Consider the following 72,089-nt stretch of genomic DNA (forward strand, 5'->3'; position numbering starts at 1 on the left):
TTAATTTCATGATAAAACCTACCTAGTCTTACATTGGCAAAAATGCTTACATGGGATTGCAGCATGTGGGTGGGAAACTAAAATTACACTCTAGAGAGTTCAGTCAGGAGAGCTGAGAGCTGGCTGGAGGGAAGATACACACCCCCTCCACACAGCACACAGGAACAGAGCAGAGACTGTCAATCACAGGCTGTGTGTGGCAATTCCTTTTCATGTCACATTTTTTTTGTCAGAAATGACACTTAGTTCTCTGGATTGAGACAAGCACACAAAATAGAGGGATATGCTTTGCTCATATTTCATGTCAGATGTTTACAACCACTTTAAGTGACCAATAACAGTTTGCTGCCAATAGCTCAGAAAAAAAAGAGAAAACATATTTCTCACTATATTGTGTATAGTAAGCACTAAAATATTTTCTTTTTATTCACTTACAAATTGATTCTTATCATGTTAGCCTTGTTTCGAACATGTCACCTTTTGAACAGACAGAATAGGAAGGATAATTGGATAATCTATAAATGATGGCACATACACAGGAATTCTGTGCATGATGATTTCAAATGCATTTGTAAATATACCATAAATGAGGTAGCATATTTGCTAAGAGATGTTAGCCACAATATTCATCAGTGTGTCAGAAATTTTCAGAAACTAAAAGTACAACTTTTATTGGTATAATGACAGAAATAGCAATATGACAACTTAATACAGCAATAAAAGTAATGTTCCCCAATAATTAAAATGTTAAACAAAATCATAGAAAAAAAAACTATTACAGTTTTAAAATACAGTATCAATGTAAATAGTTGTGTGAATTATGAGTACTGTACGTCTCTAATATTCAGAGTATAGGTTTGGAAAGCACATATGGATTCCTCCCTGAAGCTGCAGAGTAGGGGCCAGCTTTCCATTGAAAGATTACTTGTTCTTCGTGCGTGCAAAATGCTGACAAAATGGCAGGCATTCTAATTGTAAAAAGAAAAGTCAATTACTCATTATAAAATAGCAACGCCACAGTAAAATTAAGACTGATACATGAACACTTCATTAAAAGTGTGTGCGTATTTATTTTTGGATTTGTGCGGTATGTTTTCTTGTGGGAGTCCTTTTACTCTCTTTAGTTTTAATGTGGACTGTCTTCCAGAGTCATGACTTGTACGGCTTGCATGGAAAGTATAGCACCCTTTCTTAGTCAAGTCAAATTTAGTGTTTGGCTCTGCTGTACTCACATGGAAGCTGGGTGCTTGACAGCTGTCCTTGACATTTTTGCCTAGGATTCCAGGTGTACATGTACTTTGGGGATTAATACCACACGTTGCTAAAAGGAATGGGACTGCTCATATAGAGTATCAGAATAGCTGGTTATCCCCCTCTACTCCCAGAAAGGGCTGCTACTAAAAGGATTTGTAAAAAAAGAGATTGTGCGCATATATCTGTTGCGCTTTTTTTTAGTATCCTGCACCCTATCCCTCTCTCCTTCTGATTGCTGTAATAAATCTACTAAAAGATATCCCTTGGACTGAACCTGTGTTGTCAGTGTGCATGGATCTGGTGTATGGGCTTGGCAGTCTTTGAACAAAAAGGGATACCTGGGTATATTCTCAGCAACCTCTCCGGGGTTATTTAAACCCATTGCAGGATGCAACACATTTCCCTGTCTCTTTCCTGATCTTGAATACTTCTGGAAGCATTTTTTAGCTCTTCTTCTGTTAATGCAGTGGTCATCAACCCTGTCCTCAGGGCCCACTAACAGGCCAGGTTTGCAAGATAAATGAAAAACATCACAGGTGATATCATTTGCAGCTCAGTGATTGCAGTATTCTAGTCTGCATCTCCCTAAGGTAATATATAAAATCTGGCCTGTTATTGGGCCCTGAGGACAGGGTTGATGACCACTGTGTTATGCCCCATACATACAATCGGATTTCCCGTCGGAATAAACTCCGACAGGTTTTTCCGACGGATTTCCGCTCAAGCTGTCTTGCATACACACGGACACACCAAATTCCGATGGTCAACAGTCGACAGTCGAAAACGCAGTGACGTACAACACTTAAACGAGCCTAGAATAATGAAGTTCAATTCTTCTGAGCATGCGTCGAATTGTTTCTGAGCATGCATGTTTTTTTTCTCTGTCGGAATTCCATACAGACGAACGGAATTTCCCAATAGAATTTTTTTGTGAAAAAAGAGAACATGTTCTCTTTCTAAGTCTGTCGCAATTTCCGACGGAAAAAGTCAGACGGGCATACACACAGTCGGAAAATATCCGATGAAAAAATTCTGTCTGACTTTTTCCATCGGAAATTTCGATCGTGTGTACGGAGCGTTAGAGTGAGGCAAACCAGTCTGTTTCAGCACAGGATCCATTGAAGTTTCTAAAAAACTGACAATTGCAATTCTGCACTTGTGGCAGACAGGCATCTTATCTGTGTATATGTGCCCCATTAGGGAATTTCTCCCTTTCTTCCCATGCTATAATCAGGGCAGTTAATGAGAGAGCATCTTCAATTGGGACAGAAGCGGTAAAAGACAATTTTAATAGAGTGAGAAAGAATTAGAATTACAGTACATTTGTCTATTTCCCCAAACTAATTTGACATACTCCTATACAGACTTAAAGTCGAAAGAATCATTTGGACAACACCAGAAATGTTTTCTGAAGCATTCCCTTTGGCCACTATGTGCCCTATTGTGTAATTTACAGAGCTGCAGGCAACAAATAGAAAGACATCCTTGAGCCTAATAATGGGAATTCCTGATTCAACACCCCTCCCCATGGACTACATTTTCACTCACATAATGCCAATCAAATTTTAAACTTAAAAAAAACTTACCGTAATTTGCCTTCGCTAGTATTTGCCTCCAGCAGGGTAAACAACCACCAAATTTAGAGAAATTTAAGCTGACAAATGTACCCTAAATGTGCTTTTGTATCAATATGTCCCTTAATCTTTAGGTGATCTCACTTTAGTAAACAGAACCTGATCGACATTGATGCACTTTGTATTTCAGCTTCGCATTTATTACATACACATAATACATACACCTGATAATATGAGTATATGGGAAAAAGCTGTAGATGTCATTCTATTTATCCTTGTCAACGCGTCGTACTTTGGCATCAAATTTTATGCCGTTGAAGGCACTTAAAGCTTTCAAAGCCCGTTCTGGTAACATTCTGTAAGAAGGAAGAATGAAAAAATATATTTACATATTGTGTAGGGCTGTTACTGATTAAAATTTTCATGTTCGATTAATCGATTTTTTTTTTAAATCGATTAATCGACTAATTTTGATTAATTATAATGCACATACAGATTCAACTACTTTTAGCTGATCTCCTTGCATTGCAACTCTGCATTAGTCAGTGGTAAATGTGGTATACACTATATACAATGACCCGACACTAGTTAGTTTCCACAATCCATGACTTAACTTCACAGTTCACACAAATACGTTTTAAATTCAAACTGTAGCACTGACGCAAGTAATTTTTTCTTATTAAACTTTTACAAAAACGTAGAAAGTTAGTTTAACTTTAATTATAAAACGTATCTAGTATATTGACTGTCGGTCACTTTAATCGAGGAATTAATCTTTAATTTCCCCAGCCCTAATATTTTGCTATAGTGATCAACTGTATTAAACAGTTTATACCCGGGGGGCTAAATGAGCTGATGACTGGGCACTTAGGGCCTAAGGTGGATTTAAAGCCTAAACATTTTTTACCTTAATGCATTTCCATTGTACAGAGCAGATAAGTATAAACCGGTTTGTTATGTTTTTTTTTTTTTTTTTAAAGCATTTACAATCACTTTGAATCCCAGGCAACTCAGGAATGGACACTGAGAAGATAACACCTGTGGTATTGGTCCTGATCATTTGATGTTCACTCATTTATTTATTGAATAGGAGAACACATTTGTGATATTGCTAATAAAAAGCAACAATTGACAGAGAATTTTGAAGAATTTCATTGTTCAAGTCCCAAGGTTAAAAAGTAAAGGGTATTTACCATTTACAATGGTCCCCAAGATGTGGTGACTTTGATGCAGAACTGCTTTAGATCTACAAGTTAAGTACAATGACCACTGAAGGCTTGAGCAAGGAGACAAACTTTCATGTCTTTTTATAAGTTGAATTTATCTTCTTATCTCAGTAAGTCCTGAACCTAAGATACATACATTTTCTTCTCAGGATATGTCCTTACGTTACTCTGGTCCACTATTAGGTTATCCTAGGTCTATGTGCTTTTTTTGCCTTTATTATTTTTGTATGTGGGGTTTTAATGCCATACAAATCATGATAGAAAACTGGTCGCAGGAGCGTGTCCGAACGGCAAGGTTTAATGGCATATTTTCTGAATAGTCTAAAGTTGTGAGTGTTGTGCCCCAGGGCTCTGTCCTGGGACCAATTCTGTTTAACTTGGTCATAAATGATATAGAGGTTGGAATAAATAGTTCAATCTCAGTGTTTGCTGGTGATACAAATCTAAGCAGGGCAAACATTTTACAACAGGATATAACAACTTTATAAGGAAAAGGATGGACAGCTATATAGTAGAAGCTTATTATTAAAATTGTACTGAAGTAATGCACTTGGAAGCTATAACTAAAAATATTAATGCAAGTTACATGCTAGGGGGAGATTCTCTGGGGCAGTCGAGGATGAAAAAAGACCTGGGGGTTCTTGTGGATCACAGAGGGAGGGTATTTACTCAACAGAGAAAATTATAATTCTATAATTTTACAAAACTCTGGTTCAGCTACATCTGGAGTATGCTGTTCAGTTTTGGCCACCAATCCTCAGGAAGGATATCCTTCATCTGTAGAGTTTAGTGAGTTTAGAGAAGGGTAACAAAGCTAAAAAAAGGGAATGGAGGACCTCTATATACTGTATCATTGTGAGAAAACTTTATAATCCAAGGTCTCTAAAGAAGACACACAGCCACACAATGAAGCTTGAGGAGAAGGGATTCCATCTTAAACTGCATAAGGGGTTCTTTACTGTTAGAATGGTGAGGATGTGCAACTCCCCTTCACTGTTGGTGGTGTCAGTGGGGAAGTGTAGATAAATTCAAAAAACTTGTAGATGCATTTCTTAGCAAACTCAATGTACAGGCATACTGAAAATGGTAGTGACATAAACACACACCCACACCCTCACATTTAGGTGTCCGTTTAATAAACTGTGAAGTTTTTTCTCCGTTCAGTTCACAGCAGTTCACGCCAGTTCTCATGAGGAGAATTATCTCCTCTGCAGCCGGTTTAATAAACTGAGAACTTCAGTTCTCAGATGGTGAACAGAGGTGAAGTTTGTTCTCTGAAAACAGCCGAGATCTGTGTAAAACTGGGTGGACTGCCTGTAATCTCGTGAGATATTGTGAGATTATGGTGCAGCCGAATTCAAACAGTGAAACTAACGTTTAAAAGAACATGTAATTAATGTTTTCAGACATGTGATAACATATATATATATATATATATATATATATATATATATATATATATATATATATATATATATATATATATATATATATATAAAATTACATATATATATATAAAAATACTGTATGTATATGTATGTGTGTGTATGTATATATATATATATATATATATATATATATATATATATATATATATATACACATATATATATACCGTATTTATCAGCCTATTGTGCGCACCCGCGTATAGCGCGCACCCCTACTCTGGACGTGAAATTCCTAAATTTTATTTATTTTTTATTACTTACAGTTTTGGTGTCTTGCCTGGCGTCCATCGGCGGCCTTGTCCGGTCTGGCGTCCTTCTGCGACCTTCGTGGTGTCCTCCCCGCTGCTCCTGCGCTGTCTCTGAGCCGATCCCTGCTTCCTGCGCTGTGTTTGAACGCCGCCGCCGCCGACATATACCCAGCGCAGTACACTCGGGCACGCTCGGCTCCTCTCGCATAACCTAGAAGGGAGCCGAGCCTGGCCGACTGTACTCGAGTATACTGCGCTCGGTATATGTCTGCGGCAGCGTTCAAACACAGCGCGGGAAGCAGGGATCGGCGGCAAAGTTCAAACACAGTGCGGGAAGCAAGTATCGGCGTATATCGCGCACACAATTTTGCCCTGATTTTGAGGGGGAAAAAGTGCGCGTATACGCCGATAAATACGGTATATATGTGTGTGTGTGTGTATATGTATGTATGTATGTATGTGTGTGTGTATATATATATATATATATATATATACACACACACATGTTATATAGATACTGTATGTGTGTGTGTATATATATATATATACACATATATAAACACACACATACACACACACACACGTATATTGTTGTTAATATTCATTTTTAACCCACTGGTGTTGAAATTAGGAAGAAATAAGCCTTCTTCCTCTTATCACACCAGCTTCTCTCCCAGATTCTCCACCTCTGAGCTGGTGAATCTGGAAGGGAGATATTTCAGGTGAAGAGCTGTGAAATCTTCATATCACGGTTTATTAAACTGGCCGTTTGTGACAAAACATCCATGTGATGTGATGTGATGTGATGTGAAGTGAAGAATGTGTTCTCTGCTCCTTATCACAGTTTATTAAACCGGCAATGCTCTGTGATAAGCAGTGATCAGCCGTGATCATCATGATCTCCGCTTATCACGGTTTATTAAACGTACACCTTAGGTTGAACAGTGTTTTATACAACCTTACCAACTTTGCAGGTATTATAGTAATGTTTATGTGATGCATTTGCACATCTGTGGGGCCTTGTCTTCAATAGTTGCTTTTGGCTCATAATAGAGTGATTGGATCTGTGTGGATTGACTTAATTGCTGCCATTTAGTTCAAATATAATTTTTACAGAAACCTGCATGCTCAAGCATGTTCCTTTAGGAGAGGGTGTTCTGTATAGCTACTCTATTGGCTTAAAACGATTCATGTCAATGCATATGGCTACACTTGATAAATGTCCGTCCCTATTAGTTGAAGTGCATCGGTGTAGTAACTCATCAACTGCCCTGTATTCCAGCTGTTTAGCAGTGTTTGGTTACAATAAAGTCAGCTTGCAATTTATACAACTACAGGGAGGTCATGCGATTTACAATGCTGCACTAAAATTTTAACACTGTTATCAAGATTACTTGTGTTCTCTCAGAACTACGGGCCCCCACCCCCTGTTATGTTGACTGGGAGGAAGGAGGAAAAATTCTATGGTCCTCATAAATTTCCTGTCCCAGGATGATAATGTTATTCCTCTATAGATACAGCACAGTTAGTGAGCACTGTCATCATAGTATATTATTACCAGGTGAAAGTAAGACCCCTTTCACACTGGAGGCGTTCTCCAGGCACTTTAGCGATAAAAATAGTGCCTGTAAAGCGCCTCATTTGCATTCCCAGTGTGAAAGCCTGAGTGCTTTCACACTGGGGCGCTGCGCTGGCAGTACGTTAAAAAAAATCCTGCAAGCAGCTTCTTTGAGCCGCTTTAGGAGTGGTGTATACACCACTCCTAAAGCACCCCTACCCATTGAAATCAAAAGGACAGCGTCACCGAAGCGCCTCGGCAGTGGCACTTTGCGGGTGCTTTTAACCCTTTATTCTGGGGTTAAAGGTGCACGCTAGCGACCAAAAAAGACAGTAAAGCCCCACGGAAACTAGCAGCACTTTACCGCAAAGCCACCACGCTGTCAGTGTGAAAGGGCTTTAAAGGGATCTCGAATCCGCTACAGTATATTTTTGTTGGGTTTAGATACATTTAAAAAAAATAAGTAATTTCTGAAGTAAACAATCAAGGTATTTGATTATGTATGTGTCAGGTGTATAACAAAATAATGGTATTTAGAGCGCTGAAAACACTCTTACTAAAACTAAGTAAAGTAAAATATATTACTTACACTTCTAGGACAGAAGTTAGAACCACGGAGGGTGGAATACAAATCAATTTCTTGTTAATAAGAATGCCATTCACTAACTTCTTTGCAACATCCTCTGGTGCCAGTACGGGAATAAATCTGAAATATGAACATAATCAATTGTGAGCACCTAGTATACCTAAAGAACATCTGTGTTTAGAGGAATGTAAAGGTCATTCTCCTTCAAAAACGTACAAAAAATGTCTTTCAAAAATTTACAAGAAATATCCTTCAAAAATGTACAAAAAAAGTCCTTCAAAAATGTACAAAAAATGTACAAAAGTCCCATATTAGCAAGCAAAATACACCCGCGTTTTGAGGGTACGACGATCCTCGTTATCAAAGTGACATGCATGTGTCTGCATGAAACCTTGATAAAGAGGGCTGACACGCCATCAAAAATTGGTGTATTTTGCTTGCTGTTATGTGACTTCAGTACATTTTCACCTGGATCTACAGTTATGTTTGCTTTATTCTTGCTGTGGGACTTATATGGTATCTCTATGCACTCATATAAGGATTTCTTAAAGAGGTTGTGAAGGTAAAAAATGTTTTCCCTAAATAGCTTCCTTTACCTACGTGCAGTCCTCCTTCACTTACCTCATCCTTCGATTTTGCTTTTAAATGTCCTTATTTCTTCGGAGAAATCCTCACTTCCTGTTCTTCTGTCTGTAACTACACACAGTAATGCAAGGCTTTCTCCCTGGTGTGGAGAAAGCCTCTTGAGGGGGGAGGGGACGAGCAGGAGTGTCAGGACGCCCACTAACACACAGCTTCTTTTCTCTATCTGCAAAGTAGAGAGTGTCCTGACCCTCCTGCTCACCCCCTCCCCCTCAAGAGGCTTTCTCCACACCAGGGAGAAAGCCTTGCATTACTGTGTGGAGTTACAGACCGAATAACAGGAACTGAGGATTTCTGAGAAGAAATAAGGACATTTAAAAGAAAAATCGAAGGATGAGGTAAGTGGAGGACTGCACTAAGGTAAAGGAAGCTATTTAGGGATTTTTTTTTTTACCTTAACAACCCCTTTAAGAGGTCTGGGTGGTATGGTTTGATGAACTGTCAGCTTTTTTACTATTGTTTAATGCGGAAGGTGCCTAGGAAAGAATGCCCAGAAAGAAAGCAGTCTGCATTCTAGGTCATCATCTTTGGGCACATACTGCAACAGAAGTACAGCTAGGTGCACCATCCAGTTGCATCAGCTGTCAGCCTCTCATAGAGTTTGCTGCTGGCAGTGGAGCTGGACAATGCACCCGTACCTTCCACCTACACCTAAATGACAGAGCCTCATGCAACGAGGGTAAAAACCTAGGGGCAGATCCGCGTACATCGGCGCATATATAGGCTGGCGTAGCGCATTTCATTTCCCCTACGCCGGCTCAACTTAGAGAGGCAAGTACCGTATCCTCAGAGTATTTGCGCCCAACGTAGCGTGGGCGCGACGTAAAATCCTAGGCGTAAGCCAGCGTAATTCAAAGTAGGAAGGAAGTGGGCGTGTTCCATTGAAATGAACCGTGACCCCATGCAAATGAAGGGCCGAACGAACGGCGCATGCACAGTGACGCTGACTAGGCCCGGCGTAATCAGTGAGATACGCCCAGGGCATAAATACGCCCAGACATGTGCCCGTCGAGTGCAAAAGTACATCTGCTTGTTTCCCCCCCTGAAGCAAGGTACCTTTGCTGGTTTCTTTGCTGCTGTTTTTTTTTTTGAGCCATGTCTGCTCCAGCTGCTGAGAAGAAGAGGAAGTTGAACTATTCTCGCCAGGAGAAGGAGGTGATTATCAGGGCCATGTCCCAGTTTGATGTCTTCCTCCATGGTGCAGAGAGTGCCAACACCACCAAGGCCAGGAGGACGGAGATCCTGTCGCAGATTGCGGCTGATGTGAATGCCTTGGGATATGAGGTCAGGACCCCAAATGACATTAAAAAAAAAAAAAAATGATTTGCGTCGCCTGGTCAAAGGTAAGATGGCGAGGATGAGGGCTCATGCCAGGGGCACTGGAGGGGGACCAGCAGCTACCTTGACGTTGACTCCTGAGGAGCAGGTGGTTGCCCAGTGCCTCCACAGGCATCAAGTGGAGGGAGTTGAGGGCTTTGACTCCATTGAGGAGGCCTTGAGGACAGGTAAGTGTGTTTTATCTCCTATCTGGTGTGTAGCATGTGTGGGGGTGGAAGGGAACATGTGACAAGTGTGTGGATCCTCCAACATGTGAATGTTTTGTGTCATCCACAGATGTGCAGGAGGGTGCTGGGCCATCTGCTGCCGGTGGCCAGTGACATCAGTCCGAGTCAGACCCCCTGGCAAGCCAGGAGTCATCAGTGGAAGGGAGTGGCCACACCTCTCCTCAGGAGGTGGTTGAGGAGGAGGTGACCAGTGGGGATGAGGTCAGGCTCAATTTGGAGGAGTCTCCCCCTTTGGCTGGGACCAGTCAGCCCTCCATCAGGGGTAGCCCCTCCCGGTCCTCCCCCAACAGGCCTTCCCCCTCAAGGGTCTCCCCTTCTCCACAGCCATAAGGCTTTTCTGGCCACAGGAAGGTGTCCAGGAAGACTAGGGGGGGTGTCTGATGTTCTCCCGGAACACCTCAGGAGGGACCAGGCCCGCCAGACCCGCCATCTGGGTGAGGTTGCCATGCATGTGGAGCACATGGCAGACAGCATGGCCTCCTTTGCCACTATCACAGAAGCTGTCCAGGACGTTGGCGCAAATACGGCTGCTGTTGTCACCTGCCTGGGGGATCTGCAGGCCACCACAGCAGGCCTGAGGTCCACAACCTGGCTGAGGCTGTCAGGAACAACACTGCAGCCATCCAGGCGGAGGGGAGGCAGTCCAAGCTGCTGCAGGCCGACACAAATGCGGTCCTCACCCGCATCGCCCTGGCGTTGGAGGGCAGGCCGCCAGCCGTGGAGAGACCAGGGGATGCTCCTCCTCCTCCTGATTTCCCCCCCCATGAGTCTCCCATGAGGAGCCGGGGCCGTGGCAGGCGTGGGGCACATAAGCGCCGTTGATGATTTTTTTGGTGTTTTTTTTTTATACTCAGGTTATGAGTTTTTTATGTTTTCTAGCCCAAGCACACGGTCAGTAGTGCAGGCTACAGTGTGACTGGTGTTTGAATGTGGGGGTGACATTCCTGCCGGAAAAGGGGTGTCACCCTCGGTCGTCGGGGAGAAGTGATCCCCAGGACCAGGGAGAAGTGATCCCCAGGACCGTGTGAATGTGGTATGAATGGACAGCAACATAATTGGAGCCTTGACGGGTCCTGCATTGTGGACTTGGGCTAATCCAATGTGATGAGGATGTGGGGTGTGTGTGCTAGGGAGCACAGTGGTGTGCATGCGTGCATTCTCCTTGTGCCATGATGAATGTGTGTGTTTAACGTGCAAAGATGACTACTGTGAGGCATCTCCTGACTGCTCTTCCCTCAGCAGACGGGGTACCCTCGGTTAGGGGGGGAATGTCTGGTTCGGGGGTCAGGTCATTACGTATGTCAATCTCCAGGCCCTTTCTCACGGCGAAGTTGTGCAGCATGCAACATGCACCGATGATCTGGCACACAAAGTTTGGGGAATACAACAGGGCACCCCCCGACTTATCCAGGCATCGGAAACAGGACTTCAGGAGGCCAAAGGTGCGTTCCACCACTGCACGGGTACGTGTGTGTGCATCATTGTATCTTCTCTCTACTGTGGTTTCAGGATTCTGGAATGGAGTCATGAGATGGGGCCCAAGTGCATATGCAGAGTCACCTGGAAGGGAAAAGACAGGAGGATGTTAGTCGTGCATGTGCCCCTTGTGATGTCTGCATCATGGGGTCGGACAGACATGCCTGACACCCATGTCACTCACCAACCAGCCAGCTGTTCCCGTACATGTTCTGTTCAAATTCTGTTGGGATGGGGCTTTGACGGTATATGTAGCTGTCGTGGCTGGACCCTGGGTGTTTGGCACGGACGTGCCATATGAGGCATTGGGCATCGGCTATCACCTGTACGTTGATGGAATGCCAATGCTTACGATTGCGGTATATGTGCTCTGTGTCACGGGGGGGGGGGGCGTAGTGCCACATGTGTGCAATCAATGGCCCCCACGGTACGTGGGAATCTTGCAATACTGTAGAAATCACGCATTGCCTTCTGCCGCAGATGCTCCTGGGTGGGTCTGACAATGTGGTGGGCCATGCGTCTGAGGATTGCGGGGACAACCTGGTGCACACATCTGCTAATGGAGGATTGTGCCATCCCAGCCACAACTCCACTTGTACGCTGGAACGAGCCACTGGCAAGGAAATGGAGTGTTACCAGTACCTTGACCAGTGGCTCCACTGCATGGGAGCGGTGTGTCTGGCTGGTGATATCATCTTTCAGGGTTGTGGTTAATTCCAGGATGGCATCAGGGCTGAATCTGAAGATGCGATACACCTCCGAAACCCCCATGCCAAAGACGTTTAGGCGCGGTCGGTATATCGGCTCCCGTGCCCTCCTCCTACGCGCCTGTGAAGCCAGTAGTATAGCTATGACCATGGATGCCCCTGGCATGTTGGAATACAGATTGTTGTCCTGCAAGTGTGGATGCTCAGCTCGTCCCTAACGGTGCTGCTGAAGCTGATCTCCAGCTGACCTGTGCATGTCTGCTGACTTACCCCTGCTTTATGAGGGGTAACTTTAGGCCAGACGTACAACTTATGCACGGCGTCGGGCTTCTTACACCTCTCACCTGGAATTTTGGACCATTCTTCCTTTGCATACTGCTCCAGGTCTCTCTCATTGGAAGGGCGCCTTTTCCCAACAGCAATTTTAAGATCTCTCCACAGGTGTTCAATGGGATTTAGATCTGGAATCATTGCTGGCCACTTTAGAACTTTCCAGCGCTTTGTTGCCATCCATTTCTGGATGCTTTTTGACATATGTTTGGGGTCATTGTCCTGCTGGAAGACCCAAGATCTCGGATGCAAACCCAGCTTTCTGACACTGGGCTCTACAGTGCGACCCAAAATCCTTTGGTAATCCTCAGATTTCATCATGCCTTGCACACATTCAAGGTACCCAGTGCCAGAGGCAGCAAAACAACCCCAAAACATCATTGAACCTCCACCATATTTCACTGTGTTATTTTCTTTGTAGGCCTCATTCCGTTTTTGCTAAACAGTAGAATGATTTGCTTTACCAAAAAGCTCTATCCTGGTCTCATCTGTCCACAAGACGTTTTCCCAGAAGGATTTTGACTTACTCAAGTACATTTTGGCAAACTGTAGTCTTGCTTTTTTATGTCTCTGTGTCAGAAGTGAGGTCCTCCTGGGTCTCCTGCCATAGCGTTTCATTTCATTTAAATGTCGACGGATAATTCGCACTGGCACTGATGCTCCCTGAGCCTGCCGGACAGCTTGAATTTCTTTGTAACTTGTTTGGGGCTGCTTATCCACCATTCGAACTATCCTGCGTTGCAACCTTTCATAATTTTTTTTTTTCCGTCCACACCCAGAGAGATTAGCTACAGTGCCATGGGTTGCAAACTTCTTGATAATGTTGCGCACTGTGGACAAAGGCAAATCTAGATCTCTGGAGATGGACTTGTAACCTTGAGATTGTTGATATTTTTCCACAATTTTGGTTCTCAAGTCCTCAGACAGTTTTCTTCTTTCTGTTGTCCATGCTTAGTGTGGCACACACAGACACACAATGCAAAGACTAAGTGAACTTCTCTCCTTTTTATCTGCTTTCAGGTGTGATTTTTATATTGCCCACACCCATTACTTGCCACAGGTGAGTTTAAAGGAGCATCACATGCTTGAAACAATCTTATTTATCCACAATTTTGAAAGGGTGTCAAGAATTTTGACCAGCCCATTTTTGGAGTTTTGTGTGACATTATGCCCAATTTGCCCTTTTTCCTCCCTTTTTCTGTTTTGTTCCAATACACACAAAGGGAATAAACATGTGTATAGCAAAACATGTGTTACTGCCAGGGGAGGGCTGGCAGCCTTAGGCCTGGGGGGCAAGTCCAGTCAAGTGGCCCATAGAGTGTGGAAAAGTGATGGATCGAGGAAAACAGTCTAAGATTTTTCATGATCACAAGAGTCCGCACAGAGGCCTGCCCTTACATCAGAGTCCGCACAGGGGCCTCCCCTTAATCAGAGTCCGCACAGGGGCCTCCCCTTACATCAGAGTCTGCACAGAGGCCTCCCCTTACATCAGAGTCTGCACAGAGGCCTCCCCTTACATCAGAGTCCGCACAGAGGCCTCCCCTTACATCAGAGTCCGCACAGATGCCTCCCTTACATCAGAGTCCACACAGAGGTTTACCCTTACATCAGAGTCCGCACAGAGGCCTCCCCTTACACCAGAGTCTGCACAGAGGCATCCCTTACATCAGAGTCCGCACAGAGGCCTCCCCTTACATCAGAGTCCGCACAGAGGCCCCCCTTACATCAGAGTCCGCACAGAGGCCTCCCCTTACACCAGAGTCCGCACAGAGGCCTCCCCTTACACCAGAGTCCGCACAGAGGCCTTCCTTACATCAGAGTCCGCACAGAGGCCCTCCCTTACATCAGAGTCCGCACAGAGGCCTCCCCTTACATCAGTGTCCGCACAGAGGCTTCCCCTTACATCAGAGTCTGCACAGAGGCCTCCCCTTACATCAGAGTCCGCACAGAGGCCTCCCCTTACATCAGAGTCTGCACAGAGGCCTCCCCTTACATCAGAGTCCGCAAAGAGCCCATATACATCAGATGTAAGGGGTGTTCTGGGAAACTTGATTTAAGGGTGCATGCTGTGGACTATTGTGTAAAGAGGGTCTCTGCTCACCAAAGCCTGCCCCCCTCCCCTTTAACAAAGTCCACAGAGCACCCCTTTTTATACACTGGGAGGCAGGAGAGACTAGAGAGCTTACCAGGATGGAGGCTGAGGCGCAGGCAGGCTGTCTGATGCTTTTTTGGGTTCAAACTTCCTGTCCAGTGCCTACACATGCCCGGGGAGTGTGGGCAGGACAGACTCAGAAGGAGGAGGAGCAGATAAGCTCTATCTCTCCTCGTGTCTGTGCAGAAAGAGAAGGGGATGACAGCGCTGGTGTGCGCTAAGGCTGAGCTATGTGTGAGACGAGACATAGCTCAGCTCTGCAGCGATCTACCTCGGAGCTGACACAGGCTTGGCTACACAGTGGGAGGTGAGCAGCGGCCGTGACCTGTGTTAACAGAGCTCCAGCAGGCATATTCCTGCTCTGCAAAAACAGTGGCCCAGATTCAGGTAGATTTGCCCATTACTTACACCTGAGCCGCTCAGCTGAATTTCTCTGCGCTGGAGCAATTTTGCCAAATTGCCACCTGATTCAGGAATCGTTTGTTCATTTAATTTGCTCCTGTTTAAGGCAAAGCTGAGGGCGCAAGGCCGTGCAAGTCAAAGTGGGTGTGCCCCTATGTAAATGAGGAATTTTCGGCTCAGCAGAGGTTTGCGCCGGGCGCGCGCATGCGCAGTTAGAGCGCTGCCGTCTGCGCATGCGTCAAACTGCGCCTAGCATAATTTCAGGGCAAATCCTGCTCAGCTGCTTGCACTGAGCAAATAAATAGGAGCAGACTTGCACAGGTTCTTTGCTGAATTTCATCCTGCTTTTTCCTACCCCCCCTGAGCAAGGAAATTCAGCCCTTTTGCAAGACATGGCACCTCCCAAAGGGACCAAAAAAAGGAAGGCCAACTTTGTGGCTGCAGAGATGGACATCCTGATTGCTGCACTCCAGCAGCATAAGGAAGTCCTATATGGTGCCCAGCGGGCAAACACCACCATTGCCCAAAGGAGGGCTATATATGAAGCCATTGCCCTGGACATCAATGCCCTGGGTAATGAAGTGCGTACCTGGGATGACATCCAGAAGAAATTAAATGATATGAGGCGCAGGGTCCGTGAAAAACTGGCTCTTATCAGGAAGCATACCGGTGGCACGGGAGGTAGGCCGCGATGTATGATCCGGCTCAATCAGGAGGAGCATCTTATTGCACAAACGTTCGTGCAGGAGCAGGTGGAGGGACTTGAAGGGTACGACTCCACTGTTGGGAACTTGGGGACTGGTAAGTTATTTTTCTTTCATATCTGCTGTGCATCATGGGAGGGGGTAGAAGTGAACATATTTGTGGGTAGAAGTGAAGATGTAAGTATTATTTTTCTTTCATATCTGCTGTGCATCATGGGAGGAGGTACAAGTGAACATATTTGTGGGTAGAAGTGAAGATGTAAGTATTATTTTTCTTTCATATCTGCTGTGCATCATGGGAGGGGCTAAAGCGAAACATGCGATACACCTCAGTATCAGTCATCTGAAAAAGGTTGTAGCGCCCTCTGTAAATCCTCTCCCGTGCCCTCCTACGAGTCGGCTCAGTCAATAGAATATCAAGAACCATAGCTGCCCCTGGCATGTTGGTGCACAGATGTGAGGTCCCGAAAATGTGGGTGCTCTGCTTGTTCAGATCGTCTGTCTAGGTGCTGCTGAAGTTGCGCGCTCCTTCAGATGACATTTGGCCATCTTTTGCTAACTTGCCCCTGCTTTTAACAGGAGCAAGTTTGCCCAGGGAAAAAAGCTTGCGCGCTTCCAGCGCAAGATGTGCATCACACGCGCATGTTTCTGAATCATCAGCAGTACCTAATTTGCATATTCGCTGAGGGAATTCCATGAAGGCGCAACTTACACCCCGCGCAAAATTGCGCGAAAATTGCGCAGGAACAGCTAGGCTGCGTGCGCGGGAAAATGGCCGCATTTCAGGCTTAACTGGTTTACAGAATCAGCCGCAAATTTGCATAGGAGCAAATCAGTACTTGCGCGGCGCAAATCACACTTGTTCCCGCGCAAGTGCTTCTTGAATCTGGGCCAGTATTTGGTAGTGGCGGCCGGTGGCTGTGCATAGTGTCACCAGCCCGGGGGGAGATTTCCACCCTGCCCCCCCCTGCCAGCCCTCCCCTGGTTACTGCAATACTTTTCTGTGAGAAATACTTGATTTTCTGGAAAATTTTTGGGGTGCAAACAATTTCAACCATGACTGTATATTCTGCATGAATATTCTTTAGGTCATAGGAACATATTCAGCATTTTAGATCTCTCAGCTATTTACCTTGTGCTTGAATTTTTTACAAAGCCAGTGTCAACAAATACAGGGCACAGACATGATGTTTTGATTCCTGTCATCTGCAGTGCTGCAAGTTCAGCTGTCAGAGACTTGTGGTATCCAAGGGCTGCAAACTTAGTAGAGCTGTAAGGCAAAAGTTCATACAAAAACAAAAAACAAAACGTAGAACTTAGTTATGCTGTAACTCCACATAGTTGATAAAAAAGTTTTAGCAAACTTCATTACATTACAATACTCGTTCATACTCTGAACATATCAGGGTTGGTTTAATAAACGCAAATAGACTGTTAACTTCTGTAAAGCAATTTTCATCAAAGTTTAGTGAATAAGTTGAAGCTCTGCTGATTGCCATCATCCAATCATATGCAAGCAAAAATGCTGTTTTTTGTTTTCCTTGCATGTGATTGGGTATTCTTCGCAAAGTGATGACGAGCACAGCGCTGGATCAAATGAGGAGCCAGGTAAGTGTTTAGGGGGGGGGGGGGGGCGGGGGGGGGTTGATATTGGAACCACCTTAACAGCTTCATTACCGGTTACTTTCACCCCCTTCCTGCCCAGACCAATTTTCAGTTTTCTGTGTTTCCACACTGCCAATAACTCAATAATGCAACTGTACTCAAATGAGAAGCTTTCAAATGAAAGAGCTTTCTTTTGGTGGTATTTTAAGTGGCACTTCAGTCATTTTTTCATCTTTCCATCTATTACATCGTCTGCCCTTGTTGTTTTAACTTTGGATAGTAAAACATTTTTTTTCTGCCAGTAAATAACTTATTCAGCCCACTTCCTGTTTCTTGTCGGGGGGAAAAAAAGCCTAGGCTTATGACATCAATCACAGCTCTCTTTCACTCTCGTGTGAGTTTGCCAGGAAGGGATGGTGGATGAGTCATAAGAGGGCCAGTGAGAGCTGCAGAGCTGGAGCTGTGTGTCTGTGTAAATACAGGAAGTGAACAGGCAGCAGCTTCAGCTGCCTACAGTTAGAATTGATGCAGCCAGACTTAGCGGAGAGAGATTTCTGCAGGATATTTGGCAAGTACAGAATAACAGTATATATAAAATAATATGCAAAGTGGATGGAGGGAACCTTCAGAAGGCCAAATTTCCTCTTTAATCAGCACTGAGTTCGTATTTTCTTGCCATATAAAATGAAAACATTTATTCTGCTACATTTCTTTGGTAAAAAATAACCCAAAACAGTCTATATTATTTAGTAAATATTATTTATTTACTTTGTGTGAAAGTTATAGAGTCTACAATTAAATCTCTAATGATAGCGCACCGCATTTATAAACCCATATTTGTAAACATGAAAGAAAAAAAAAGTCCCATGTGATGGGACAGTCCCAACTTGCATATGTGCCCATCTTCAATAATTCAATCTTCTTAATCTTCAATAATGATAACACCACGTGCTACACACTCCACCACCTCTATCTGCTCACCTTATGCTAATGGCCTGTACACACCATCCAAAAATTGGAACGACAGACCATCTGTTTTTTTTTTTTGTTTGTTTTTTACACGCTGGTCGCATATCGAAAATGGATAGGTTACTAAAGTGTAAATTTGCTGTCCCCACAAAATAACTCAACACACAGCCATTAATGTTTTAACAGCTGGCAACAAAAGTGAGTACACCTCTAAGCGACAATTTCCAAATTGGGCCCAAAGTGTCAATATTTTGTGTGGCCACCATTATTTTCCAGCACTGCCTTAACCCTCTTGAGGACGGAGCTTCAAAGGTTGCCACAGGAGTCCTCTTCCACTCTTCCATGGCAACATCACGGAGCTGGTGGATGTTAGAGAGAGACCTTGCACTCCTCCACCTTCCGAGGATGTCCCACAGATGCTCAATAGGGTTTAGGTCTGGAGACATACTTGGCCAGTCCATCACCTTAACCCTCAGCTTCTTTAGCAAGGCAGTGGTTTGTGGGGTCGTTATGTTGGAATACTGCCCTGCGGCCCAGTCTCTGAAAGGAGGGGATCATGTTCTGCTTCAGTATGTCACAGTACATGTTGGCATTCATGGTTCCCTCAATGAACTGTAACTCCCCAGTGCCAGCAGCACTCATGCAGTCCCAGACGATGATACTCCCACCACCATCCTTGTCTGTAGGCAAGACACACTTGTCTTTATACTCCTCACCTGGTTGCCGCTAGACATGCTTGACACCATCTGAACCAAATAAGTTCAAATGTTATACAAGCTGTACACTCACTACTTTACATTGTAGAAAAGTGTCATTTCTTCAGTGTTGTCACATGAAAAGATATAATAAAATATTAACAAAAATGTGAGGGGTGTACTCACTTTTGTGAGATACTGTATGTTAACGCAGCCTCAAGAATATCTAAAGCCAAAACATGTTTTGTAGTTTTGGATAGAGTAAAGAATGGTTTAAACCACTGTCAGCTTTTTCCCACTGGGGAGAGTCACTGCTCTGTTTGTCATGGTTAAAGTTGAGCTCTGGAGAAATTAAATTAAAAAACTACCCATGCATATTAAAATACATTCCAAAATCATACCAGTAGTCTACCATATACGGCACTCCAACAAATCCTGCGGATGAAGCAATAGTAACGATGTGACCATGATTTTTCTTCATCATTGCTGGCAAGAAGGCCCTTGTAGTCTGTGGTAATAAATTAAAATTACATTAGTACAAAAAATGTATTTAACCACTTATACCGGCAGTTCCGCGGGAAAACTGTTTTTTTTTTAAATACTTTCTTGTAACGCTGGTGGCGACACGCCCAGTCCCGCATCCCTAGAACCAGGAAGTGCCTGGACGAGCAGCCATAAAGAAGGTATGGAGATTTTTAGAATTTTTTTGAATAGCCAAATCGTTATGTACATCGGGGGGACTAGTGAATCGGACAAAGTGACAAAATCGGGTGAACCTCCACTTTAAGACCCGGACCAAAATGCAGCTAAAGGACATTGCCCCTTTTTGCGATTCGGCACTGCGTCGCTTTAACTGACAATTGCGCGATCGTGCGACGTGGCTCCCAAACAAAATTGGCGTCCTTTTTTTCCCACAAATAGAGCTTTCTTTTGGTGGTATTTGATCACCTCTGTGGTTTTTATTTTTTGCGCTATAAACAAAAATAGAGCGACAATTTTGAAAAAAAAATTCGATATTTTTTACTTGTTGCTATAATAAATATCCCCCAAAAATATATATATAAAAAAAAATTTTTTTACTCAGTTTAGGCCGATACGTATTCTTCTACCTATTTTTGGTAAAAAAAAATCGCAATAAGCGTTTATCGGTTGGTTTGCGCAAAATGTATAGCGTTTACAAAATAGGGGATAGTTTTATTGCATTTTTATTAATATTTTTTTTTTTTACTACTATTGGCGGCGAACAGCGATTTTTTTTCGTGACTGCGACATTATGGCGGACACTTCGGACAATTTTGACCCATTTTTGGAACCATTGTAATTTTCACAGCAAAAAATGCATTTAAAATGCATTGTTTATTGTAAAAAATGACAGTTGCAGTTTGGGAGTTAACCACAAGGTGGCGCTGATGGGGTTATGTGTTCCCTGAAGTGTGTTTACAACTGTAGGGGGGGGTGTGGTTGTAGGTGTGACGTAATCTATTGTGTCCCCCTATAAAATGGATGACACGATTGATTCAGCCGCCACAGTGAAGAACGGGGAAGCCGTGTTTACACACCGCTCTCCCCGTTCTTCAGCTCCGGGGGCCGATCGCGGGTCTCCAGTGGCGATCGGGTCCGCTGGCCCTGCGGTCCCGGTCACGGAGCTTCGGACCGGGTCGCGGGAGTGCGCCGCGGGCACGCGCCCACGACCCACGGCTGGGTACTAGTACAGGACGTACCTGTACATACATGTGCCCAGCCGTGCCATTCTGCAGACGTATATGTGCAGGAGGCGGTCCTTAAGTGGTTAAAAAACATTTTATTCACTATACAAAAAAAATGCATGTTTTCTTGTGTATCTAAAGCCTTGTTTTTTTTTGTTTAAAAACAAACATATCACTGTGCAGTTCGTTATGCACAGAGTGGCCCTGTTCCTCCTCTTCTTGGGCCCCTTAGTGGAGCTGGTGGCTCCTCCCCGCATCGCGTGTCCACGTTGGAGAAAGCTCACCTAAGGTGGACCGTGCGGGTGCACTTCCGAGTCCTGCATCTGTGTCCATTTACACAGAATACAGGACTCGGCCTTGCCCCCCGACACCTTAACATTGGATTTGATTGACAGCAGTGGTAGCCAATGGCCGCGCTGCTAATAATCTAACCAGTCAGGACACAAGACACCAGCTAGAGCTGGTGTGTTCGTTCCTGGCCAGAGGATGACAGCGTTCAGGTAAGTAAAATGGGGGACTGCACCACTACAGACAGTGGCGGTGCGTCCATAGAGGGCGCAGGAGCGCTGCCCCCTCTCGCTCCTGCACCGCCACTGAAAAACAATACATAGATTCATGCATTGCATGAATCTATGTATTGTTGCTGCCGCCCACTATTCAGATGGCCGGCTCCCTGGTGAGCGCCGGCCATCTAAATAACGGCAGCTGGTAGGCTTTGGAAGTGTCTTTCAGAGCCAGCGGCTCTGATAGGCTTTCCGATTACAGCCTGAGGGCTGTAATCAGCTTCCAGATAGTTAACCAGGGGACACAGGGGGTGTGTGTTCCCTGGTTAACACTGACAGATGTCTCAGCCAATCAGGTTCACCGCTTCTGGTTACCGATAACCTGATTGGCTGAAGCGACATCGAGGGCGGGACTACTTTGAGGGTTCGTGGACGTGGAGGAAGATACGAGGATGGCTGACCGAGAAAGGTAAGTGCCAGGTGGGGGGGGGGGGGGTCAATCTGGCGGCATTATAGGGGCACACTGGCGGCAATTGATGGGCACAGTGGGGACAATGGCATGGCACAGTGGCGACAATTGATGGGCACAGTGGCTGTGTTTGGCATGGCACAGTGGCGACAATTGATGGGCACAGTGGCGACAATGGCAGGGCACAGTGGCTACAATGGCAGGGCACAGTGGTGACAATGGCAGGGCACAGTGGCAACAATGGCATGGCACAGTGGTGACAATGGCATGGCACAGTGGTGACAATGGCATGGCACAGTGGCGACAATTGATGGGCACAGTGGCAACAATGGCATGGCATAGTGGCGACAATTGATGGCACAGTGGCTGCGCTTGGCATGGCACAGTGGCGACAATGGCATGGCACAGTGGCGACAATGGCATGGCACAGTGGCGACAATTGATGGGCACAGTGGCGACAATGGCATGGCACAGTGGCTGCGTTTGGCATGGCATAGTGGTGACAATTGATGGGCACAGTGGTTGCGTTTTATGGCTTGGCACAGTGGTTGAGTTTGATGGCATGGCACAGTGGCTGCGTTTGATGGCATGGCACAGTGGCGACAATTTTATGGCACAGTGGCGACAAATTTATAGCACAGTGGCGAAAAATTTATGCCACAGTGGCTGCGTTTGATGGGCACAGTGGCTGCGTTTGATGGGCACAGTGGCAGCAATTGAGGGGCACAGTGGCGGAAATTTATGTTTTTTTTTTTGTTTGTTTGCGCCTCCCAAAAAAAAAGTTGAGCACCAGCCGCCACTGACTACAGAAGGTTTTTCACCTTAATGTATAGAATGTATACATTCCCCATTTTTAAAAATCCATAAATGTATTTAGCAGTCCATGATACAGCCCTGGTTTTGAGGTTCCATTTGGCTGGCACAATAGTAGACAGCTGCTGCCAGTGAAGAAGAACAGAGACTGATTTATAGAGGTGAGGACTGTTGACTGTCTAGCTGGCTCCTGTGTCTGAATAGAATTAGGCACGCCATAGGATTATGTAATTGTTTTCACTACGTATTGAAGGAGAGAACATTGATCAATTCCCCCATTAACACAGTGATCACTGCTTGCAGCTATAGCGGCCAGCAGTAATCGAATGAGAAAAATCTGATAAGCTGGTTATGCTGAAGTCAATTCATAGATCAACTTCAGTACAACTAGCCTGCCCATACATTAGTTGAAGTTTGCCCGGTTCCTGTTAAATCGGCCCGAATTTTCGGTCTGTCTATGGCCTTTTTTAACCTAACAGACAGAAACAGCTCCCTGGTTCCCCACGAGCTAACCCTGTCATCATTAGCGCTAGAATCTACAGGGCCATCAGTGCCCTGTAGATTCTCCCCAGCACCTGTGTTTATTGAATCTATCATTACAAAAGTGTCCCACTCCACTAGACCATGTCAAGCTACCTACATCCTCACAGAAGCCAATTCTTAATCAGGAGATATCACAGACACAGGGGAAGCCATAACATTTTAGCACTTGCATACACTGTGTAATCTCTCTATCACTCCACATTGGTGATTAGAAAAATACATATATCTAGCTCAAAGAGGCACCTTCTCACCTTAGGGCAGCTATTTGCCCCGGTGGATACCAAACTGTGAATTCTAGATTTACACTCCTAATGTTCCTCTTATGCTTACACATTTTGCATTTGCACTGTTGCATCCTAAAGTGCGTGTATGTGAGTGTATATGCACTATATTGCCAAAAGTATTGGGACACCTGCCTTTACACTCACATGAACTTTAATGGCATCCCAGTCCTAGTCCGTAGGGTTCAATATTAAGTTGGCCCACCCTTTGCAGCTTCAACTGTTCTGGAAAGGCTGTCCACAATGTTTAGGAGTGTGTCTATGGGAATGTTGGACCATTCTTCCAGAAGCGCATTTGTGAGGTCAGGTACTAGTGTGTATGAGAAGGCCTGGTTTGCCGTCAATGCTTTAATTCATCCCAAAGGTGTTCTATGGGGTTGAGGTCAGGACTCCCTCACCCATGTCATTATGGACGTTGCTTTATGCACTGGTGCGCAGTCATATTGGAACAGGAAGGGGCCACCCCCAAACTGTTCCCACAAAGTTGGGAGCATGAAATTTTCCAAAATGTCTTGTATGCTGACTCCTTAAGAATTCCCTTCACTGGAACTAATGCTGCGTACACACAACCGTTTTTCGGGTTCTAAAAAAATGACTTTTTTAAGGGTCTAGAAAAAACGATGTTTTTTTTCAACCTGATCATTAAAACAGCCTTGCCTACACACAATCGTGGGAAAAAAATGCTCTAGCAAAGCGCGGTTACGTACAACACGTACGACGGCACTATAAAGGGGAAGTTCCATTCGGATGGCGCTACCCTTTGGGCTGATTTAACTGATTTCGTGTTGGTAAAAGATGATTCGCGCTTTTCTGTCTGTTACAGCGTGATGAATGTGCTTACTCCATTACGAACGGTAGTTTTACCAGAACGAGCGCTCCCGTCTCATAACTTGCTTCTGAGCATGTTTTACAACCTTAAAAACGACAACGTTAAAAACGTCGTGAAAAAATAGAGCATGTTCGGCCTTGACCCGCCTAATGTTACTGGTTCGCTATCTGATCCCATATGTTATTTTTTCCATACAGATCAATATGCACTCCCATATACTGCACGATATGCGGGGCAGCACTGCTCACTTACCCGAAATATGATTAATAGCTACAATAACTAGATCTTCCTTTTTTTTTTTTATATGCAGGGATTGCAGCACTTACGGCCTTATGGTGGTCCTATCCTATGTGGTACTTATGCTTTTACTCTCATTCATATGTATCATAGACATGTTTCTGTTCTGTCATACACGATGCCTATTGTTGATGTATTCGATTTTGCTGTTTGTAATGTTTGAGACGATATTTGTCATTCTGCTTTTCTTTTCTTTAATAAAATAAGATTGAATTAAAATAGAGCATGTTCGAAAAAAAAATTGGCCATTTTTTAGATCGTGAAAAATGCTCTGAAGCCCACACACGATCGTTTCTAATGACATTAAAAAGAAAACGTCATTTTTTAGAACCCCAGAAACGGTTGTTTGTACGTGGCATTAGGGGCCAAGCCCAACCCCTGAAAAACAGCGCCACATCATAATCTACCCTCCCCAAATGATTGGACCAGTGCACAAAGCAAGGTTTATAAAGACATGGATGAGCGAGTTGGGTGGAGGAACTTGACGGGCCTGCTTGATTAACTTGACTTCAACCCGACAGAATACCTTTGGGATGAATTATGGCGCGTACACACGGTCATTTCCTGACTGACTCCATGGCAGCCTACGTGTGGGTTAATCCCGCCTCCTCTCCAATGTGATAGGACCCCATACCCATAAAAGTTAACTCACCAATAGTCTCAGTGTTCCTTTTTTTTCCTCCTCCATGGATCAAAATCGTTTTCTTCAAGGAATGGAAAAGGACACACTTTAAGCGGTGCAGCTCGGATCCCAGCCACGGGTGGAGAGCTTCCCAGCACACTTGGTTGTGGCTGTGGCGTGTGCTGAAGACATCTAGGATCGGCTGGCAAGGTCCCTTTCTACATATTTCTCCATGGCAGTCGTTTATTTGTGCCTCTGTGTTGTCTGTCTATGTGTGTATGGCGGCTGGAGCGCTTCTGCGTTCCAGCACGCCTCTGACTTCCTGATTCCCCATCGCTAGTGCCCCGCGCATGCGCTGTATCCACCCTCAGAGCGAGGCTTGGTCACGCATGCGCAGTCCGTTGGTTCCCGCGGAGGCCGCGCAGGCGCAGTGGGATCGCGATCCACTGCGCAGGCGCGTTCGTGGAGGACGCGTGACGTCACCGGCGGGTGATTTAAAATCAGCTGCTCGCCTGTGTTCATTGGGTTTCCCTTCAGGCGAGCAGCTGAGTGTCTGGGTGTCTCCCTTCTGGTTGCCAGGTCAGTGAATGGTTTCTTTGCTTCTGGCTAATATTGATTTTACCATGCTCTGATATTTGACTTATGTTTTATCTGCATTTATTTAATTATATTCAATTGATTTGTCTAAATGAACTCTCTTTTAAATAGTTATATTTATTTATTTATTTATGTTTTAAAAAAAAAAAAGAGCAGTAATGAGCAGAGAATTTCTTCTTAAGGGGACAGCACACTTTTATTTCTTATACTTTTTATTCGGCACCATAGGTTCCTTGTTGGTTCCGAATTGTCACCCACTGTACGCAGGTCCAGAAAAATTATGGACCAGTCACCGTCTACAGGCGGCCAGCCCTCACGCACAAGGTATGTGCAGGAAAGGGATCAGGGCTAGGGGTTGCTAGTCACAATCCATGGGTGTTGACAAATTTTTCCCTAAATGTCTTTCTAGCCCTTCCAATCCAGAGCCGAATGTCGCAGACCTTGCCAGACCGCAACACTCTTCTTCCAAGTCGAGATCCAAACGTAGATCTCCATCTACTTCTTCCCACCGGAGGAGAAGCTCACATTCCTCCTCAAGACACCGCTCCCACCGCCATGATAGTCGCTCTGATCGCAGAGCCTGCTGGGGATGTGACACTCGTGTCCCGGAGGGCAAGTCATTGTGCGACCGATGCTACGCCCATGCGGTCAGGGAAAAAGAGACTGAAGGTCATCGTATCGAGTCTCTGGTGGAACGTGTGGTTCAACGAACTCTAAGAGAGAACATGCCCCACACGCAGATTCAGACCAACACTGACGGGTCTGTTTCTCCAAACTTGGAGATCCTAGAGGATCCAGGTCCTTCCCAGCCTCAAGCCTCCACTCCGGCTTTTCCTGAGGGTGACCTAGAGAGTGATGAAGAAGGCTTAGAATTTGACTTCGCGCAGGTGACGCCACTCGTCAAAGCGATTAAGGAGGCTCTCTTATGGGAGGAACAACCTGCTTCTCCAGCCAAGCAGAAAAAATATTTTAAGCGCTTGGGAAAAGAACGCCCTACGTTCCCGTTTCTGTCTGAACTGAAGGGTATCTTTGAAGAGGAATGGAGCAAGGTGGACAAGAAATCTTCCATGGCTAACAAAGCCTCAAGGCTCTATCCCTTCAAGCAGGAGGAGGTCAAACATTTGGAGAATGTTCCTCTAGTAGATGCGGCAGTAACGAGACTTGCTAAACACGTCACTTTACCTATTGCTGACTCCGTCTCTTTCAAAGATGGCCTGGACAGAAGAATGGACCAGTACCTCAGAAGAATTTATGGCCTAGCGGGCACAGCGTGCAAACCGGCTCTAGCTTTAGCGGCATTATCAAAGGCCATGGAAGCCTGGACGGAAAACGTTGATTCTTTCCTCAAAGGCGTCTCTGAAGAACTAGCCAAGAACTCAGCCACGGCAGAGCTAAAACTGGCGGTCGCATTCCTGGGTGAAGCCTCCGTTGACTTAATCCGCCTGTTAGCTAGGATTATGCTTTCTTCTGTGACCGCGAAACGGGCCCTCTGGCTACGCCCCTGGGTTGCTGACCCATCATCGAAGCAGAACTGGTGCAAGATTCCCTTTGAAGGGTCAACCCTGTTTGGTAACAAGCTGGATGATGCCATCTCCAAAGCCACGGGTGGCAAGTCTGGTTTCCTTCCTCAGGACAAGCGCCAAACAGGAAGAAAAACACCCCAATTTCGGCGATACAGCCCGGATCGCGCTAGGGAAGCTCGCGCTTACAGACCTGGCGGAAACTACAGAAGGAATTGGAGCAGAGGTAGAGGCTCCTACCTCAAACCTACTCCAACTACTCAAGTGTCAACTGGACGTGACAAGGGGAAATCTTTTTGAGACAACGCCCGCCCAAGCGGATCGTGTTGGAGCTCGTCTACTCCTTTATCGGCACGTCTGGGCGGCCTCAATCAAGGACTTTTGGGTCATCAAGACCATGACCTCAGGACACACATGGTCCTTTTCCAGTCCTCCCTGTCCAAAGTTCATCTCCACCCTTCTTCCAGGGTCACTGGAGCAGAGACAGGTCCTTCTAGACTACATTCACCTCCTGAAGATTCAAGGGGCAGTGGTACACGTCCCAAAAGACGAACAGTTTCTTGGGGTGTACTCCCCTCTCTTCTTAGTACAGAAGAAGGTACCTGGCGTCCAGTCATAGACTTAACGTACTTGAACAAATTTATAACACACAAAAAGTTCAAAATGGAAACTTTATCAACCATCCAACAAGCAATACAGCCGGGCGACTGGATGATTTCTGTGGACCTAAAGGATGCCTATTTCCACGTCCCAGTAGCAGCAGAGCTGCACAAGTTCCTCAGGTTCTATGTCAACCAGGAACATCTTCAGTTCGTATGTCTACCCTTCGGCCTAACAACATCCCCACGGGTCTTCACCAAAGTTCTTTTGGCACTGGTAGCTCTCATCAGGCTGAAGAAGATTTGTTTGTATCATTATCTGGACGATCTCCTGGTCCTGTCCCAAGACAAAACCCTTCTCTTGGCACAGAGGGATCAGGTCATCTCGACCTTGTCCGAATTCGGGTGGCTCCTGAACCTGGCAAAAAGCCATCTAGAGCCAACTCAGTGTCTAACCTATCTAGGGGCTCAATTCGACACGGTAAGGAAGACCATCTCTCTACCAGTAGAGAAGATTCCGGTAATTCAGGAGAGGATTTCCCGGGCCTTGAGTACTCGCCATCTAAGAGCTCATCAATGCTTGAAGATCATTGGGACAATGGTATCCACAACACCAATGGTGAAATGGGCGCTATGGAGGCTACGTCCCTTCCAATCCGGCTTTCTCAGGCAGTGGAAATCAGGGAGCATGAGTCAGCGGATCCACATTTCAACGTCAATGAGGGGCAGCCTCTTCTGGTGGCTTCAACCGAAGAATCTGCTGAATTGTCACTCCATCGCTCCAGTTTCTTGGGTCACAGTGACGACAGATGCCAGTGGCTCCGGTTGGGGGGCCCTGTGCGGCACAAGCATGGCGCAAGGCAGGTGGGACGCTCGCCTCCACAATCCAGGCTCGAACACCCTGGAGCTTCGAGCGGCCTGGTGTGCCCTACAGTCCTTTTCACAACTGCTGAAAGGAAGGTCAGTAATACTAAGGATGGACAACACCACAGCAGTATCACATGTCAAGAGACAAGGCGGGACTCGGAGCTCCTCCCTTCTCCAGGAAGTAGAGCCCATTATGAAATGGGCCCAAATGAACCTGGTCAACCTGACGGCTGTTTTCATTCCAGGCATTCAGAACTCCCAAGCGGATTTCCTGTCACGAACTCAGGTGGACGTCAACGAATGGTCTCTCCACGATCAGTCCTTCCGTTGGATCTTGTCCCTGGGAGTCAATCCCCAAGTGGATCTCTTTGCTTCTCCGAACAATGCCAAATTGAAAAAATTCTACACAAGGGGTTACTACAGCCAGGCAATCGGGACAGATGCCCTAACGGATCGGTGGTGGTTTCAGAGGGCGTACGCCTTTCCCCCGATCCCAATAATTCTGAAATTCCTGAAGAGACTTCTTGCGGATGAAGTAGAAATTACAATGGTGGCTCCATACTGGCCGAACAGGCCATGGTTCCCTCTTCTAGTTCAACTGAGTCTTCAGGACCCAATTCTAATACCATGCAGACCAGACCTTCTCTCCCAGGGGACGCTCCTCCATCCCTGTCCGGCTCAAATGAAACTAGCGGTCTGGTTCTTGAAAGGGAAAGGCTAGAATCCCTTGGCTGCGCCTCTCGGGTGATCTCTACCCTTATGAGCTCAAGGAAAGTAAGCACAAATAAAGTGTACGGTAGAATATGGTCTAAGTTTGTGGAATTTTCTTTAACCGCGGGCAGTTCTTTCAAGAACCCAGAAATCCAAAACATCCTAAGCTTTCTTCAATCAGGGCTAGACCTTCCCCTGTCTGTAAGCTCACTAAGAGTTCAAATCTCAGCACTTTCAGCCTTTTCTGGAATTCCTTGGGCAACCCATCCACTAATCAAACAGTTTTTTCGTGGAGCCTCAAGACTGAGACCTCTGAGGAAGCCAAGATTCCCCAAATGGGATCTCCCGTTAGTACTTGACTTTTTGAATGGACTTAGTATGTCGGGACCCTCCCCGTCCTCGTTGAAGAACTTTTCAGCCAAAGTAGCCTTTCTGGTCGCCATCACCTCGGCCAAGAGAGTGTCCGAGATCGGTTTTCTGGGTCACAAGGAGCCATTTCTCACCTTTTTTCCAGACAGAGTGGTTCTGATACCTATGCTGGGCTCCAAACCGAAGGTCTCGTCGGTTTTCCATGAGAATCAGGAAGTAGTTCTCCCTACCTTTAAAAACCCAGATTATGACGAGACTCACCCTCTGGATATGGGCAAGATACTCACTGAATATCTTCAAGTTACATCTACATTCAGACGTTCTGATCACCTGTTCATCCTGCATTCAGGCAAGAACAAAGGGAAAAAGGCATCTTCAAGAACAATCGCATCCTGGATCGTCCAGACGATACAACAGGCTTATTGTGCAAAGGGCTTGGCTCCTCCGCAGGCGGTAACAGCTCACTCCACGAGAGGGATGGCAGCTTCCTGGGCAGCAGCCCGTCATGTGGCGCCAGACGTCATTTGTAGAGCGGCCTCTTGGTCTTCTATAAACACCTTTATGTCCCATTACTGTGTTGAACCTGCAGCACTGTCTTCTGTAAATTTTGGTTTATCAGTCTTGTCGGCTGACGGGACAAATTAAATATATTTCTGTTCAGCATACCCACCCGTGTGTTTGGCTAGTTATTTCCCACACGTAGGCTGCCATGGAGTCAGTCAGGAAAAAGGAAAATTTATTATCATACTTACCGTAATTTTCCTTTCCTGATGGACTCCATGGCAGACGGAGTTCCCACCCTGAAATTATGGAGTCGGGATAGTTACGGAACACTGAGACTATTGGTGAGTTAACTTTTATGGGTATGGGGTCCTATCACATTGGAGAGGAGGCGGGATTAACACACACGTAGGCTGCCATGGAGTCCATCAGGAAAGGAAAATTACGGTAAGTATGATAATACATTTTCCTTTTTTTCAGCATGTCCAAAAAACAAAGTTTTTCCAACTTCATCATTAAAAACAATGTTGCCCACACACCATCGTTTTTGAAAAATGATGAACAAAGCGCGGTGACGTACAACACGTACGACGGCACTCTAAAGGGGAAGTTCTTTTCGCCTTTGGGCTGCTTTAGCTGATTCCCTGTTAGTAAAAGACGATTCACGCTTTTTTGTCTGTTACAGCGTGATGAATGTGCTTACTCCATTATCATTGGTAGTTTTACCAGAACGAGCGCTCCCGTCTCATAACTTGCTTGCATGCGCAGGTTTAAAACGTCGTTTTTGCCCACACACGATCATTTTTTACAACACGAAAAATGACATTTTGGAAAAACGACATGAAAAAATGCAGCATGTTCGAATTTTTTTTTTGTTGTTTTTCAGAAGCTGAAAAACTATGTAAAGCCCACACACGATCATTTTAAATGACGTTTTAAAAAACGTTGTTTTTTTTCATGCCGAAAAATGATCGTGTGTACGCGGCATTAGAGCGGAGACTACAAACCAGGCCTTCTGGATGCAACATCAGTGCCTGACCTCACAAATGTGTTTCCGGAAGAATGGTCAAACATTCTCATAGACACACTCCTGAACCTTGTGAAAAGCCTTCCCAGAAGAGTAGGGTGACCAGACATCCCCAGTTTCAGGGGACAGTCCCCTGATTGAGGACACTGTCCCCGGACCCAGTCTGTTCCTGGTTTTGTCCCCAGATTGGATTTAATAGGGAGCAGGGGCAATTTCAAAGACAGTCAGTGCAGAATTAAAATAAAAAAATTAGAATATCACACCCCCGCTCCGTCGCTCCTACTATCATAAGGGGGGTTGTATTTTTCCCATTATCTGTGCCCCTTTCTGATGATCATGTGCTGGTCGGAGCGTAGGGAATATTTCTTCAGTTTCGGGCGCATGCTCATTCAGCTCCGCTCACATGTTCTTCTGCCTTGGCTCAAATCCTGGCCAGCCATCTGCCTATCTCCTTGCCTTACCTGGTGGAGTGATCTTCCTCTGCTCCCCATCCAGTAGTAGGCGGGGCCCGGAGAGTGAGACTTGAGAGGCTGTGACGCGGGCGGCGACGGGCAGAGAGTCGCTGATTGCCGCCATTACTAGTAAAGAAAAAATATGTCCCCGGATTTCATTTTAAAGATCTGGTCACCTTACAGAAGAGTAGAAGCTGTTATAGCTACAAAGGGTGGGCCAACTCAATATTGAACCCTACAGACTATGACTGGGATGCCATTAAAGTTCACATGTGTGCAAAGGCAGGCATCCCAATACTTTTGGTAATATAAGGCCATATCCACAAAAGAGATACTCCGGCGTAAGCCGTCGTATCTCTGGTTCTAACTTTGGAACTGATCCTCAGAAGCAGTTTTCCTAAGTTAGGCAGAAGATCCGACATCTGTAAGGGACTGTAAGGTGGCGGATGCAGTACCGCATCCGCCACTGGGGGCATTTCGAGTCGAAATGCCTCTTCTAGTATGCAAATTAGCACTTAGGGCGATCCTCAAAGCTTTTGTGCCTAGTTTTTTCGCCGTAAGTGTTAGTTTGCCTGGTGTAAAACTAGGGCTGCTTTTACAAAGTGTAAAGTTAGTCACACCTTGTAAAGGCCCATTCAAGCGACGGCATTTGGTATGCATTCCCGAGGGAGAACTCCACGGCAATTTGTAAAATCCAAACCGGCATGGGTTCCCCCCCAGGAGCATACCAGGCCCTTAGGTCTGTTATGGGTTGTAAGGAGACCCCCCCTCCGCCGACAAATCGACGTAGGGGGTCCCCCTACAATCCATACCAGACCCGTATCCAAAGCACGCTACCCGGCCGGTCAGGAATGGGAGTGGGGACGAGCGAGCGTCCCCCCCCTCCTGAGCCGTGCCAGGCCGCATGCCCTCAACATGGGGGGGTTGGGTGCTCTGGGGCAGGGGGGCGCACTGCGGGCCCCCCCACCCCAGAGCACCCTGTCCCCATGTTGATGAGGACAGGACCTCTTCCCGACAACCCTTGCCGTTGGTTGTCGGGGTATGCGGGCGGGGGCTTATCGGAATCTGGGAGTCCCCTTTAATAAGGGGGCCCCCAGATACCGGCCCCCCACCCTAAGTGAATGGATATGGGGTACATTGTACCCCTATCCATTCACCTGTAGGCAAAAAGTAAAAGTTATTAAACACACAACACAAGGGTTTTTAAAATAATTTATTATTCTGCTCCGGATGCCCCCCCTGTCTTCGTTATTAGCTCAATTACCAGGGGGGGCTTCTTCTTCAACTCTCCGGGGGTCTTCTTCCACTCTCCGGGGGTCTTCTCCGCTCTCCGGGGGGGTTTCTTCTTCCGCTCTCCGGGGGGGGCTTCTCCGGACTCCGGGGGGCTTCTTCCATCTTCTCCCCTCTTCCGCTGTTGACTCGGCGAACCCCGGTTCTTCTGCAGATGTCCGGTGCCTTCTTCTTCAGCGCTGGCTGCCTGCTATGTTTGTGTGTTAGCTCAATTAGTAACAGGCAGCCGGCGCGGTCTTCTGTGACGTCAGGGTCTTCTGTTCTTCTCCCCTCTTCCGATGTTGACTCGTCGCCTGTTGTCGCTGTAATGATGGAAGCGCGCCTTGCATCACATTTATATAGGCATCACCGTCCCATCATGCTCCGGCAGGTACCCACGTGGGTACCTACCGGAGCATGATGGGACGGTGATGCCTATATAGAGAGCGGAGAAGACCCCCGGAGAGTGGAAGAAGACCCCCGGGGAGTGGAAGAAGAAGCCCCCCCTGGTAATTGAGCTAATAACGAAGACAGGGGGGGCATCCGGAGCAGAATAATAAATTATTTTAAAAACCCTTGTGTTGTGTGTTTAATAACTTTTACTTTTTACCTACAGGTGAATGGATAGGGGTACGATGTACCCCATATCCATTCACTTAGGGTGGGGGGCCGGTATCTGGGGGCCCCCTTATTAAAGGGGACTCCCAGATTCCGATAAGCCCCCGCCCGCATACCCCGACAACCAACGGCAAGGGTTGTCGGGAAGAGGTCCTGTCCTCATCAACATGGGGACAGGGTGCTCTGGGGTGGGGGGGCCCGCAGTGCGCCCCCCTGCCCCAGAGCACCCAACCTCCCCATGTTGAGGGCATGCGGCCTGGCACGGCTCAGGAGGGGGGGGGAAGCTCGCTCGTCCCCACTCCCATTCCTGACCGGCCGGGTAGCGTGCTTTGGATACGGGTCTGGTATGGATTGTAGGGGGACCCCCTACGTCGATTTGTCGGCGGAGGGGGGGTCTCCTTACAACCCATAACAGACCTAAGGGCCTGGTATGCTCCTGGGGGGGGGGAACCCATGCCGGTTTTTTCTTTGAAAATTGGCATGGAGTTCTCCCTCTCAGGAATGCATGCTGAGCGACGCTGTCATTTTTTTTTTAAATTATTTGTTTTCCCGGCGCGTCTTTTTTTTCACCCGTCGCAACTTTAGTGTCCCGTCGCAATCCACAAAGCCGCCCGGCGTCAATTACGTTCGCGCGATGCACGTCGGGAAAATTACGTCACACGCATGCGCAGTACGGCCGGCGCGGGAGCGCGCCTCATTTAAATTGTAAACGCCCCCCGGAGAGGAGGACCGGCTTACGACGGCGGCACTTAACTTACACGGCTTGAAATTTTTACGTAAGTGCTTTGTGGATCAGGCACTTAGGTAGAAACTTTAAGTCAGTGTAACTTAACTGCTGAAAGTTAAGTTACGCCGCCTGGCTGAGGATTTGGCCCATACTGTGTATATATATAATATATATATATATATATATATATATATATATATATATATATATATATATATATATATATGTGTGTGCGCGTGTACTTTGTACACTGGTGGTGTGTATATGACATACTCCTGAGTCCTGACTATTGCATTCTAAGTATATTATATACTCCTGAGTCCTGACCCCTGCACTCTTTATGCTACATTATACAACAATTCCTTGTTGCTAAGTATTCACTTACTGTGTTGGTAACGTTTTCTTAAAGGTTTGCTATGTGCAGGAAAGGATATGTAATACAACAGTGTAATTTTTTACAAATGATTCTTGCTTGTGGCACAGTAATTAAAGTGATTGTAAAGGAAAAAAAATAACGTTACACTTACAGCCCTGATCCTCCTCTTCTCAGGTCCCCCATTGGCGCTCTGGGCCCCTCCCTCTTGCCGAGTGCCCCCATAGCAAGCCGCTTGCTGTGGGGGCACTCATGCGTGCTCGCTCCCGAGCCGGCTCGCTGCATCCATAAGACACAGAAAGCGTGGCTCAGCCCCACCCCCAACTCCTGCCTCCCTAGCTGTGATTGACAGCAGTGGGAGCCAATAGCTCCTGCTACTGCATCCAGCCAATCAGAAGGGAGAGACCAGGGAGAGCCTCAGGTCTCGTGCACATCGCTGGATCAAGATCGGGCTTAGGTAAGTATAATGGGGAGGGGGGACTGAAGGGGAAGTTGCACACTGAAAAACCTTTACAACCACTTTAAAGAATATTTCATAGGCACAATGACTGTGGCATGTTACCATGTACACAGCGAGTAGGCTCAAGTTTTAAACCCCTCCCACTGTTGGTGCAATTTTGCCATGCACATAATTCACAGTGGAAGGTGTCATCTAAAAGTTCTCTGGGTGCCTAGGGCTGACTTGCCAAAAAAAAAAAATCATTATCAGTGCACACTCACCCAAAAGTGAGCAAGAATGTTCACTTCAAATATCTTCTCGATCTGTTGATCTTCTAGTGACAGTACATCAGCACAGAAAATAATTCCAGCGTTATTTATAAGAATGTCAACATCTCCCGCTTCTTGTTTTACCTAAGTCAGAAAGTAAACAAGATACCTTTATTTAATTATCACACGTTACACAGCAGGATATGTAAATTGCTTATGAGAAAATAATTCATGCTACCGGGACCATGAACAGAGAATCACTGTAGCTGGTTTCCAGTCTGCACAAAGATCAGGACCACGGTACTACTGAGCTTGTCTGTAATGCCTAAAGCCTCATACACACAATCAGACTTTAAAAAACTTTTCCGGGGATTTTTGTTTGAAGAGCGTTGGCCGTGAACTTGGTATGCATACACACGGCAGGACTTTTTCAGCAAACTTTACCAAAATCACGTGTTTTTTTCAGCTCTTTACCGCCACCCTTTGGTCAACTTCTGTATTGTTGTCTGATCTTTTGCATTGGTTCTGAGCATGCGTGTTTGTACTTTGGACTTAAGTCCAATGGATTTCTGTACACATGGCAGGACTTTGCACCATATGACTTTTGTTGCCAGAAAGTTTTTCTGTTTGCAGAGCGAACTTTTGTCCAATAAAAAACGAAAAAGTTTGTCCGATGGAGCGTACACACGGTCGGATTTTTTGAAAAACCTGGTTATTTCGAAGTTTGTTGTCAAAAAGTCAGATCGTGTGTATGGGCCTTTAGGCTCCATTCACACTAATGCTTTTTTTGATGCGTTTTTAATTTTGCAGAAATGCAGGAAAAATGTTTAACATGGTTTCCTATGGAACATGTTCACATCAATGCTTTTTTGTGCCTCTGCGTTTTTGGAAAGGGTCGGGGACTTTTTTTCCTGCAAAAAGCAGCGTTTTGCATGCAATAGAATTCAATGGACCTGCATCCAAAACGCATTTTGCCGTGATTTTGCCGCGATTTGCATTTTGCGTTTTTTTTAACCTGTTTATAGCTAGTTGTTAAAGGAAATGTAAAAAAATAAAAATTACTGGCAAAAAAAAAAAAAAAAACGCAAAACGCGAAACGCGGTAAAAACGCACGTAAAAACCTCAGCAAACACTGCAAAAAGCATTGCAAAAACGCTCAAAAGCAACATGCATAGGTGTGAATCGAGCCTTAAGGTGCATTTACAGACGCCAAGTTCTTGGGCATTTTTAATTTCATTGGCCAGAATAATAATCGATTTTGGCCACTGAATACTGCCGAATTGCAAAAAAATGGCCTGGTCATTAAGGGGGTAAATTCTGAAGTAGTTAAAGCTTATGGGCCAGATTCACAGATATCTGCGGCGGCGTAACGTATCGTCTTTACGTTGCACCGCCGCAAGTTTTCAGCGCAAATGCCTGATTCACCAAGCACTTGCGTGTAAACTTACGGCGGTGTAACGTAAAGCCGTCCGGCGCAAGCCCGCCTAATTCAAATGGGGCGTGTACCATGCGCATGCTCCGTGTGAAAATTTCCCGACGTGCTTTGCGCGAAATTACAGCGCCCCAACGTTACGTCGTTTTGTATTCCCGGACGTCTTACGCAAAAAAAAAACGATTTGAAATTCGATGCGGGAACGACGGCCATACTTTAACATGGCTGTTCTAAATATAAGCCATGAAAAAGCAGGCTTATGTTTGCGACGGGAAAAAACGACTAGCGACGACGTAAGAGATTGCGACGAACGCGTGGATCGCCGTAATCAGCTAATTTGCATACCCGACCCTGGAAAATGACGCAAACTCCACCCAGGGGCCGCCGGAAAATTACACCTAAGATCCAAAGGCGTACGAAGCCGTACGCCTGTCGGATCTTAGCCAAAAGCCGTCGTATCTTTTTTTGTGAATGTCAAATAAAGATACGACGCTGCAAATTTGAAAGTACGCCGGAGTATCAGCAGATACTCCGACGCTATGTGTGCATAGACACATAGGCAGAGGAGGTTACAGGCAGGAGAACAAAAAATCTTGCCGCCCCTAGAGGCAACTTCAAAAAAATCCAGTGTGCATGAGGCCTTATAAAAAAAAAATCTAATAATAATAATATAATCTCACCTTAGCAGCAGCTGTAGTGATTTCCTCACGTTTGCTGCAATCCACCACATATGTGTAAACCTTGGCTCCAAGCTTTCTGCATTCTGTAGCAGTTTCTTCAATGCCTGTCTGTTGAACACATTAGAAAGACTTTCGTTAGAATTACCGTCCACCCTAAACTGAATACTGTATTCTCTGCAAGAGATTTAAAGTAAACCTGCACCCAGACTATTCACATTAATGTATTTACATATTCTAAATGGGCAGTAACATTTAAAACCAACCTCCATTGACCTCTGTTTGCGAGTGTTGTCTCGCAAAATGAGCAGAATTCAAACCTCTGCTGTGTGCAGTACCGCATTTGGCCAGAGGTGCGGGGGCGCCGGTGACACTTGGAGCCACCTGGAGCCGCTTGGATCCATTTGGAAATACTTGAAAACACTCGGAAATACTCCTTTCCCGAGTGTTTCCGAGCCGTTGAGGGTTTCTGACTTCATCCGAACAATCTCCGAGTATTTCCGAGTCTCTCTGGCGCCCCCCACCTGTGGCCACATGCAGTATTGCATGTGTAGCACCTGGTTACTTTTCAGAACCGGTGCTATTGAAATTTAGAGGGTCAGAGAGTTAAGTAACTCTGACCATGGTTAATTAGTTCAAATTTGGAGCTTCTGTCCCAGCTTGGCTGTGCTGTGGGCTCATGCTGTTGTTCCTGGGGTGCAGTTCCACCCCAGGTCGGCAGGTGGCAGCAGTAGAGTCAAGGACTAGATACTTTTTCCCAGCAGCCTATCAGGAGTAGTCTTCCTCGCTGTGCATGCTGGGGAGGGGTATTTATGGGGCAGACGCCATTTTCCTGGGTCTTCTCCTCATGTGGCGCCCACCTTTAGGGTAGCCATACCACAGCAACCCGGCGAAATGGCCTTCCGGGCCAGGGGTGCGTGTGCAACGCAGAGATCCTGGCTTCGGGACCACGTTGGCCCGGAGAAATTGATCTGCCGCTTGGGACTCAGTAATCGACTGGGTCCCACCTACAGAGATCCTGGGCTGTCCGTCCTGTTGGAGGAAGCTGTACAGTGGAGAGTCTGCCTGAGGAGTACCAAGAGAGGCTGTTGTTCCAATAGTGGCCTGACAATCCATCGGGGACCAGAGGAATCGGACACTGAGAGGCTGAATGTTGGCCGCCTATCAGTCGGTACCCAAAACCTAAACTATCTGAAGGAGATCCAGATGTCAAGTCCAGTCAAGGGGACTTCAGACCACTATTTTCTGCAACCATTGGGAGGGTCTGTGGCAGAGACCTAACCCCAAGTTCGAGTGTTATTCTGGCTGTCAGGCTTGTGAGAGAGGCCTGTCCAGGTGCGCTGTGCCCATTCCGGCTGGAGTGGCGAAGTAAAGTTTGTCATTGGAAGCAGGACTGTTTCCTTTACCTACACCTGAATCTGTTCAACTGTTCAACTGTTTTACCCTGTTGGGTAAATAAAAGCACAAGAAAAAGACACCTGCTGTGGACATTCTATTACTACAACTCTCATCAACTACCCTAGACGGCGGAGTCACAGAGGTAACATGCCACCCAAAACAAACTAGCAGCTCCTCCGGGGGTAGTGCTACACATACAATAGAAGTCAATGCGGAACAAATTATCTTTGTTTCCATTGACTTCTATGGGGAAACTCGCTTTGATATGTGAGTGCTTTGGATTACAAGCATTCTCTTGGAATGGATTATGCTCGTAATCCAAGTTTCCACTGAATCTTGGCAGGCTGCTAACATAAACACTCAGCAGGTGCTTCTAGGTTTTATAAAACGGACTAAAACCTGACTTTAGAGTCTTTGTTGTAATATAGAGAGGGTATAGAAAAGAATCAACCCCCTTCAAAATAATCAAATGTTGTTGCTTTGCAGCCTGAAATGAAGACAGACACAGTTTTGTTGTTTCCAGCTGCATTTACTAGTGCAACTTATAATATCCAAGTGAAAGATCTTTTTACATGACTGGACAACCCCCCTTTGGAAATATCTGTGAGTCTGATTGCTTGGTCCTTGTTTGGAGCCTTTTGCCTGGATCATACCCTCATGGGAAAGCGTATTTGACCCTATCTAACAGAGGTTCTACTCTGTGAGGTGAGCGGCCATTTCTGTCATTGGTGGAGGTCTCTCACTATATTCCACGCTCATCACCCGCATGTTTCTACATTTAGTCACGTTTTGAAGATCACGTGGATGACTTCTTTATGGACTTACTATTAGCGCTGCATTATCTCTTGTATATGACACCCACATGTCAGGAAAAAATAAATATTTTTTTTTAAAACAGAATCACTGAGTTGGAAAAAGGATTGCCCCTTTATGTCAGTATTTTATTTAACAATATTTTACTTTACTTACAGCATTTAGTCTGTTGGGATATGTCTCTACTGACTTTGATAATCTAGGGGCAGATTCACAAAGAGTTACGCCGGCGTATCAGTAGATACGCCGGCGTAACTCGGAATCTAAGCCCGTCGTATGTTTAAGTGTATGCTCAAACTGAGATACACTTAAACCTGCCTAAGATACGACGGCCTGCGCTGTCGTAGCTTAGGGTGCGTTTCCATTGAGTTTGGCGTAGAATATGCAAATGAGTAGATACGCCGATTCACGAACGTACGCTTGCCCGTCGCAGTAAAGATACGCCGTTTCCATAAGAGGTATGCTGGCGTAAACATAAACATCCCCCCTAGGTGGCGTATCCAATGTTAAATAAAAAAAGGGAGTCGCGCTACAAAAATGTGAAAAGACACCAAGGTGTCAATAAGATCAAAAAAATTAATCAGTGAATTATGTGGTCGTATACAAAAAAATCATAACAATATCGATACATCATGATTAGCCATAGTGCAATAAAGACATGAGATAACTGGGCCAAAGGCTTGAACACAGTCCCAAAGTGTAGTGATGAAACAGCAGACAGCAGTGGATCCCAAGGTGCCAGACACATCCGCAACGTAGTGCTCAGTACAGACAGGAGACCTCCACCCACGGGTAACACTGACTCTTACCAAATATCAGATAAAAACCAGCATAAACATAGATATCCACTCTCCACTGCAGACACGAGTTGAATCCTTCATCCAAAAATGAAGCATCAATGGTGTGTATCCCCACTCAGTACCAGCCCGATTCAAAGCTCCAAAACATATGAAGAGACCAAGGAGAGCACATAGCGTGATACTGTATAAAGGTTTTATTAAAAGAACAGCAGATTGCGTACTTACATCAATCCAAAATTAAAACGAGCATATAAAAGACACAGCCGGCCGACCTGTGTAGGAAGCGTGCGCCCAGAATATCCGGGTCCTCACACGTGCAAACGCGGTGACGTCAGAGCGCCTCCTCCCGACGTTTCGTCTCAACAGGGACTTGTTCACGGGGTGTATCCAATGTTAAGTATGGCCATCGTTCCCGCGTCGCAATTTGAAAATTTTACGTCGTTTGCGTAACTCGTCCGTGAATGGGGGTGGACGTCAATTACGTTCACGTCGAAACCAATGACGTCCTTGCGACGTCATTTGGAGCAATGCACACTGGGATATTTTACGGACGGCGCACGTGCAGTTTGTTTGGCGCGGGGACGCGCTTCATTTAAATGAAATGAATTCCGCCGCGTGATTTACGCTACGCCGCCGCAACTTTACAGGCAAGTGCTTTGTGAATAAAGCACTTGCCTGAAAAACTTGCAGCGGCGTAACGTAAATGACATACGTTACGCCAGCAGAAAGATCCGCTGATCTTTCTGAATCTGGCCCCTAGTCTTTGCAATATTTGCCCACTTTTCTTTGCAGAACTGCTCAAGTTTAGAAAAAAATTAATGGTGACCGTTTGGGGACTGCAGTCTTCAAGTCATTCCACAGATTTTCAATATGGTTTAAGTCTGACCAGGCCATGCAAGGACATTCGTCTTTTTCTCCTTCACCTACTGTGTGGTCATTTTTGCTGTGTGCTTTGGGTCATTGTCATGTTGGCAGGTAAACCTTCTTCCCATTGACAACTCTCTGCCAGAGGGCAGCAGATTTTCCTCAAGAATTTTATGAAATTTTGCCCCATTAATTTTTCTTCTATCCTGAAAAGTGCTCCAGTTCCTGCTGCAGGGAAAAAACCCCATAACAAGATATTACCACCTCCATGCTTTACTGTAGTAATGCTTACACCAATCCATGTGTTCTTTTTTTCTATGTGCTACTTTACCAGATATCTGGACATTCTCAGAAATAAGAAATTACCCTGAAGCCTTGTACACACATACGGTGCATGTGTACGAGGCTTTCAGGTTTCTCATCAAGAAAACTGCCCAGAATCTCGAGAAAAATAGAAGAACCTGCTCTCTATTTTCTCGTCGGGATTCTCGGCAGAGAAACCCGAGCGTCGGTATAATTACCTGTTGCTGTGGAAACCCGCGCATTCTCGAAATTACTTTGATGCATGCGCGGTAGCTTCCAAGGGCAGTGTAGGGTGCAGCAAGATGGCGGCGACGGCATCGAATGTGATGACCACATGCTCGTTGTACGCAATGACATCACTGCATTCTTGCCATTCAAAAGAACGCCGGTTCTTTTGAATTGAGTGTGTGTACACTCGGGCGGCAAGAGATTCTTGCCAAGAATCTCATCAGGAAAAACAAAGTTTTTTTCATGATGAGATTCTGGCCCGTGTGTACAGGGCTTGTGTCTTTATGTCAAAAACCTTAACTCCAGGAAGCTTCCATCAGTCTTATTTTGCCTGAGGATACTGGACTCTTTTGGAGTGGTGATGTTTGCACAGTTTCACTCTAGGCCTCTGCAGCTCATGTGTTGACTCCATGGAACAAACTCCCTCAGTCTCTGGATGGGACCCTGTGTCCCAAGGCCAGGATATCCCTAACCTGGTGGTTGATCTGCGCTGGAATTGGGGAACTCCTTTCTCTCACTAACCTTGATGGTTCTCAAAATTTATGCCAGGTTGTTTCACTGGGGAGGTGTCCTATTGATGGAAATGGTCTAAGGTACATATTCATTGAGAGAGTCCACACTTCCCATAAACATGCTCAAACTAAAAGCCATTTGCTGCGGTGGACCAACTAGCTTAAAGGATGACTGATGACAGTTATTTAGACCAGCGATCTCCAAACTGTGGTCCGGGGGCCAGATGTGGCCCATTGCTTGCCTTTATCAGGCCCTTTGGACACTATTCCTCCCACTGATACAAAGCACTATTCCTTCTACAGCATTAATGAAGTATAACTTCTGTCACTGATACCAACAATAGGGCACTATTCCTACCACTGTTCCCAACAATGGGGAACTATTCTTCCTACTGACACCAATGATAGGACACTATTCCTTCCACTGACACCAACTGCAGGACCCTATTCTTTCCAGAGTGGAAATCATTTTGTTCTCTCAAGGTTCTCCATCCAAGTGTGCGTCCCAATTCTATAAAGTTCTCATACAAGTCAGAATGGATTTATCTACTGTACAGGACGCCATGGCTGGGTCCTGGAAGGACGTTATATTTCCCTTCTGTTTGGACTGTGGTGCCTTTAAGGGAATGGAAAGGGTTAACGCACCTGTCTAAGGAAGTAGTTTAAAGCAGACAGGAAGTGCAGGTGAGAGGAGAGGAGTGTAGGAGAGTCCAATGCATGGTGAATGGTGGACAAGGAAAGCTGTGGAAGCTATGAAAAGCTGTGAAAAGCTGTGAAAGGACTTGGCAGTGTCCTGCCTAAAAACCTGCTACTGAAGGACTTACCTGGAAGGACTGTTTAACTGCGATAGCAGTTCTGAGCTGTACAAGTCGGTGAGACTGTTATTTCTTTTGTTTTTGCTGCTGCTAAGCCATTTAAGTTTAAAAAACCTCAGTTTTGATTTAAGAAGCCTGTGTCCTGCGATCAAGCTGGTCCCCCAAACATTACACTACCAATAGAAAACAGATCTACATGAGCAGTTTTCGGAGTACCAAAGAGAGATTTTTTTAACTATATTGCATATTTTCCATGGAGAGGTTGCAGAAAGACAGCAACGTATTGCCATATCCAGTGAGAAGGTTCAGGTATTTAATCATTTTGGTAGAGAAGTGCTTAAATTGATCTAAAAAGATTCAAGGTTCCAAAGTGAAAATCGATCAATGGACTATACTGTTTAATTGTAAAGGCCAATCAGCAAGAGCTATTACAAATGATGCATCGCCCTTTGCCATATTCTCAACACAGCTAAGCCCCATATTCCACTGCAGTAAAAAAAGACATATGCCCCTGTGATGCATTTGCCTATATGTCTCAGTTTAATTCTCCCTGCTTGCCATGTGTGATTCAGTCCTCGGCTAACAGGTTATTGAAGTGCTAATGTCCCCTCACTATTTCTAAAGGTTAATTGATCTATTGTGTTGTGTGAAGGAGATCTGTGTTTAAGTGGCTTGTGTTAATTATTCTGATTGCTCCATTGTGGTAATTATCTCACTATATGCGGGGTCGAGCTGTCTAGTTAATGTATTCAGTACAACTAGTAATCAGCGTCACTGATGTCATTGTCTAAAGAAAATGTGTTTTCAGAATCGGCTCCGTCGTGTCTGCCTAATCATCTGTATGGAAGCCCCAGTGTGAGGGGGCGGAGATTTGTCATTGTAACAGTTTTGGAAATTACATATAAGCTCTGTGTTATAACATTAAACTCTGTCTTGTTCTAGCAGTAAGCCTGGACTCATGTGTGGCTTAATGGGCGATCTCAGGAATATTCCTCCTAGTGGAATATTGGGTGATGTTCTTATGGAAGAAGGGAATCTTTGACGGGGATATCATACCAATACCGTCACAGCCCCTAACCCTACCATTAGACACTGGTTTGAAAGAATAGACCTTATCAGTCTCATGGAAGAAATTACCCATTCAACTTGCAACTCTATTGAACGTTTTTGAAAGGTATGGGCCTGCTACAGCTACCCGGAAATTGTTACAGTTATACATTGATAATTGTGAGTTTAATTTTTTTTATGTGGTCATTTAGGTAATGCCCATCTGTTGTAACTGGGACCAAGGTCCTCAATACTCCCCTAACCCTTTCATATTCTCACTCTTCTACTTTCTGTTACTTCTTTTTAATATATACCCAGACACATATTTGGGGCCTCTATGCCCAAACCAGTATTGACTACTTTAGAGTGTGAGACTCAGAGTAGATGTTAATATAATCAGTTTAAACAACCTGATGCTGGGAATCTCCTGCTATAGTCTGTTTATTAAGGTGTTATATGTTTATTAAGTTTGTCTATCCCATTGTAAGCCTTCTAGGTATGCATTCCCACTGTTAATTGAGTTAATTGAGTCACCTATTGTTTCTGTCTCTTGGCTAATTTGGCTAACTCTTGGAGGTTACTACATGATGGGATTAGTCTCATGACAACTCTACCTCATTACTGTATCTAACCAGTGTGTTATGTTTTGGGTAAATATTTGGTTTTATTGTTCATGTGGTTACTGACCTACTTTTAAAGTGTATTAAAACCTGTAGTTCTGTTCAATAAATGGTCACTCCTTTGGATTTTACCTCAACACCTTGTCTGTGTATAATGCTTGGGGTTAAATGGCTGGTATTAGCTTTTGGTTTGCTGGAAGGATTTGGGGGACAGGAGGAACTGTTTGAAGGGAGCACCCAAGTGGGGTGCCAAGCATTCTGTCACAAAGCCTGTTTGCAAAAAGAAAGTCACTTGCTAAAAAATACTGTAGCTGCTGACACTTACCTGTCCAAGGATCCAGCGCTGTCCTCACCCGATCTGGTTCTTTGGAGGTCTATGGGTCCCCAGTGCCAGCATGTTTAGTGCGAAAAACTGACTATGACTCTTTGCAGCTTCACGGCCAGCTTCCCACTGCGTATTCACGAGCCGCGCTGTGCTGAGTGAATCCTGTGACGTGTCCCAAGAGATTGCAGGCAGGAAAGGGAAGCTGAATTTCCATTCGGATTCCCTGTCAAAACCAGGTAATCTCACCCCCTCCCCAAAAAAAAGTGCCAAAAGTTGAAGAGGAGGGGGGTGGAGGCGGAATAGCCTCTGCACTGCATTCAAAACACACTGCAGTTGCGATCTGCAGCAGGTGTCAATGTTAGGTTAACAACACCCCAAATGCAAGTCACAATTGCAGTGCATTTGTCTGCACCAGATTGCATGGTACAGAAGTAACATGCGATTTGCTTGTTGTGCTTTTATTAAAGAACTGTGTACACTATGTTTGCTGCGGTCTAGTGCGATTCAGCTCAGTCAAAATTAATGGCCTCAAACTGCCATGCATGTGCAGTTTGAGGCAGCGCATTCCTGTGCAATTCCTGTTTGAACCAGCCCTAAATGGACTCTTTTTCCTGATCAAAGGGTTTGTCGGTTTATGTGGTGGCCAATGTGGTGCCTAGATTTAAAAAGAGTTTAAAGTCTTTACCAAGTAACTATAGACCTGTTAGTTTAACTTCTATAGTCAGGAAAATACCGGAGAGTTTAATAATAGACCACATAGATGAGTTCTTGCAAGAGACAGCATAGGTTCATGAAAGACAGAAGTTAAATAAATCAGATTTATTTTTAAAAGGAGGTAAGCAAAACCTTGGACAGAGGGGTGGCTGTGGACGTGGTATATGTGGATTTTACCAAAGCACAGTTCCCCCCACACGACTAATGTGTAAGGTAAAGCCTGCAGGCTTGGAAAGACTGTATTTAGAGAGTAGTGCAAACGCTTTTGTGTGACTTCACCTATAGGTAGTGGAAATATCTCCTAAACTAGCGCAATTTAGGAGATGTTTCACTTGTAATGAGCCAATGTCATCATCGGCGCATTCGCTGTGAAGAAACGGACCTCTGTGCCGTTTCTTCCCCAGTGCGTGCCATGACTGATGACTCTGGCTCATGCGTTACTTCCTCTTTAAGGATTCATACTCTGAATGGTCTAAGATTATTAGTGGTGTACCCCAAGGTTCAGTGTGGGGACCCTTACTTTTTAATACAGTCATGACCAAAATTATTGGCAGAAAATCAAGTATTTCTTACAGAAAAGTATTGCAGTAACACATGTTTTGCTATACACATGTTTATTCCCTTTGTGCGTATTGGAAAAAAACAAAAAAGGGAGGAAAAAAAGCAAATTGCACATAATATCACACAAAACTCCAAAAATGGTCTGGTCAAAATTCTTGGCACCCTTTCAAAATTGTGGATAAATAAGATTGTTTCAAGCATGTGATGCTCCTTTAAACTCACCTGGGGCAAGTAACGGGTGTGGGCAATATAAAAATTAGGGCTGGGGAAATGAAAGATTAATTCCTTGATTAATCTTTTATTTTTTTGATCGATCAAAATTCTTGATGTCACCGGACAGCCTGGACAGTGAGACTTACCCTGCTAGATGCAAGCAAACTGCACCCATTGGATTGAGGTACCTTTGCACCTGTGAAGCAGGAGGCTCCATCAGGGGAAGGGGGCAAAAATAACCATCGTTTTCCTGTCCTAAGCAGTTTTGTGCAGACAATTCTTTTTGTATCTGCAACATCTGTTCCATGCGAAAGACTGTTCAGTTCTTCAGGGTATATTGTCAATAAAATGCGATCACGTCTGCTTCCAGAAAATGTAAACACTCTGGTATGTCTGCGTGACTGGCTAAAGTGATGCCTACTTGTCTAGTATAAAGTGACTGACAGTCAATATACTAGATATGTTTTATAATTAAAGTTAAACTAACTTGCTATGTTTTTCTTAAAGTTTAATAAGAAAAAAATTCTTATGTCAGTGCTACAGTTTGAATTTAAAACGTATTTGTGTGAACTGTGAAGTTAAGTTATGGATTGTGGAAACTAACTAGTGTCGGGTGATTGTATATAGTGTATACCACATTTACCACTGACTAATGCAGAGTTGCAATGCAAGGAGATCAGCTAAAAGTAGTTGGATCTGTATGTGTGTTATAATTAATCGAAATTAGTCGATTAATCGATTAAAAAAAAAATCGATTAATCGAATTTTAATCAGTAACAGCCCTAATAAAAATCACACCTGAAAGCAGATCAAATAAAAAGGAGATAAATCCACTTAAGCCCTGTACAAACGATTGGTCCATCCAATGAAAACGGTCTGATGGATCGTTTTCATTGGTTAACCGATGAAGCTGACTGATGGTCAGTCGTGCCTACACACCATCGGTTAAAAAAACGATCGTGTCAGAACGCAGTGACGTAAAACACAATGACGTGCTGAAAGAAACGAAGTTCAGTGCTTCCAAGCATGCGTCGACTTGATTCTGAGAATGCGTGGATTTTTAACCGATGGACGTGCCTACAAACGATCGTTTTTTTTCTATCGATTAGGTATCCATCGGTTAAATTTAAAACAAGATTGCTTTTTTTTAACCTATGGATAATTAACCGATGGGGCCCACACACTATCGGTTTGGTCCGATGAAAATGGTCCATCAGACCATTCTCATCGGTTTGACCTATCGTGTGTACGCGGCATTAGTCTTTGCATTGTGTGTCTATATCCAGAGATCTAGATTTGCCTTTGTCCACAGTGTGCAACATTATCAAGAAGTTTGCAACCCATGGCACTGTAGCTAATCTCTCTGGGTGTGGACGGAAGAGAAAAATTGATGAAAGGTTGCAACGCAGGATAGTCCGGATGGTGGATAAGCAGCCCCAAACAAGTTCCAAAGAAATTCAAGCTGTCCTGCAGGCTCAGGGAGCATCAGTGTCAGCGCAAACTATCCGTCAACATTTAAATGAAATTAAATGCTATGGCAGGAGACCCAGGAGGACCCCACTGCTGACAGAGACATAAAAAAGCAAGACTACAGTTTGACAAAATGTAGTTGAGTAAGCCAAAATCCTTCTGGGAAAACGTCTTGTGGACAGATGAGACCAAGATAGAGCTTTTTGATAAAGCACATCATTCTACGGTTTACCGAAAACGGAATGAGGATTACAAAGAAAAGAACACAGTACCTACAGTGAAATATGGTGGAGGATTAATGATGTTTTGGGGTTGTTTTGCTGCCTCTGGCACTGGGTGCCTTGAATGTGTTGAATGTGTGCAAGGCATCATGAAATCTGAGGATTACGAAAGGTTTTTGGGTCGCACTGTAGAGCCCAGTGTCAGAAAGCTGGGTTTGCATCCAAGACCAGCAGAACAGTGAACCCAAACATATGCCAAAAAGCACCCAGAAATGGATGGTAACAAAGCACTGGAGAGTGGCCAGCAATGAGTCCAGATCTAAATCCCATTGAACACCTGTGGAGAGATCTTAACATTGCTGTTGGGAAAAGGCACCCTTCCAATAAGAGAGACCTGGAGCAGTGTGCAAAGGAAGAGTGGTCCAAAATTCCGGGTGAGAGGTGTAAGAAGCTTATTGATGGTTATAGGAAGCGACTGATTTCAGTATTTTTTTCCAAAGGATGTGCAACCAAATATTAAGTTAAGGGTGGCAAGAATTTTGAGCAGCCCATTTTTGGAGTTTTGTGTGACATTATGTCCGATTTTCTTTTTTCCTCCCTTTTTTTGTTTTGTTCCAATACACACAAAGGGAATAAACATGTGTATAGCAAAACATCTGTTACTGCAATACTTTTCTGTGAGAAATACTTGATTTTCTAGAAACATTTCTGGGGTGCTGACAATTTCGGCCATGACTGTATATTTACAAATGATAAAAGGTCTGGGATTAAAAGTACCATTTCAGTGTTTGCTGATGACACCAAGCTATGCAGTGGAACAACTTCCTTACAGGATGTCTCCAACTTACAAGCCAACCTCAATGCTCTGTTTAATTGGGCAACTATGTGGCGACTGAGGTGTAATGTTGATAAATGTAAAGTTATGCACTTGGGGCTAAGAATGCATGCATCATACATACTAGGGGGGGATACAACTGGGGAAATCAATGGTGGAGAAGGATCTGGGGGGTTTTAGTAGATCATAATGCAATGCCGAGCTGCGGTTTCCAAAGTGAGCAAAATCCTTTCTTGTATTAAGAGATGTAAGGACTCCAGAGAGAGAGATATCATTCTGCCCCTGTACAAATTATTAGTAAGACCTCATCTGGAATATGCAGTTCAGTTTTGGGCACCAGTTCTCAAAAGGATATCGGGGGAACTGGAGAAAGTGCAGAGAAGGGCAACCAAACTGATAAGAGGCATGGAGGAGCTCAGCTATGAGGGAAGATTGGAGGAACTGAATTTATTTTCTTTTGATAAAAGGAGATTAAGTGGGGATATGATCAACATGTATAATAAATACCTAAGTGGTCCATATAGGGAACTTGGTGTTGAGTTATTCACTTTAAGGCCATCATAGAGGACAAGGGGACACTCTTTACGTCTGGAGGAAAAGAGATTTAATCTCCAAATACAGAAAGGTTTCTTCACAGTAAGAGCTGTGAAAATGTGGAATAGACTCCCTCAGAAGCTGGTTCTGGCTATTGCCTCTCGGGGGATCAGGGAGGAATTCTTTTCCCCTGCTGGAGAAAATTGGATCATGCTTTGCTGTGTTTTTTTTTGCCTTCCTCTGGATCAACTGTGGGTATAGGAGTGTGTATATGGGATTGTATGTTTTTTTCCCCCTTTTTTTGGTTGTATTAGATAGACTTGTGTCTTTTTCCAACATCACAAACTATGTTACTATGATACCCGTCTGTCTACCCTGTAATTTGGATCACTTTCTGTAAACAACCTGGTCCTCTCTATAAAACAGATGAATACAAAAATGGCTTTTGATTGTTATGGATGACTTCTCTTAAAATTGAATAAGGCTATGTAGACAATATAAAATACTTGAAAAAGCAGTGTTTTAAATTATGTAACCAGGAATTGCATTACTTGTAGTCTTTTAATATTGCACCTTCTAGGACAGCATAATACTAGTGCATTTTTAACAATTAAGCTCAACTGTCTAACAGGGGTCTCAAATTGGTGGCCCTCCAGCTGTTGCTAAACTACAAGTCCCACAAGGCTTTGCAAGGCTGACAGTTACAAGCATAACTCCCACTGGCAGAGGCATGATGGGACCTGTAGTTTTGCAACAGCTAAATGGCCACCAGTTTGAGACCTTTGATAGGAGACCCAAAAAGACTGTATCCCTAGTACATGCTAAAGGAAAATGCATTGGTGAAGGTTTTTATTTATTGCTGCCTGTGTTATAAGCTGAGTAGAGAAATATGATCTTCATCTTACCTTATTGATATCCCACAATACTAGCACAGACTGAAGTTCAGCAAACTCCTTGGCTGTATTTCTTCCTATGCCATGCCCTGCACCTGTGATCAGCACAATTTCTCCATTCACAGACTTCCTTTTCACTGGAATAAATAACTTCACAAAGGACTCTAAGTAGGAGTAGAGGATAGTAAGCAGCAGCAGGAGGATTTCTACAATCACATACATTGTGGCTCATGCAGGAAATGTTTGCCACTGAACTAGGAAGAGAACTTGTAGCTTGGAGTGACTCACTGCTCAAAGTCAAGCCCGTCTGTTAACTCATACGTCGCCTTCACCATACATCTTCTTGTCATCTTAATAAGTTACCGCTGTTATGGATTTTTGCTGTATCTTTTAAAAATAACCATTGCCAAATGTGCTTTATTTTTAAATTGATGTATTTCTCTTAAATGATAAAATTGTGAAAATAAAAAAATAAAGACCCTAATGCATTATTAGGTAGATTCAGGTACAATGGATTAACTTTAGGGCGGCGTAGCCTAGCCTGTTTAGGCTACACCGCCGTAAATTAGCTAGGCTAGTAGTGATTCTCAATCTACTTACCTGCTAATATACGGCGGCGTAGCCTAAAACGAGCAGGCGTAAGGGCGCCTAATTCAAATTGGTTGGAGGGGGGCGTGTTGTATGGAAATGAGGCTTGACCTCACGTTTTCTTACGTTTTTTGCTACTGCGCATGCGCCGGGCGCCTACATTTCCCAGTGCGCATTGCTGCTAAGTACGCCGTACGGGCCTATTGATTTCGACGTGGACGTAAACGACGTAACTCCCGATTCGCGGACGACTTACGCAAACAACGTAAAAAATTCGAACCTCGCGGCGGGAACGGTGGCCATACTTTAACATTGTTATTCCACTTCATAGGTGGAATAACTTTAGGCCGCCTAAGGCCTTACGGAAACGACGTAATTCGACTGCGGCGGCCGCGCGTACGTTCGTGAATCGGCGTACAAGCTCATTTACATAATCTACGCCGGCCGCAATGGAAGCGCCATCTAGCGGCCATCAGAAACATTGCAATCTAAGATAGGACGGCGCAAGCCGTCGTATCTTAGATATGTTTAAGTGTATCTCTGTTAGAGAATACACTTAAACATGGGTCGGTGCAGATTCAGAGTTAGGTCGGCTTATCTGTAGATAAGCCGGCCTAACTCTTTCTGAATCTACCTATATGTTTTTAAACGATAAAGTTAAAATCCCACGCTCGGTGCAAAAATATAAATGTGCAACAAATGTACGGTAAATTAAAAATGAAAAAAATGGGAAGCTGCCACATACAATATCCTAATATTAGATAAAGAAACATTTTCCCAAGAATGCTATGATTTCCCCTTCAAATCATGCCTATAAAATCACTGATACATTATGCAAGAATATTCTGAACATATTCTAATTACAAAGTCCAATTGTCCCACAGGAGTAAACTTTAACCACCTCAATACTGGACACTTTCACCCAGGGCCGTCTTAAAAGCATCATGGGCCACTGGGCAAACTAATGCACTAAACCCCCTACCAGCCTGCCACAATTTACGCAAATACTCTCAAGAATTAAAGTATAAATAGTTGAAAAAATGAAACATATATTTATTAGTACTTTCAATAAAATCAATCTAAACAACTTTTTTGAAAAGTAGACAGTCCAAGGTTTTTAGGAAGAGCCATAGCAAGTTTTTTTAAGTTGTAATTTTATCTCCCCACAATTCTTTGGAAATCAAAGAAATAACCCACTTCCTGCCCAGCCTATAACAAAATGACGGATGGGCGGCCTCTCGTCGATCCGGGAGGATGTCATATGGCAGCGGCTCGATCTGTTACCTAAAACAAGAAGAAGTTCTGGACAGCCGCACTCCAAAAAAGTTTTTGCCTTTTATTAAAAAAATGAAATAAAAAATACATGTCACAGCAGAACGGATAGAAGAGCTGACGTGTTTCACACTAACAAACAGTGCTTAGTCATAATCTGTCAGCCGATGACCGATCAGCATACCAGCTCGTGGCCGATACCATGTGACCACTGTGACTAATCACAGCAGGTCACATGACAGTTGTAAACAATGGATGGCGTCCTTTCATCCCATTCATTGTGTACAATTGTGTTGCTAGTAGGGTTGCCCCCTCATCCCTTTAATCCAGGACGCATATCAATTATCCAGGTTCTGAGGCTGGTTTGATGCAGATAAGGCACCAAGTGAGTTTAATTACCACCTAGCTGTGATTGGTTTAATGTGATCACACAATACAGACAGGGCCAATCACAACCCATCTGTACCATGTGATTAGCTCTGGCCAATCACAGCTGTTTAAAACAACACAAACTGAATGAATCAAGTTAAATGCTTGCTTATAGCAATGTATAGCACTGCTAAGGCAATCATAATGTGTAAAATAAACAAACAAAACATTTTTTAAAAACCTGATTACTTCCCCATAGTAGTAAAATGTAACTGTAGTCACATTATATTGCTCTGGTAACAGTGTGTTAAATAAAAATTGTATTTTTTTTTTAAATAATGATTAATGATTATATATTTTTTAATAAAATAATGATTAATGATTATATTTTTTTTTTCGTACTGTCACCAGTCAGTGTCACTGATCACTGCCACACCAGTTATATGATAACACTGTACTGCACTGGTGGCAGTATGTAAAAAAATAAAAATATGACTTTTTTTTATTTCCTAATTCTCCCAAAAATTATGACAAAAAATTACAACTTCAAAAAACTCGCCATGCCTCTTACCAGTGATGGCCCGTCCATAGGGGGCTCACAGTGCAGCACCCACCCCAAAGTTAGCAAAAAAAAGGCCCTTAAAAAAAATAAGAGAACAATGTCCTTTAAGTGAACTGTGTACAGGCGCTGGACACAGCTGTCTATGGGAAACATGTCATCTATGCAATCACGTGCTTGCTGGTGAGATGCTTAATTGTCTTGCTTTGGCGAGTCCTTGTGGTGCAAAGCAATGCACTCAAAAACTCCCACTCTAAAATTATCCTCTGTCAGATCACCTGAGGCCAGGTAACAGATGCACACCATTGGGTTCCAGAGTGCACCGCTAAGGTAGTGGACCCTATGGCTGACTGCTGCGGATGGAGCTCTGGGTGGTTCAGGAAGCAGGTCCACTGTAGCACCAACACAGGTCACACTGGGAGCTAAAGAGTGAGATTTCCCAGGGCGTAGAATCTAAATGCCAGCAGGTGTTCACCAGAGCCTCTAGTGGTGAGGATGGGTTTGGCTGCAGCTGACTATAGGTCACATGCCCCAGGGTCACTCTGCTTAAGCTCACGGACTCGCTTGGGTGGACCGAGAGGAAGTAGCAGTCCAAGACAACAAGGGATAGTTACAGGAAAGGTTTCACCTGCTGGTGGCACTGTTAGATCTTTGGGCCGCAGTACTGGTGTAGACCAGCGGGTGTCTCCTGGCAGTGTGGAGCCGACATCATCTCCAGCGTTTAGGCGTCACCAGGAGATATGTACTTATACCCGGCAAACACTTATGCCCCGTACACACGATCACTTTTTGTGATGAAAAAAAAATGACATTTTTAAAAACGTCATTTAAAATGATCGTGTGTGGGCTTCACATCATTTTTTGTCTTCTGAAAAACGACCAAGAAAAAATTCGAACATGCTTCAATTTTTTATGTCATTTTTTAAAATGTCATTTTTTTGTGTCATAAAAAATTATCCTGTGTGGGCAAAAAACGACGTTTTAAACCCGCACATGCCCAGAAGCAAGTTATGAGACGGGAGGTAAAACTACCATTCATAATGGAGAAAGCACATTCATCACACTGTAACAGACAAAAAAGCACGAATCGTCTTTTACTAACAAGTAACCAGCTAAAAGCAGCCTCAAGGCGAATAGAACTTCCCCTTTAGAGTGCCGTCGCTTTGTTCATCATTTTTCAAAAACGATGGTGTGTGGGCAACATCATTTTTAATGATGAAGTTGGAAAAATGTCATTTTTTTTCATGATAAAAAATTACATTTTTTTTCATCACAAAAAAGTGATCGTGTGTACGCGGCAACACACTTGTCTTGGCATGACATGGGCGGTGCTTTCCACTGAGCTGCAGCATCACTTCCGGTTTATGTGCCAGTGGGAAACCGGAAATTATGATGCGGCTCTGTGTATGGAACGCATGGCCCAAGCAGCTCCTTTTTCCTGAATCTTGGCCAGATTGGTGGGTTGGGAGAACTGTATAATGTTTAGCAAATGTCAATAGAACAGTCCCATTTACACATGGCCTGGCTGGCTGGGAGAAATGCATGCAGACAAACATATGGGAGATGGGCATACCTACGGGGGGTGGGAAATGCAGAGCAGCAAGCAGCACTCTTTGCAATAACACTTCATAGGATCTCTGCTTTATGAGGCTGATTATACAGCATCTCTATACACACCCAGGTTACAATTACCATTGTAAATTCTTATTGCAGAGCTAAGTATATCCTGCTCCTTGTCCTTACAAGTTCATAGGTCGTAAATAATCTTTAAAAAAGGATGTCAGTGCAGCAGAAAAGACACAGACCAAGGGTGCAAGGAAAACAAGGAAGAAAATCTGCCGACCCCCACTGGGATCTGCTACATCTGGCCCCTAAATGCTGCATTAAGCACCTGCTTGTCTTGCCAGAGGTTTGTACAAAGTCATGCATGGCCAGGCAAGTGATTAAAGATTACAATACTGTAACATGGTGAATGCCCATGTCTAGTGGGGGGTTACTAATGCTGGTCTGAATTCACCATGGACTAAAGACGGCAGACAATCAGCATTTGCACCTTATATAACAAACAAGAAATTTGTGCTTCTGCCTCCTCTATACGGAAAGTCAAGGCTATGTGGAGCAAAAGGACACTGTGCACATGCTGACAACAAGCCTGCTGTCTACAGAAATAAGTCAGACCATTATACTACAAGAAGGCAGTGGGCTTACAGGCCATGGGGGCTGTCTGGGTTAATGGCACACATTGCTATTAAAAGGGGTAATCAATAATAACCCTGACAATTCATATGGAGGTGCTTCACCTTGTAAGTGATGTCCCAGTTACTTCCACAGACTTCAGCCTAGTTCTTGCTGGGATGACTCCCAAGAAGACAATGGGCCACAAAAAGGCAATGAGCTTACAGGTCCTGGGGGCTGGCTGGATTAATGGCACGTGTTGCTATTAATAAGGATATACAAAAATCACCCGATAATTCAGATGGCGTTGCTGTACCTTGTAGGTGATGTCCCAGTCACTCCCATAGACTTAAGCCTAGTTCTTACTGGGATGACCCCCCAAAAAGTCAACTGCTTATTTAACCCTGTCTAGCCTGCCAATTATATGCTCCTTCCCTGGCAAGCACAATTCTGAATTGCAGCCTATTCCAGCCAGGACAGGGTACATACCCTGATCTATGAGGCTGAGCTATATACCTTGATCTGTGAGGCTGAGCCATATACCCTGATCTGGGAGGCTGAGCTATATACCTAGATCTGTGAGGCTGAGCTATATACCCTGATCTGTGAGACTGAGCTATATACCCTGATCTGTAATGCTGAGCTATATACCCTGATCTGTAATGCTGAGCTGTATGCCCTGATCTGTGAGGCTGAGCTATATACCCTGATCTGTGAGGCTGAGCTGTATACTCTGTCCTGTGATGCTGGGGCTGTATACTCCTGTTCTGCGATTCTGGGGCTGTATACTCTTTCCTGTGATGCTGAGCTGTATACTCCTAATACTGAGGTAAAAGCAAGTGGAATTGATGGGACATAGAGGATTTTATGAGGGGTGGGGCTTATGAGAAGTGGGAGGGGTCAAAAACAAAGGGTGGGGTTTGGCATCCCCCCATCCTAAAACTTCACCAGCCACCACTGCCTCTTACTAAATACCTTGGATTATCTATTTTCCTAAAAGGGGTAATTTTAGGGCTGTTTGTACTGTACTGACATTTTCAGGCCTCAAGAAATGAGAAAGCCTGTCAGTACATCAGAATTGATATATTTTTTGATATATACCATAGTTTGTGGACTTTCACATATATTAAAAAATATACACTGATTTGGGTTATTTTCACCAAAGAAATGTAACGGATTACACTTTGACCACTTTGACCAAAATTTATGAAGAACATAGAAAATTTTGCAAATTTGTTTTTTTTCTTCATAAATTTTGAAGTAATATGGGTACAATGTTGTATGACTGAGTAATTGACATTCAAAATGTGAGAGTGCCGAAAGCTGAAAATTGGTCTGGTTAGGAAGGGGGTTTAAGTGCCCAGTGGTCAAGAGGTTAAATACCACCAAAAGAAAGCTCTAGTTGTGTGAATAAAATTAAAAAATGTAGTTTGTGTACAATGTTGCATGACTGCGCAATTGTCATTTAAAGTGTGTTGAAAGTGGAAAAACTGGCCTGAGAAGGAATTGCCCGGTATTGAAATGGTTAAATAGAATTTTCACTTTTTTTACAAAAAGGACAAGTTATTTCTCACACACGGCATAGGCATACTTGATACTTTTGCTACTCCTCCTGGGTATGGCACTACCACATGTGTGAGACTTTTTCACAGCCTAGCCACATCTAGAGGCCCAACATCCAAGGAGCACCTTTAGGCATTATACACTTTAAGGCTAGGCCTTCTTCTAACACTTTTTGTTTACAAGTAAAAAATCGGTATTTTTGCTAGAAAATTACTTAAAACTCCCAAACATCATGGCCCAGATTCACATACATCGGCGCATATATATGCCGCCGTAGCGTATCTCTTTTACGCTACGCCGACGCAATGCAGAGAGGCAAGCATGGAATTCACAAAGCAAATGCTCCCAACGTTGCGCCGGCGTAACGTAAATTCGTAGGTGTAAGCCGGCCTAATTCAAAGTAGGTGGAAGTGGGCGTGATTCATTTAAATGAAGCGTGACCCCATGCAAATGATGGGCCGAACGAACATCGTATGCGCCGTCCCGTGGACGCATCCCAGTGCGCATGCTCAGAATCACGTCGGAAATACTCCTTAACCACTTGCCGACCGCGCACCGTCGAAATACGTCCACAAGGTGGCTCTCCTAGGCGAGATCACGTAGTATGACGTCCGGCGCGTGAACGGCAAGGGGGCGTGCGCGCGCGCCCCCCCGCCGTTCCCGATGATCAGATTCGTTGCAGAACTGATCAATCACCAGGTCCAGGCCAATAAAATCTGACCTGGACCTGGTGATCACTCTAACCAATGGTTGTCTTCCCCTGGCAATGTTTTGTAAACATTGGCAGGGGAAGTACTGCTCTCTCCCTCGTGTCGGTCTTTTCGTTCCAGACCGAGAGAGAGAGAGCATCTAACCGTGAGTTGCACAACACTACACTGACACCAGGTCACGTAGGCACACAATTCACCCCCCGATCACCCCCCAAATTAACCCATTCACTGCCTGTCACTGTGTCACCCAGTACAGCAATCAGATTTTTTTTTGATCGCTGTACTAGTGTCATTAGTGACAAAAATAATTGTTAGGGTAATTAGTCTTAGGCTCTAAAAAGTCTAGGGACCCCCCCTAACCCCCCCAATAAAGGTTTAACCCCTTCATTACCCCCTGTCACCAGTGATCACAGTATAAGTGTCACGGGTGACGCAGTTTAGCTAGTTAATTTTTTATAGCATCAAGGCACCCGCCATATTTTTTGCAATAAAGTTTTAACCCCCTGATCGCCCGGCGGGTGATCAAAGTTTGGTTTTAGCGCCAGATAGGGTCTGCGTCGCCCCAGGCAGCGTCCGATTAGTGCCAATAGCGCTAACACCCACGCACGCACCATACGCCTCCCTTTAGTGGTATAGTATCTGATCGGATCGATACTTGATCTGATCAGATCTATACTAGCGTCCCCTGCAGTTTAGGGTTCCCAAAAACGCATGGTTAGCGGGATCAGCCCAGATACCTGCTAGCACCTGCGTTTAGCCCCTTCGCCCAGTCCAGCCCACCGAAGTGTAGTATCGATCGATCGATCACTGACACAAAACACAAAAACACATAACTGCAGCGTTCGCAGAGTCAGGCCTGATCTCTGCGATCGCTAACAGTTTTTTTGGTAGCGCTTGACTCGGTCACTAACAGGTCAGGTGCTTTTTTGCCTGTGAATCTCACCACTGTACCCCTAAATTTAGAGCCCAAAATGGCAAATCGATGGTACAGTGATGAAGAGGCCTACTTGTTTATGAGCCTGACAGATAGTGATGAGGAGGTCACGCATCTGTCAAATTCTTGCTCAGAATACGATCCTGTAGACGACAGTGGCTCCCTGACAGATAGCTCTGACAACGGAGTTGTGGTCCCTGCTAGGGTCAGGCGTACCAGACCCCGATCTTCTGCTGTCGCTGAGGTGCAAGAACCGCAGGGCTCTCGTATGGAGGAGAGAAGTACTAGCGCCGCTATTCCTTCTGGTGAACTGGCAAGCACCAGCGGCCTAGTACATCCTGGTCATATATCCAGCACTGCAGTAACACTTGGTGACGTGGCGAGTCCCATAAGTGCAGTTCAAGCTGGAGAGGTGGCAAGTACGAGTAGTGTCCCGCTGCCACCAAGAAGAAGACGACAAAGACAGGCCCGTCCCCATAGTGCCCTTCCTGCTGCATTCGCCAATCCTGATTGGGTACCCACCACTTCTGCAGCACCCGTACTTCCCCCATTCACTGGCCAACCCGGAATTCAGGTGAATACAGTTGATTTTACGTCACTGGATTTTTATTCGCTGTTTTTCACCGAAGATCTCTATAGATCTATTGTGGACCAAAGCAATTTGTACGCTGGTCAATTCATCGCCGCTAATCCCCAGCTGTCCCTTGCCAGAGATTGGAAGCCAATTACGGTTTCCGAATTTAAGATCTTTCTGGGCCTTTCCCTCATCATGGGCATTACTAAAAAGAGTGAGCTGCGGATGTATTGGTCCACGCACCCAGTTCACCATATGCCCATTTTCTCCGCCTCCATGACCAGGACACGATACGAGCAGATCTTGCGGTTCATGCATTTTAGTGACAATGAACTCTGTCGTCCTCGGGGAGACCCTGGATTCAATCGGCTCTACAAAATTTTGCTCCTAATACCGTGTACATACGGTCGAAATTCCGACGGAGGCTTGCCCGTGGAAAAGTTCGACCGTGTGTACGCGGCATAACTTTTTATGCGGGAGGATGCCCCCATGCTTCGGCATGTATATTTTTTAGGCACAGGTTGCGTTAAAAAATGTTTTATTTTTTACTGTTTTTATTTTTTTGGTATTTGCTTTGCAGGTATGGTATGGTAAGATCTTAATGTTAAAATGTAATGTTACTTTGTTATAATGTTAACCATCATTTGCTTAGCAGGTACGCCATTCAGTTGCAGCACAGATTTATTTAGCGTGACAGCAACAGCGTTTGCTCCCACAATACATAAAGCCGCGACTCCAACACTGTGGGAGGTGATTTCACCACCACAGTTAAAAAATTAGCATATATGCCGAAGCATGGGGGCATTAGGGGCGGAGGAGCGATTTTGCTCCTAATGCCGCGTACATACGGTCGAAATTCCGTCGGAAGCTTGCCCGTGGAAAAGTCTGACCGTGTGTATGCGCCATAACTTTTTATGCGGCGTACATACGTGTGTGAGCGGCATAACTTTTGTGGGAGGATGCCCCCATGCTTCGGCATATATAAATGGTGCATGTATGCCCATCATTAGAAGTGGGTGGATGAAGGGAGGTATTCTAATGGTGGGCATACCCACCGATCAATCTCTTTTTTTCGTTCAGCCAACAGGCTGCATGAAAAAAAAAAGATTACAATACATGTCCAACAAGAACCATCAACGTATGGTATGTTGCTGGACTTTGAATGGTTATACCAGAATGATGCCTGCGGGTTTAGGTATCATCTTGGTATCATTCTTTAAACCGCGCCATTGGGAAAGTGGAAAAACATTTTATCACACCGATCTTGGTGTGGTCAGATGCTTTAAGGGCAGAGGAGAGATCTAGGGTCTAATAGACCCCAATTTTTTCAAAAAAGAGTACCTGTCACTAACTATTGCTATCATAGGGGATATTTACATGCCCTAAGATAACAATAAAAATTATAAAAAAAAGTAAGAAACAGTTTAAAATAAAATTAAAAAAGCAAATGAAATAATAATAATAATAAAAAAAAAAAAAAATCACCCCTGTCCCCCCCTGCTCTCGCGCAAAAGCAAACATAAGTGTCAGTCTGGCGTCATATGTAAACAGCAATTGTACCATGCATGTGAGGTATCACCGCGAAGGTCAGATCGAGGGCAGTAATTTTAGCAGTAGACCTCCTCTGTTAATCTAATGTGGTAACCCGTAGAGGCTTTTAAAGGCTTTTAAAAATGTATGTAGTTTGTCGCCACTGCGCATTTGTGCGCAATTTTAAAGCATGTCGTGTTTGGTATCTTTGTAATCGGCCTAAGATCATCTTTTTTATTTCATCAAACATTTGGGCAATATAGTGTGTTTTAGTGCATTAAAATAAAAAAATATGTATTTTTGCCCAAAAAAATGCATTTGAAAAATCGCTGCGCAAATACTGCGTGGTAAAAAAAAATGCAACACCCACCATTTTAATCTGTAGGGCCTTTGCTTTAAAATAATATATAATGTTTGGGGGTTCAACTTAACTTTCTTGCAAACAAATAATGTTTTTATGTAAACAAACAGTGTCAGAAAGGGCTTTTTCTTCAAGTGGTTAGAAGAGTGGGTGATGTGTGACATAAGCTTCTAAATGTTGTTCATAAAATGCCAGGACAGTTCAAAACCCCCCCAAATGACCCCATTTTGGAAAGTAGACACCCCAAGCTATTTGCTGAGAGGCATCTCGAGTCCATGGAATATTTTATATTTTGACACAAGTTGTAGGAAAGAGAATTATTATTATTTTATTTTATTTTTTTTGCACAAAGTTGTCACTAAATGATATATTGCTCAAACATGCCATGGGCATATGTGGAATTACACCCCAAAATACATTCTGCTGCTTCTCCTGAGTACGGGGATACCACATGTGTGAGACTTTTTGGGAGCCTAGCCGCGTACGGGACCCCAAAAACCAATCGCCACCTTCAGGCTTTCTAAGGGTGTAAATTTTTGATTTCACTCCTCACTACCTATCACAGTTTCGGAGGCCATGGAATGCCCAGATGGCACAAAACCCCCCCAAATTACCCCATTTTGGAAAGTAGACACCCCAAGCTATTTGCTGAGAGGTATGTTGAGTATTTTGCAGATCTTGCTTTTTGTCACAAAGATTTGAAAATTGAAAAAAGAAAAAAAAAAAAGAAAAAAATCTATCTTAATTTTCAAAAATAAATGAGCGCTGTAAAATACTCACCATGCCTCTCAGCAAATAGCTTGGGGTGTCTACTTTCCAAAATGGGGTCATTTGGGGGGGTTGTGTGCCATCTGGGAATTCCATGGCCTCCGAAACTGTGATAGGCAGCGAGGAGTGAAATCAAAAATTTGCGCCCTTAGAAATCCTGAAGGCGGTGCTTGGTTTTCGGGGCCCCGTACGCGGCTAGGCTCCCGAAAAGTCCCACACATGTGGTATCCCCGTACTCAGGAGAAGCAGCAGAATGTATTTTGGTGTGCAATTCCACATATAACCATGGCATGTGTGAGCAATATATCATTTAGTAACAACTTTGTGCAAAAAAAAAAAAGGTTTGTCATATTCCAGCGACTGGTGGCAAGATATAAAATATTCCATGAACTCAAAATGCCTCTCAGAAAATAGCTTGGGGTGTCTACTTTCCAAAATGGGGTCATTTGGGGGAGTTGTGTGCCATCATGGCATTTTATGGCCTTCAATACTGTGATAGGTAGTGATCGGTAGTGAGGAGTGAAATAAAAAATGTATGCCCTTAGAAATCCTGAAGGCCGTGCTTGGTTTTCGGGGTCCCGTACGCGGCTAGGCTCCCAAAAAGTCCCACACATGTGGTATCCCCGTACTCAGGAGAAGCTGCAGAATGTATTTTGGGGTGTAATTCCACATATGCCCATGGCATGTGTGAGCAATATATCATTTAGTGACAACTTTGTGAAAAAAAAAAAAATTGTCATATTCCCGCAACTTGTGGCAAAATATTAAATATTCCATGGACTCAACATGCCTCTCAGCAAATAGCCTGGGGTGTCTACTTTCCAAAATGGGGTCATTTGGGGGGGGTTTGTGCTATTTGGGCATTTTATGGCCTTCAAAACTGTGATAGGTAGTGAGGAGTGAAATCAAAAATTTGCGCCCTTAGAAATCCTGAAGGCGATGCTTGGTTTTCGGGGCCCCGTACGCGGCTAGACTCGCAAAAAGTCCCACACATGTGGTATCCCCATACTCAGGAGAAGCAGCAGAATGTATTTTGGGGTGCAATTCCACATATAACCATGGCATGTATGAGCAATATATCATTTAGTTACAACTTTTTGTAATTTCTTTCTTTTTTCTTTTTCTTTTTTTGTCATTATTCAATCACTTGGTACAAAAAAATTAAATATTCAGTGGGCTCAATATGCCCCTCAGCAGATTCCTTGGGGTGTCTACTTTCCAAAATGGGGTCATTTGGGGGGATTTTGTGCTATTTGGGCATTTTATGGCCTTCAAAACTGTCTTAGGTAGTGAGAAGTGAAATCAAAAATTTGCGCCCTTAGAAATCCTGAAGGCGGTGCTTGGTTTTCGGGGCCCCGTACGTGGTTGGGCTCCCAAAAAGTCTCACACATGTGGTATCCCCGTACTCAGGAGAATCAGCAGAATGTATTTTGGGGTGCAATTCCACATATAACTATGGCATGTGTGAGAAATATATCATTTAGTGACAACTTTTTGTAATTTCTTTTTTTTTTTTTTTTTTTTTGGTCATTATTCAATCACTTGGTACAAAAAAAAAAATATTCAATGGACTCAACATGCCTTTCAGCAGGTTCCTTGGGGTGTCTACTTTACAAAATGGGGTCATTTGGGGGGGTTTTGTACTGCCCTGCTATTTTAGCACCTCAAGAATTGAGATAGGCAGTCATAAAATAAAAGCTGTGTAAATTCCAGAAAATGTACCCTAGTTTGTAGACGCTATAACTTTTGCGCAAACCAATAAATATACGCTTATTGGCATTTTTTTTTACTAAAGACATGTGGCTGAATACATTTTGGCCAAAATGTATGACTAAAATTGAGTTTGTTCGATTTTTCTTATAGCAAAAAGTAGAAAATATCATTTTTTCTCAAAATTTTCGCTCTTTTTCCGTTTATATCGCAAACATTAAAAATCGCAGAGGCAATCAAATACCATCAAAAGAAAGCTCTATTTGTGGGAAAAAAAGGACGCAAATTTTGTTTGGGTACAACATTGTATGGCCGCGCATTTACCAGTTAAAGCAGCGCAGTGGAAAATTGTAAAAACACCTCTAGTCTTAAGGCTGACAAATGGTCCGGTGGGAAAGTGGTTAACCACTTCCATACAGGGCACGTATACACCTTCCCGCCCAAGCCAATTTTCAGCTTTCAGCACTGTCGCACTTTGAATGGCAATTGCGCGGTCATGCTACACTGTACCCAAACAAAATTGGCGTCCTTTTTTACCCACAAATAGAGCTTTCTTTTGGTGGTATTTGATCACCTCTGCGATTTTTTTTTTTTTGCACAACAACTAAAAAAAGACCGAAAATTTTGAAAAAAATTACGTTTTTATTTTTTTCTGTATTTTTTTTGTAAATAAGTACGTTTTCTCTTTCAATTACGGGCACTGATATGGTGGCACTGATGGGCACAGATGAGATGGCACTGATGGACATCGACGAGGTAGTACTGACGGGCACAGATGAGGTGGCACTGATTGCCGGCGCTGGTATGCGGCACTGATGGGCACACATAGGTGGCACTCATGGGCACACATAGGCGGCACTGATGGGCACTCATGGGCGGCACTGATGGGCACTGATGGGCGGCACTGATGGGCACTCATGGGCGGCACTGGGCACTCATGGGCGGCACAGATGGGCACTCATAGGCAGCACAGATGGGCACTGTGGGGTGGCACTTATGGGTGGCACAGATGGGCACTGTGGGGTGGCACAGATGGGCACTGTGGGGTGGCACTGATGGACACTGTGGGGTGGCACTGATGGACACTGTGGGGCGGCACTGATGGACACTGTGGGGCGGCATTATTTACTTGTTTCCAGTCAGTGCCCATTTGTGGGCACTGATTGGCATCTTTTTTTTTTTTTGCATCTTTTTTTTTTTTTTTTGCATCTTTTTTTTTTTTTTTTTTCCAGACTTTTTTTTTTACTTATTTTTTGGCCCTTTTTATACGTTTTGGCCTTCCCTAGTGGGCATCCCTGGTGGTCCATGTGGCGATCCGAGGGGGGCTGCGCTGATAAACAATCAGCGCGAACCCCCCCTGTCAGGAGAGCCGCCGATCTGCTCTCCTCTACTCGCGTCTGTCAGACGCGAGTGAGGAAGAGCCATCGACGGCTCTTCCTGTTTACATCGTGATCAGCCGTGGTTGGACACGGCTGATCACGTGGTAAAGAGTCTCCGTGAGAGACTCTTTACCGAGATCGGTGTTGCGGGGTGTCAGACTGACACCCCGCAACAACGATCGCCGCGATGCGCGCCCCCGGGGGCGCGCAGCGGCTAAGAATCCTGAGGACGTCACATGACGTCCAGTCAGGATTCTACAACCACTTTGCCGACGTCAATTTGTCATTGGCGGGCGGCAAGTGGTTAAGATACTGAAAAATAAAAAATAAATCTGCGCTATCAAAGTAATTGAGCAGCTACAAACAATCCAGTGAAAAAAAGGAAAGCAATACAAACAGAAAAAACAAAAATGCAGCGCTTAAAAATGTGAGTAAATAATAATGTCTATATGGAACACATATATGTGTAAACGTATAAGTCCATAAATGAGTGGAAGGAATCTTGGCTTGAAGAATGTCAATCAGTGTATGGAAAACACTGTAGACATGTATTCCAATTATATTAAATAAAAATAGAATAATCAAGGTCCACCAAAATAAACGTGAAAATGGAGGTGAGATGATCAATCAATAACAGTGACACGGCACCCACGGTGATCCAGAGTAAACTGAAATATAAGTGATAACGCCCGCCACCATTGGAGGCTTACCGGATGCGATGGACCCAAATGAGCTTATGCCCAAAGGATCAATAGAGCTTGGAATCAGTTGAACATGGAGATAAACCGAACCACACCAGAGCGTTCAACCAGCAAACAACGATGAAGTTTTTCACTTAATAACAGGTGGACAGGGTAACTCTAGTTGGAGGATGGTTCATGGAAGTGGAAGAGCTTGCGCAGAGTATGTGGAGGAAAATAAAAGGCACATAGCGTAACTCCGCAAAAAAAGGGAAGTTTAATACTGGTTAAAAACACTTACAGTTATGTAGGTATTAAAAGACATCAATGTAGAATAGTGCATGGCAGCAGTAGAGTCCCGACGCGTTTCGCTACAACTAGCATCGTTTCGCTACAACGATGCTAGTTGTAGCGAAACGCGTCGGGACTCTACTGCTGCCATGCACTATTCTACATTGATGTCTTTTAATACCTACATAACTGTAAGTGTTTTTAACCAGTATTAAACTTCCCTTTTTTTGCGGAGTTACGCTATGTGCCTTTTATTTTCCTCCACATACTCTGCGCAAGCTCTTCCACTTCCATGAACCATCCTCCAACTAGAGTTACCCTGTCCACCTGTTATTAAGTGAAAAACTTCATCGTTGTTTGCTGGTTGAACGCTCTGGTGTGGTTCGGTTTATCTCCATGTTCAACTGATTCCAAGCTCTATTGATCCTTTGGGCATAAGCTCATTTGGGTCCATCGCATCCGGTAAGCCTCCAATGGTGGCGGGCGTTATCACTTATATTTCAGTTTACTCTGGATCACCGTGGGTGCCGTGTCACTGTTATTGATTGATCATCTCACCTCCATTTTCACGTTTATTTTGGTGGACCTTGATTATTCTATTTGTATTTAATATAATTGGAATACATGTCTACAGTGTTTTCCATACACTGATTGACATTCTTCAAGCCAAGATTCCTTCCACTCATTTATGGACTTATACGTTTACACATATATGTGTTCCATATAGACATTATTATTTACTCACATTTTTAAGCGCTGCATTTTTGTTTTTTCAAGTGGTTAAGATACGTCGAATCACTGCCTACGATATGAACGTAACCTAGGCCCATCCCTATTCACGTACTACTACGTAAACAACGTAAAATACGACGGCTGTTCCCTGGTCCATACCTTTGCATGAGTTGCGCCTCATAGATGGGGAGTAACTATATGCCGGACCTCAGCCTTACGTAAACCGCGTATATTAATGCGCCGGGCGCAAGTACATTCGTGAATCGGCGTATCTCACTCATTTGCATATTTTAATCGTAAATCAATGGCAGCGCCCCTTGCGGCCAGCGTAAATATGCGCCCACGATACGACGGCGTAGGAAACTTACGTCGGTCGTAGGAAGCCTATTTTCAGGCGTATCTAGTTCTGTGGGCATGGCGCACAGATACGACGGCGCACATTTACACTTACGCGGCGTATCTCGAGATACGTTGGCGTAAGTGCTACGTAAATCCGGGCCCATATGTTTTTTAGCAGAGGCCCTATAGATTAAAATGGTGGCTTTTACAATTATTTATGTCACACGGATTTTGCACATCAAGTTTTTTAACAACATTTTACACACTGACCCAAAAATACACTTTATTTAATTTTATTGCACACAAACACAATATAATACCCAATTTCGTAAATTCGTAAAATATTAAATATGGTGTTCTGCTGAGTAAATAGATACCAAACGGCGGACGTGACCGGATGCTGTAGTGAGCGGACGTGTGTGTGGAGTCTCTCCTCGCTCCGTCCCTGCTCCATCCTGACACGCCTGGAGGCCGGGTATCTCTCCCAGAGTACCAGGAACGATGTGCCACGCATCGGAATCCCCGAATGGAGGCGAGGAGTGGGGCTGTGTGGAGTCACCACCCCCTCAGTTTGTACGGGGAGAGTAGAAGCCGCAGTAGCAGCCATGCACAGAGCAGCGCAAGATCTCGCAAGACCATGCTCAGACTGCGGCTGAGAGCTACAGGGCAGGAAGACACACCGGAGCTGGAGCAGCATGTGGCCACAATACTAGAAACACTAATACGACAAACACTACAAATAAGGAAAGGTAAGGTAATAATGGAAGGGGAAGTACTGGGAGATAAGCTAGGATTAAAGGGCAAAGTGGAGATCTCTTTTTTGGTTGGAGCTAGGCTTTTTGCTATTAAGCTTATTTTTTTTATCTATTTTTGCTTTTTCTAACCTCATTATTGTTAATTAAGGTATTTTTCATGCAGTCTAGAACATTCAATATAGGCTCCTGGAATTTCCGGGGGGCTGGGGGACTCAATCAAGAGAGCCATGTTTTTTTCTATGTTGGAGAAGTACGGGGTGGGACTGCTCTGACTGCTGGAGACGCATTTGACAAGGGAATACCATGACACAATTTAGCAGTAGGAAATTTCAATCCCAATACCATTAGGTTTATTCCTCCTATTCTAGAGGAGTGAGCATAATGGTGAGGTCTAGAGTGTCTTTCTCCTACAGGGAGAGCAGTATAGATGAAATGGGTCATTATGTTTTTTTGCACTGCTCAATAGAGAAAAGAGTATATGTGTTGGCAAATGTCTATATCCCTTCCCCTTTTAAATTTGAGATCCTGTATGATGGAATTTGTTAGGCCTCGTACACACGACCGTTTTCCTTGACAGAATCCATCAAGAAACTTGGTGGCAGAGCTTTTTTGCAGAGGAAAACGGTAGTGTGTATGTTTTTTGTCGAGAAAAGTGTCGTGGATCTCGACGAGCAAAAAAGAGAACAAGTTCTCTTTTTCCTCGTCGGGATTCTCATCGTGCTGGTTTACGACGAGAAACACGTTCGTGTATGCTTAGAAACCTGCGCATGCTCAGAATAAAGTACCTTCGGTAAAAGTAGCGTTCGTAATGGAGATAGCACATTCGTCACGCTGCAAAGATTATTGCATCGTTTAAATTCTGCGCATTTAAATCATCTTTAGATTGGTCCAAAAATGAAACAATAAAGATCTTCTTTTGCTGCTGATATTCACACAGAGTTCTGACTAACTTTTTGTAACATTTTTCATGCTGATCTCATGAATATTTTTGAATAATTTATATAGTCAGAATTTTTTTTTTTTTTTCAAATACAGATCTTAATTTTTAATTATTATTTAATTTCTAGTCCTCTCCATGATTTTTTTTATTTAGTTGTGTCAAGTTACCACCATTGTAACATTATTGTTTGGTGTTATCTGATCTGTCCCTTTATAATTAGACCTTTTGTAGTTTTTTTAAAGTTAACCTGCCTACTCACAAGCTAATTTTTTGGGTTGATTAAAAACACATAGGCAAGTATGAACTGTAAAACAATATGACCATTTATTCTGGTAAAGAATAGAAATAAAATAAATAGAAGGCAGCACTGAAGAACCTGCTGCCATTTGTGCAACTCTGTGTGGACACTAAAATTGGGACATTGAGAAGCACATACAGGAGGGAGCCCAATCTGGTCCTGGACTCCCAGAGGTCAGGAACAGCAGCAGGTCAGATATATGTCCCAAGTCTGTGGTACTACAGCAGGCTGCCTTCTGTCAGACCACATTGAAGCAAGGCCATCACTTCCTGGTCTTCCTGGTAGCCTTCACTACAGCCTTCCTTGCTGCCTTCTCTGCAGCCTTCCTTCTCCGCTTGGCTGGAGCCTGTGCCTCTGGAGGTGTACTCGTGCCAGGAGGAGGAGAAGAAGGTGGAGGAGGAGGAGGTAGAGGAGATGAAGGTGGAGGAGAAGAAGGTGGAAGAGATGAAGGTGGAGGAGATGAAGGTGGAGGAGAAGAAGGTGGAGGAGAAGAAGGTGGAGGAGATGATGGTGGAGGAGAAGAAGGTGGAGGAGAAGAAGGTGGAGGAGATGAAGGTGGAGGAGGAGAAGGTGGAGGAGAAGGAGGTTGAGAATAAGCTGGTGGGGGAGGATGGTCGTGGCTACAAATGACTGTGTCCTCGGTAAGTAGCCCCCTCATCCCCTCATTCATCAAACTTATAAGTAGTGGCTCAAATATGAGGCGTTGGTCCTCGGACATTTGGCTCATTTTGGCCATTACAAGGGTGCCATAGCCCTCTTTAGGGGTGGTAGGCTGCTGGAGGGTGGCCTGTGCCTCTCTAATCAGGACCAGTGCTGCCTCGCTCACCCTCATATCCCTCCTGGCCCTTCTTGTAGGAAGGCGGATGGGAGGCACCTGGCACCTTGTGCTGCCACTTGGCCCTGCCACCTCCTCTGTGTCACTCACTCCTGCCACCTCCTCTGTGCCACTCACTCCTGCCATCTCCTCTGTGCCACTCACTCCTGCCAACTCCTCTCTGCCACTCACCTTGGCCTCCTCCTGCCTGACACTTTCCAGACCCTCGTCCTGGCTGATGTCCTCCTGTGTTTAAAAAAGGGACAGTTTGAGTTTTGGGTTCAAAAATCACAAGCAATTTTCAGCTCATGACTGTTGTAAATTGATTGAAAATAAATAGAAAAGACAATCATTCTGACCCCAGCGGTTTTCATTGTTTTCTCCACAACTTTTTGGATCACTACTGTCTATTGATATGGAAAACACTTTTAGATCAAACATTATATATTTTTTACATATTAACATCTATTTTACAGCATGTTTTTTCCACAATAAATTAATTTAAAATACTATACCTGGCTCCAGACAGCCAAATCCGGGTCTTCCTCCAGGATGGAAGGCTCCTCTTGCTCCTGAGAAGGCTCACCTTGCTCCTGAGAAAGATCAGCTTGGCTGCAGGGAAGGCTGGAGGCTTGGCTGGAGGGAAGGCTGGAGGGAAGGCTGGTGCTTTTTCTGGAGCTTTTTCTGGAGGGTTATCTGGGAGGGAAGGCTGGAAATTGATTCCCTTGATTCAAGGTGGTCGTCAAGAAAGGACATTCTGCTGTAGTACCACAACGACGGTACATATACCTTCCCTGCTGCTGCTCCAGTCCTCTGAGAAGCCAAGACCCTGTTACGCGCAGTCCTGTATGTGCCTCTCAAGGTCCCAATTTTAGTCTCCAGCTGTTCAGTTGTTACATGGGGCATCTTTGTGTGCACAAATGGGAGCAGGCTATTCAGTGCTGCTGTCCTTAGCTCTTTATTCCAGTGGATGGGGTCTTTTGTCGCCCAAAGAACGGGCAGCTCCCTTAACCTGTCAATAAATTCCCCCAGGAACTCCATCTCCTGAAATAGATTCATATTTACTGCAAGACAAAACAAAAGACAAAATATACTAATGTCAATCATAGTCTATAAACTCTAGTAATCTTTATCCCCATATAGCCCTTAACCACTTGTCCACTGGGCCTATTTTGGCACTTCTCTCCTTCATGTAAAAATCTCATTTTTTTTGCTAGAAAATTAATCAGAACCCCCAAACATTATATATATATATTTTTTTAGCAGACACCCTAGGGAATAAAATGGTGGTAATTTCACAAAAAATTATTGCACGGTATTTGTGCAATAATTTTTCAAACGCCTTTTTTGGGGGAAAAAAACGGTTTCATAAATTAAAAAATAACAAAACAGTAAAGTTAGCCCAATTTGTTTGTATAATGTGAAAGATGATGTTACGCCGAGTAAATAGATACCTAACATGTCACGCTTTAAAATTGCGCACACTCATGGAATGGCGCCAAACTTCGGTACTTAAAAATCTCCATAGGTGACGCTTTAACATTTTTTACAGGTTACTATTTTCGAGTAACAGAGGAGGTCTAGTTCTAGAATTGTTGCACACGCATTAACGCACGTAACAAAACCTCACATGTGGGGTTTGAACGGCATTTACATATGTGGGCGGGACTTTCATGCGTGTTCGCTTCTGCGTGCGAGATAACGGGGACAGGGGCGTTTTGAAAAAAAAATATTTAAAATTTTATTTTACTTAATTTTTTTTATTTTTACACTTGTTTTTACATTTTTTTTATCACTTTTTTTCCTATTACAAGGAATGTAAACATCCCTTGTAATAGGAATCAGTGTAACAGGTCCTCTTTATGGAGAGATGTGGGGTCAATAAGACCCCACATCTCTCCTCCAGGCTTACAAGCATGAAATCGGTGAAA

At 44.4% G+C, this 72,089-nt stretch overlaps 1 protein-coding gene across 2 annotated transcripts; it reads right to left on the minus strand.

Moving 5' to 3' along the window:
* Positions 1-655: 655 nt before the first annotated feature.
* Positions 656-51,112, minus strand: LOC120915424 (estradiol 17-beta-dehydrogenase 11-like). Of its 2 annotated transcripts, XM_040325924.1 has the most exons (8): positions 50,830-51,112; positions 37,655-37,762; positions 35,555-35,686; positions 19,543-19,649; positions 17,005-17,142; positions 7,898-8,014; positions 3,051-3,184; positions 656-968 (listed from the first exon to the last, which is right to left on the minus strand). In XM_040325924.1, exons 1-7 carry the CDS (start codon positions 51,037-51,039, stop codon positions 3,094-3,096), a joined length of 903 nt encoding a protein of 300 aa, XP_040181858.1. In that variant the 5' UTR covers positions 51,040-51,112; the 3' UTR covers positions 656-968; positions 3,051-3,093. The 2 variants fall into 2 exon arrangements, with proteins under 2 accessions (XP_040181858.1, XP_040181851.1); XM_040325917.1 differs by lacking the exon at positions 656-968 and having other exon boundaries at positions 2,523-3,184.
* Between the last annotated feature and the right edge of the window lie 20,977 nt (positions 51,113-72,089).

Source organism: Rana temporaria, chromosome 1, assembly GCF_905171775.1.
Source record: "Rana temporaria chromosome 1, aRanTem1.1, whole genome shotgun sequence".
In the NCBI taxonomy this organism is placed as follows: domain Eukaryota; kingdom Metazoa; phylum Chordata; class Amphibia; order Anura; family Ranidae; genus Rana; species Rana temporaria.

Excerpts from the sequence above, each read along its gene's own strand:
- LOC120915424 (XM_040325924.1), bottom strand. The coding sequence starts at position 51,039 with ATGTATGTGATTGTAGAAATCCTCCTGCTGCTGCTTACTATCCTCTAC. Across the intron at positions 35,687-37,654 it reads TCACTACAGCTGCTGCTAAG|GTAAAACAAGAAGCGGGAGA; the intron begins GTGAGATTATAT and ends TTTCTGACTTAG. Across the intron at positions 8,015-17,004 it reads GTAAAAAATTCAAGCACAAG|ATTTATTCCCGTACTGGCAC; the intron begins GTAAATAGCTGA and ends TTCATATTTCAG.